Source organism: Pleurodeles waltl, chromosome 12 (genome assembly GCF_031143425.1).
Source record: "Pleurodeles waltl isolate 20211129_DDA chromosome 12, aPleWal1.hap1.20221129, whole genome shotgun sequence".
Classification (NCBI taxonomy): Eukaryota; Metazoa; Chordata; class Amphibia; order Caudata; family Salamandridae; genus Pleurodeles; species Pleurodeles waltl.
The window spans coordinates 106,704,675-106,773,320 of NC_090451.1; the positions used below are offsets into that span (position 1 = coordinate 106,704,675).

General features: G+C 43.6%; 8 non-coding genes across 8 annotated transcripts; all 8 read right to left on the reverse strand.

Moving 5' to 3' along the window:
• Positions 1-3,231: 3,231 nt before the first annotated feature.
• On the reverse strand, positions 3,232-3,305 carry TRNAI-AAU (transfer RNA isoleucine (anticodon AAU)). The gene has a single exon. It is a non-coding gene; the product is annotated as a tRNA-Ile (tRNA).
• A 7,260-nt stretch (positions 3,306-10,565) lies between these two features.
• Positions 10,566-10,639, reverse strand: TRNAI-AAU (transfer RNA isoleucine (anticodon AAU)). The gene has a single exon. It is a non-coding gene; the product is annotated as a tRNA-Ile (tRNA).
• A 7,454-nt stretch (positions 10,640-18,093) lies between these two features.
• TRNAI-AAU (transfer RNA isoleucine (anticodon AAU)) lies at positions 18,094-18,167 on the reverse strand. The gene has a single exon. It is a non-coding gene; the product is annotated as a tRNA-Ile (tRNA).
• Positions 18,168-21,956: 3,789 nt separating this feature from the next.
• On the reverse strand, positions 21,957-22,030 carry TRNAI-AAU (transfer RNA isoleucine (anticodon AAU)). Its single transcript has one exon. It is a non-coding gene; the product is annotated as a tRNA-Ile (tRNA).
• A 3,788-nt stretch (positions 22,031-25,818) lies between these two features.
• On the reverse strand, positions 25,819-25,892 carry TRNAI-AAU (transfer RNA isoleucine (anticodon AAU)). Its single transcript has one exon. It is a non-coding gene; the product is annotated as a tRNA-Ile (tRNA).
• A 3,788-nt stretch (positions 25,893-29,680) lies between these two features.
• On the reverse strand, positions 29,681-29,754 carry TRNAI-AAU (transfer RNA isoleucine (anticodon AAU)). The gene has a single exon. It is a non-coding gene; the product is annotated as a tRNA-Ile (tRNA).
• Positions 29,755-33,541: 3,787 nt separating this feature from the next.
• TRNAI-AAU (transfer RNA isoleucine (anticodon AAU)) lies at positions 33,542-33,615 on the reverse strand. The gene has a single exon. It is a non-coding gene; the product is annotated as a tRNA-Ile (tRNA).
• An 18,251-nt stretch (positions 33,616-51,866) lies between these two features.
• TRNAS-ACU (transfer RNA serine (anticodon ACU)) lies at positions 51,867-51,940 on the reverse strand. Its single transcript has one exon. It is a non-coding gene; the product is annotated as a tRNA-Ser (tRNA).
• Positions 51,941-68,646: the final 16,706 nt, after the last annotated feature.

Sequence of the window (68,646 nt, forward strand, 5' to 3'; positions counted from 1 at the left end):
TTTAGGTCTGGCCGTTCCTTCTCCTTCAATTTACTTGAGCTCATGTCAACAAAGTAACAACAAAACATAGCCAACGGTTCGTTGCTCAAGCCTTCCCTACTGCGCCTTCCCATGTCTCTCCTGCCGACCACAGTGCAGGAAATCTGAGTTTGCATTTGCGCGAAGAGACGTACAACACAAGAAGGCGCGCTTTTGTGCGCCGGGCACCACCCGGCCTGTGCATTCCTCACTGTTGTGAGATCAGTTTACTCAGCAGAGCATGACGCTGCAATTAGTTAGTAGGGCCTGCCTGACCAGAATAGTATATTTGGGGTCATGTATTTGATTGCATTTTTAAAACAGTAACAGAACTTAACTGCAATGTTTAAATAGGTCTAGACATATTTAAACAGTGTCAATTTAATAGAAGAATTGTGGACAATTCAGAGGGGAGGCACCAATGTTTTTTTTCCCATTGGGTGGATGCGGCATTAAAGAGTTTGAAGACCACTGGTCTAAGTGGACACTAATACACCTGGATGCTCCTGAATTCCTCGCAACAGATGCCAGCAAACCTGGCTGGAGAGCTACTGTGTTGGACTGATCCTGTCGATTCAAGTGGTCTTTCCTAGAGAGTCGGTAGTCATGGAAATAGATGGAGTTGATGGTAATCTTCAAGGCTTTGAAGTTTTCCCATCATCATCTGTCTCAAAAAAATGTGCTAGTAAAGACAGAGAATAAGGTAGCTGTCTTTTACATTAACCAACAGTGAAGCATGCATTCAAAATCCCTCAATGCAATAGCAGAACAATTGGGTTATTGGGCAGAGATCAACCTGTTGCACACGTCGGCAGTACATATCAAGGGCACCGACAATGTGATGGCAGACAGCTGGAGGTTTCCAAATTTGCTGGAGTTGACGTTATCCAGGTCGTTGTTTTGAGAGATATGCCGAGAGTTTGTGAAACCCTTTCTTGATCTCTTTTCAAACAAGGACCATGCTCATCTTTGTCGATTGTGATCCAGGCTTCCGGAACAAGGAGCCTAGGTAGTGGACGTATTGGTGATAAAGTGGCTGAGAAGTCTCCTTTATACATTCCCCCACTTTTTATTGATCCAGATGGTTCTCTTCAAGTCTCAGCAGGGGGGAGGGAACTTTATTCTTGTGGGCCCTTATTGGCCAGAGATGTCATGGTTTCCTCTTCTGAACCCCTGGCTCTTCTACCTCCTTGGGTACTGCTCAAGTGTGTCTCTCTCAGAACGTCGTCCCTGACCTTCTTGCTCCAACTCACTCTATCGCTTTGGAGGTTGAGAAGTCTGGACTGCTAGCAAAGGGTCTTTCCTCTTCCTTAGTGGAGTTAATTCAGCACTCCAGCAGGCCTTCTACTTCGAAGTCTTACTCAAAGAACTGGAAGTCTTTTGAGACGTGATGTTCTGCTCATGATCTTTTGGCACCTACCTGTAGTTTGTCTGCTATTTTGCATTTTCTTCTGAATGGGTTTCACTTGAATCTCTTTCCACTCTGAAAGCTCATTGCTTTGCGATAAAGGTTTTTAGGGACTTTTCTGTACCTTCGTCGATGTTACAGTCTTTGGTGTCTAGACTGTTCTGATCTTTTGTCAATTGTAAGACCAGTTGAAAAATCCCTTTTCTCCAATTCAGAATCTTCCTACTCTTTCATAGGCTTTGCAATGTTATCTCTTTGAGGATCTGGATACTGTAGACATAAAGATTGTTTCCTATAAAGTTATTTTCCTATTTCCTATCACCTTGCTGAGAACAATTGGGGAGCTGGGAGCCTTAAAATGCTGTCCTCTCTTCATTTGATACTTTGGAAGATGGGGTAAATTTAAGGCCTAGCCTTACCTTTGCTGCAAAGGTTAAGTCTATTTTTGATAGATCTTAGGAAATAATTCTTCCTTCTTTCATTCCCTCTCCTTCCTCTCCGGAGGAACATTTGCTGAATACACTTGATGTTTAAAGAGCTCTTTTCATTTATGTCACCAGGCCTCTGCAGTTCAGGAAAACCGACTCCTTGTTTGTGACTTTTGGACAGCCTGGAAAAGACAAGAAGGTTACTTTTATGACTCTGAGTAGGTGGATTAAGTTGTCAATTTTTCTGGCTTTGCAAGGCTTTTTAGAATATCTTCCAGTTCAGGGATGGTCTACGAGAGGAATGACCACCTCCTGGGTTGAATTCCAGTGAATAACAATCTAGGAAATTCCTAGGGTGGCTACTTGGTCCTCAGAGCATACATTTGTCAAGCATTATGGCTTAATAATTTTTCTGTTTTGCATTTGAGTACCAATGTTTTGAACTCTGCATTACCCTTAGTCCATCTTGTCTTTGTCACAAACATTACATCCTGCCCACCTTCCCATCAGTCCTTTGGCAAGGGCTTGGCACCCAGGTTGGGTGCATGGGGCCAGCATTTAAGGATCTTCCTGTTCTTTCTTCCTGTTGGAAGGTGACATCACCTTACTTTGTAATGACTGTCACAAGGACGCAATGGACTAAGGCTAATGAAGATTACCAATAAGTAACCAACGCATCACCACTCTTTCTGAATGTGCGTGGCTCATTCCGCAGGACTTGTTCTTTGTATAATTCCTGGATTTTCAGAAGCCCTTTGATGGCAGCACCACCACACTGAAAATTGTTTCAGCACCACTGTACAAGGGTCAGTTGTCATGCTCATCTGCGGCGTAAATTTGCATTGAAGTAGTCTAACTCCCCAGGCCTTGCCTTTTGCTCAATTTGCCTTTGTGAGTTTTCTCTCAATCACTGTCGACTTCCTTTGATCTTTCTTTCTTCTTTCACTTCACCTTCGCCTTCAGTGTATCTTTCGGCCCTCTTAAGAGACACACCCCCTTGTAGCCACTTCTATACTTCTGTCACCTAATTATTTTCCTATCCTTTGCCCTGTAACATTGCTGATCCTAGCTATAGCATCACTATCCAGAATCTGTTCACCTGAGTTATGTTCCTCTTATCCCCACGCATCTAATAATCAGCTCTTGGTCTCCCTCCACCTCTCACGAGACATAGTCTGAGGCAGTGTCTCCATCTTGGAGAGACAATCCCTTGCACTTGTGTTGTTCTACTGGGTCTGCCGGCTTGAGCTTTGGTCAGCAGTGGCAAAAGAAGGACTAATGGAAAGTGAACGTATACTGGAGCAACAGAGTGTATGGATTTATAAGAGCTTGATTAAATGAGAAAAAAAGAGTTTAGTTGAGAGAAAAAATGCAACCTGGCCCGTACAGGGATCGAACCCGCGACCTTGGTGTTATTAGCACCACGCTCTAACCAACTGAGCTAACCAGCCATGATTACTAAATATATCCTTTTTCCATGTAATGCAGATAGATAGAAGAGTTGGTCTCACTATCGCAATTCCTTCATACTTTTCTCCTTCCGCCCCCTGTCTGGATTACAATAACAAGAGCTGTGGAGTGCTGCACGCCAGCCTCAGTGCCTCTTCTTTCACTCAATCTCACTGTGTGCTGTGATATCTTTGTAACATCGCTTGTTGCCGGAAAAAAAGAAAAGGATGGATAGTATTTTTATTATTTTACAACAAAACCCAAAATGCATCGGCTTGCTTGCTCATTAAGTTTACAAGGCAAGCTGCTTTTGAGATATTATAATTATAGTGGTTATTCGGCGTTGGAGGTAAGAGAGTTTTTTTTAGGTCTGGCCGTTCCTTCTGCTTCAAATTACTTGAGCTCATGTCAACAAAGTAACAACAAAACATAGCCAACGGTTCGTTGCTCAAGCCTTCCCTACTGCGCCTTCCCATGTCTCTCCTGCCGACCACAGTGCAGGAAATCTGAGTTTGCATTTGCGCGAAGAGACGTACAACACAAGAAGGCGCGCTTTCGTGCGCCGGGCACCACCCGGCCTGTGCATTCCTCACTGTCGTGAGATCAGTTTACTCAGCAGAGCATGACGCTGCAATTGGTTAGTAGGGCAGGCCTGACCAGAATAGTATATTTGTGGTCATGTATTTGATTGCATTTTTAAAACAGTAACAGAACTTAACTGCAATGTTTAAATAGGTCTAGACATATTTAAACAGTGTCAATTTAATAGAAGAATTGTGGACAATTCAGAGGGGAGGCACCAATGTTTTTTTTTCCCATTGGGTGGATGCGGCATTAAAGAGTTTGAAGACCACTGGTCTAAGTGGACACTAATACACCTGGATGCTCCTGAATTCCTCGCAACAGATGCCAGCAAACCTGGCTGGAGAGCTACTGTGTTGGACTGATCCTGTCGATTCAAGTGGTCTTTCCTAGAGAGTCGGAGGTCATGGAAATAGATGGAGTTGATGGTAATCTTCAAGGCTTTGAAGTTTTCCCATCATCATCTGTCTCAAAAAAATTTGCTAGTAAAGACAGAGAATAAGGTAGCTGTCTTTTACATTAACCAACAGTGAAGCATGCATTCAAAATCCCTCAATGCAATAGCAGAACAATTGGGTTATTGGGCAGAGATCAACCTGTTGCACACGTCGGCAGTACACATCAAGGGCACTGACAATGTGATGGCAGACAGCTGGAGGTTTCCAAATTTGCTGGAGTTGACGTTATCCAGGTCGTTGTTTTGAGAGATATGCCGAGAGTTTGTGAAACCCTTTCTGGATCTCTTTTCAAACAAGGACAATGCTCATTGTTGTCGATTCTGATCCAGGCTTCCGGAACAAGGAGCCTAGGTAGTGGACGTATTGGTGATAAAGTGTCTGAGAAGTCTCCTTTATACATTCCCCCACTTTTTATTGATCCAGATGGTTCTCTTCAAGTCTCACCAGGGGAGAGGGAACTTTATTCTTGTTGGCCCTTATTGGCCTGAGATGTCATGGTTTCCTCTTCTGAACGTCTAGCTCTTCTACCTCCTTCAGTACTGCTCAAGTGTGTCTCTGTCAGAACGTCGTCCCTGACCTTCTTGCTCCAACTCACTCTATCGCTTTTGAGGTTGAGAAGTCTGGACTGCTAGCAAAGGGTCTTTCCTCCGCCTTAGTGGAGTTAATTCAGCACTCCAGCAGGCCTTCTACTTCGAAGTCTTACTCAAAGAACTGGAAGTCTTTTGAGACGTGATGTTCTGCTCATGATCTTTTGGCACCTACCTGTAGTTTGTCTGCTATTGTGCATTTTCTTCTGAATGGGTTTCACTTGAATCTCTTTCCACTCTGAAAGCTCATTGCTTTGCGATAAAGGTTTTTAGGGACTTTTCTGTACCTTCGTCGATGTTACAATCTTTGGTGTCTAGACTGTTCTGATCTTTTGTCAATTGTAAGACCAGTTGAAAAACCCCTTTTCTCTAACTCAGAATCTTCCTACTCTTTTATAGGCTTTGCAATTTTATCTCTTTGAGGATCTGGATACTGTAGACTTAAAGATTGTTTCCTATAAAGTTATTTTCCTATTTCCTATCACCTTGCTGAGAACAATTGGGGAGCTGGGAGCCTTAAAATGCTGTCCTCTCTTCATTTGATACTTTGGAAGATGGGGTAACTTTAAGGCCTAGCCTTACCTTTGCTGCAAAGGTTAAGTCTATTTTTGATAGATCTTAGGAAATAATTCTTCCTTCTTTCATTCCCTCTCCTTCCTCTCCGGAGGAACATTTGCTGAATACTCTTGATGTTTAAAGAGCTCTTTTCATTTATGTCACCAGGCCTCTGCAGTTCAGGAAAACCGACTCCTTGTTTGTGACTTTTGGACAGCCTGGAAAAGACAAGAAGGTGACTTTTATGACTCTGAGTAGGTGGATTAAGTTGTCAATTTTTCTGGCTTTGCAAGGCTTTTTAGAATATCTTCCAGTTCAGGGATGGTCTACGAGAGGAATGGCCACCTCCTGGGTTGAATTCCAGTGAATAACAATCTAGGAAATTCCTAGGGTGGCTACTTGGTCCTCAGAGCATACATTTGTCAAGCATTATGGCTTAATAATTTTTCTGTTTTGCATTTGAGTACCAATGTTTTGAACTCTGCATTACCCTTAGTCCATCTTGTCTTTGTCACAAACATTACATCCTGCCCACCTTCCCATCAGTCCTTTGGCAAGGGCTTGGCACCCAGGTTGGGTGCATGGGGCTAGCATTTAAGGATCTTCCTGTTCTTTCTTCCTGTTGGAAGGTGACATCACCTTACTTTGTAATGACTGTCACAAGGACGCAATGGACTAAGGCTAATGAAGATTACCAATAAGTAACCAACGCATCACCACTCTTTCTGAATGTGCGTGGCTCATTCCGCAGGACTTGTTCTTTGTATAATTCCTGGATTTTCAGAAGCCGTTTGATGGCAGCACCCCCACACTGAAAATTGTTTCAGCACCACTGTACAAGGGTCAGTTGTCATGCTCATCTGCGGCGTAAATTTGCATTGAAGTAGTCTAACTCCCCAGGCCTTGTCTTTTGCTCAATTTGCCTTTGTGAGTTTTCTCTCAATCACTGTCGACTTCCTTTGATCTTTCTTTCTTCTTTCACTTCACCTTCGCCTTCAGTGTATCTTTCGGCCCTCTTAAGAGACACACCCCCTTGTAGCCACTTCTATACTTCTGTCACCTAATTATTTTCCTATCCTTTGCCCTGTAACATTGCTGATCCTAGCTATAGCATCACTATCCAGAATCTGTTCACCTGAGTTATGTTCCTCTTATCCCCACGCATCTAATAATCAGCTCTTGGTCTCCCTCCACCTCTCACGAGACATAGTCTGAGGCAGTGTCTCCATCTTGGAGAGACAATCCCTTGCACTTGTGTTGTTCTACTGGGTCTGCCGGCTTGAGCTTTGGTCAGCAGTGGTAAAAGAAGGACTAATGGAAAGTGAACGTATACTGGAGCAACAGAGTGTATGGATTTATAAGAGCTTGATTAAATGAGAAAAAAAGAGTTTAGTTGAGAGAAAAAATGCAACCTGGCCCGTACAGGGATCGAACCCGCGACCTTGGCGTTATTAGCACCACGCTCTAGCCAACTGAGCTAACCAGCAATGATTACTAAATATATCCTTTTTCCATGTAATGCAGATAGATAGAAGAGTTGGTCTCACTATCGCAATTCCTTCATACTTTTCTCCTTCCGCCCCCTGTCTGGATTACAATAACAAGAGCTGTGGAGTGCTGCACGCCAGCCTCAGTGCCTCTTCTTTCACTCAATCTCACTGTGTGCTGTGATATCTTTGTAACATCGCTTGTTGCCGGAAAAAAAGAAAAGGATGGATAGTATTTTTATTCTTTTACAACAAAACCCAAAATGCATCGGCTTGCTTGCTCATTAAGTTTACAAGGCCAGCTGCTTTTGAGATATTATAATTATAGTGGTTATTCGGCGTTGGAGGTAAGAGAGTTTTTTTTAGGTCTGGCCGTTCCTTCTGCTTCAAATTACTTGAGCTCATGTCAACAAAGTAACAACAAAACATAGCCAACGGTTCGTTGCTCAAGCCTTCCCTACTGCGCCTTCCCATGTCTCTCCTGCCGACCACAGTGCAGGAAATCTGAGTTTGCATTTGCGCGAAGAGACGTACAACACAAGAAGGCGCGCTTTCGTGCGCCGGGCACCACCCGGCCTGTGCATTCCTCACTGTCGTGAGATCAGTTTACTCAGCAGAACATGACGCTGCAATTGGTTAGTAGGGCAGGCCTGACCAGAATAGTATATTTGGGGTCATGTATTTGATTGCATTTTTAAAACAGTAACAGAACTTAACTGCAATGTTTAAATAGGTCTAGACATATTTAAACAGTGTCAATTTAATAGAAGAATTGTGGACAATTCAGAGGGGAGGCACCAATGTTTTTTTTTCCCATTGGGTGGATGCGGCATTAAAGAGTTTGAAGACCACTGGTCTAAGTGGACACTAATACACCTGGATGCTCCTGAATTCCTCGCAACAGATGCCAGCAAACCTGGCTGGAGAGCTACTGTGTTGGACTGATCCTGTCGATTCAAGTGGTCTTTCCTAGAGAGTCGGAGGTCATGGAAATAGATGGAGTTGATGGTAATCTTCAAGGCTTTGAAGTTTTCCCATCATCATCTGTCTCAAAAAAAATTGCTAGTAAAGACAGAGAATAAGGTAGCTGTCTTTTACATTAACCAACAGTGAAGCATGCATTCAAAATCCCTCAATGCAATAGCAGAACAATTGGGTTATTGGGCAGAGATCAACCTGTTGCACACGTCGGCAGTACACATCAAGGGCACTGACAATGTGATGGCAGACAGCTGGAGGTTTCCAAATTTGCTGGAGTTGACGTTATCCAGGTCGTTGTTTTGAGAGATATGCCGAGAGTTTGTGAAACCCTTTCTGGATCTCTTTTCAAACAAGGACAATGCTCATCTTTGTCGATTCTGATCCAGGCTTCCGGAACAAGGAGCCTAGGTAGTGGACGTATTGGTGATAAAGTGTCTGAGAAGTCTCCTTTATACATTCCCCCACTTTTTATTGATCCAGATGGTTCTCTTCAAGTCTCACCAGGGGAGAGGGAACTTTATTCTTGTGGGCCCTTATTGGCCTGAGATGTCATGGTTTCCTCTTCTGAACTTCTGGCTCTTCTACCTCCTTCAGTACTGCTCAAGTGTGTCTCTGTCAGAACGTCGTCCCTGACCTTCTTGCTCCAACTCACTCTATCGCTTTTGAGGTTGAGAAGTCTGGACTGCTAGCAAAGGGTCTTTCCTCCGCCTTAGTGGAGTTAATTCAGCACTCCAGCAGGCCTTCTACTTCGAAGTCTTACTCAAAGAACTGGAAGTCTTTTGAGACGTGATGTTCTGCTCATGATCTGTTGGCACCTACCTGTAGTTTGTCTGCTATTGTGCATTTTCTTCTGAATGGGTTTCACTTGAATCTCTTTCCACTCTGAAAGCTCATTGCTTTGCGATAAAGGTTTTTAGGGACTTTTCTGTACCTTCGTCGATGTTACAATCTTTGGTGTCTAGACTGTTCTGATCTTTTGTCAATTGTAAGACCAGTTGAAAAACCCCTTTTCTCTAACTCAGAATCTTCCTACTCTTTTATAGGCTTTGCAATTTTATCTCTTTGAGGATCTGGATACTGTAGACTTAAAGATTGTTTCCTATAAAGTTATTTTCCTATTTCCTATCACCTTGCTGAGAACAATTGGGGAGCTGGGAGCCTTAAAATGCTGTCCTCTCTTCATTTGATACTTTGGAAGATGGGGTAACTTTAAGGCCTAGCCTTACCTTTGCTGCAAAGGTTAAGTCTATTTTTGATAGATCTTAGGAAATAATTCTTCCTTCTTTCATTCCCTCTCCTTCCTCTCCGGAGGAACATTTGCTGAATACTCTTGATGTTTAAAGAGCTCTTTTCATTTATGTCACCAGGCCTCTGCAGTTCAGGAAAACCGACTCCTTGTTTGTGACTTTTGGACAGCCTGGAAAAGACAAGAAGGTGACTTTTATGACTCTGAGTAGGTGGATTAAGTTGTCAATTTTTCTGGCTTTGCAAGGCTTTTTAGAATATCTTCCAGTTCAGGGATGGTCTACGAGAGGAATGGCCACCTCCTGGGTTGAATTCCAGTGAATAACAATCTAGGAAATTCCTAGGGTGGCTACTTGGTCCTCAGAGCATACATTTGTCAAGCATTATGGCTTAATAATTTTTCTGTTTTGCATTTGAGTACCAATGTTTTGAACTCTGCATTACCCTTAGTCCATCTTGTCTTTGTCACAAACATTACATCCTGCCCACCTTCCCATCAGTCCTTTGGCAAGGGCTTGGCACCCAGGTTGGGTGCATGGGGCTAGCATTTAAGGATCTTCCTGTTCTTTCTTCCTGTTGGAAGGTGACATCACCTTACTTTGTAATGACTGTCACAAGGACGCAATGGACTAAGGCTAATGAAGATTACCAATAAGTAACCAACGCATCACCACTCTTTCTGAATGTGCGTGGCTCATTCCGCAGGACTTGTTCTTTGTATAATTCCTGGATTTTCAGAAGCCCTTTGATGGCAGCACCCCCACACTGAAAATTGTTTCAGCACCACTGTACAAGGGTCAGTTGTCATGCTCATCTGCGGCGTAAATTTGCATTGAAGTAGTCTAACTCCCCAGGCCTTGTCTTTTGCTCAATTTGCCTTTGTGAGTTTTCTCTCAATCACTGTCGACTTCCTTTGATCTTTCTTTCTTCTTTCACTTCACCTTCGCCTTCAGTGTATCTTTCGGCCCTCTTAAGAGACACACCCCCTTGTAGCCACTTCAAGACTTCTGTCACCTAATTATTTTCCTATCCTTTGCCCTGTAACGTTGCTGATCCTAGCTATAGCATCACTATCCAGAATCTGTTCACCTGAGTTATGTTCCTCTTATTCCCACGCATCTAATAATCAGCTCTTGGTCTCCCTCCACCTCTCACGAGACATAGTCTGAGGCAGTGTCTCCATCTTGGAGAGACAATCCCTTGCACTTGTGTTGTTCTACTGGCGCTGCCGGCTTGAGCTTTGGTCAGCAGTGGCAAAAGAAGGACTAACGGAAAGTGAACGTATACTGGAGCAACAGAGTGTATGGATTTATAAGAGCTTGATTAAATGAGAAAAAAAGAGTTTAGTTGAGAGAAAAAATGCAACGTGGCCCGTACGGGGATCGAACCCGCGACCTTGGCGTTATTAGCACCACGCTCTAACCAACTGAGCTAACCAGCCATGAGTTCTACAGATATCCTTTTTCCATGAAATGCAGATAGATAGAAGAGTTGGTCTTACTATCACAATTCCTTCATACTTTTCTCCTTCGGCCCCCTGTCTGGATTACAATAACAAGAGCTGTGGAGTGCTGCACGCCAGCCTCAGTGCCTCTTCTTTCACTCAATCTCACTGTGTGCTGTGATATCTTTGTAACATCGCTTGTTGCTGGAAAAAAAGGAAAGAATGGATAGTATTTTTATTCTTTTACAACAAAACCCAAAATGCATCGGCTTGCTTGCTCATTAAGTTTACAAGGCCAGCTGCTTTTGAGATATTATAATTATAGTGGTTATTCGGCGTTGGAGGTAAGAGAGTTTTTTTTAGGTCTGGCCGTTCCTTCTGCTTCAAATTACTTGAGCTCATGTCAACAAAGTAACAACAAAACATAGCCAACGGTTCGTTGCTCAAGCCTTCCCTACTGCGCCTTCCCATGTCTCTCCTGCCGACCACAGTGCAGTAAATCTGAGTTTGCATTTGCGCGAAGAGACGTACAACACAAGAAGGCGCGCTTTCGTGCGCCGGGCACCACCCGGCCTGTGCATTCCTCACTGTCGTGAGATCAGTTTACTCAGCAGAGCATGACGCTGCAATTGGTTAGTAGGGCAGGCCTGACCAGAATAGTATATTTGGGGTCATGTATTTGATTGCATTTTTAAAACAGTAACAGAACTTAACTGCAATGTTTAAATAGGTCTAGACATATTTAAACAGTGTCAATTTAATAGAAGAATTGTGGACAATTCAGAGGGGAGGCACCAATGTTTTTTTTCCCATTGGGTGGATGCGGCATTAAAGAGTTTGAAGACCACTGGTCTAAGTGGACACTAATACACCTGGATGCTCCTGAATTCCTCGCAACAGATGCCAGCAAACCTGTCTGGAGAGCTACTGTGTTGGACTGATCCTGTCGATTCAAGTGGTCTTTCCTAGAGAGTCGGAGGTCATGGAAATAGATGGAGTTGATGGTAACCTTCAAGGCTTTGAAGTTTTCCCATCATCATCTGTCTCAAAAAAATGTGCTAGTAAAGACAGAGAATAAGGTAGCTGTCTTTTACATTAACCAACAGTGAAGCATGCATTCAAAATCCCTCAATGGAATAGCAGAACAATTGGGTTATTGGGCAGAGATCAACCTGTTGCACACGTCGGCAGTACACATCAAGGGCACCGACAATGTGATGGCAGACAGCTGGAGGTTTCCAAATTTGCTGGAGTTGACGTTATCCAGGTCGTTGTTTTGAGAGATATGCCGAGAGTTTGTGAAACCCTTTCTGGATCTCTTTTCAAACAAGGACAATGCTCATCTTTGTCGATTCTGATCCAGGCTTCCGGAACAAGGAGCCTAGGTAGTGGACGTATTGGTGATAAAGTGGCTGAGAAGTCTCTTTTATACATTCCCCCACTTTTTATTGATCCAGATGGTTCTCTTCAAGTCTCAGCAGGGTGGAGGGAACTTTATTCTTGTGGGCCCTTATTGGCCAGAGATGTCATAGTTTTCTCTTCTGAACCCCTGGCTCTTCTACCTCCTTGGGTACTGCTCAAGTGTGTCTCTCTCAGAACGTCGTCCCCGACCTTCTTGCTCCAACTCACTCTATCGCTTTGGAGGTTGAGAAGTCTGGACTGCTAGCAAAGGGTCTTTCTCTTCCTTAATGGAGTTAATTCAGCACTCCAGCAGGCCTTCTACTTCGTAGTCTTACTCAAAGAACTGGAAGTCTTTTGAGACGTGATGTTCTGCTCATGATCTTTTGGCACCTACCTGTAGTTTGTCTGCTATTTTGCATTTTCTTCTGAATGGGTTTCACTTGAATCTATTTCCACTCTGAAAGCTCATTGCTTTGCGATAAAGGTTTTTAGAGACTTTTCTGTACCTTCATCGATGTTACAACCTTTGGTGCCTAGACTGTTCTGATCTTTTGTCAATTGTAAGACCAGTTGAAAAATCCCTTTTCTCCAACTCAGAATCTTCCTACTCTTTTATAGGCTTTGCAATTTTATCTCTTTGAGGATCTGGATACTGTAGACTTAAAGATTGTTTCCTATAAAGTTATTTTCCTATTTCCTATCACCTTGCTGAGAACAATTGGGGAGCTGGGAGCCTTAAAATGCTGTCCTTTCTTCATTTGATACTTTGGAAGATGGGGTAACTTTAAGGCCTAGCCTTACCTTTGCTGCAAAGGTTAAGTCTATTTTTGATAGATCTTAAGAAATAATTCTTCCTTCTTTCATTCCCTCTCCTTCCTCTCCGGAGGAACATTTGCTGAATACACTTGATGTTTAAAGAGCTCTTTTCATTTATGTCACCAGGCCTCTGCAGTTCAGGAAAACCGACTCCTTGTTTGTGACTTTTGGACAGCCTGGAAAAGACAAGAAGGTGACTTTTATGACTCTGAGTAGGTGGATTAAGTTGTCAATTTTTCTGGCTTTGCAAGGCTTTTTAGAATATCTTCTAGTTCAGGGATGGTCTACGAGAGGAATGGCCACCTCCTGGGTTGAATTCCAGTGAGTAACAATCTAGGAAATTCCTAGGGTGGCTACTTGGTCCTCAGAGCATACATTTGTCAAGCATTATGGCTTAATAATTTTTCTGTTTTGCATTTGAGTACCAATGTTTTGAACTCTGCATTACCCTTAGTCCATCTTGTCCTTGTCACAAACATTACATCCTGCCCACCTTCCCATCAGTCCTTTGGAAAGGGCTTGGCACCCAGGTTGGGTGCATGGGGCTAGCATTTAAGGATCCTCCTGTTCTTTCTTCCTGTTGGAAGGTGACATCACCTTACTTTGTAATGACTGTCACAAGGACACAATGGACTAAGGCTAATGAAGATTACCAATAAGTAACCAACGCATCACCACTCTTTCTGAATGTGCGTGGCTCATTCCGCAGGACTTGTTCTTTGTATGATTCCTGGATTTTCAGAAGCCCTTTGATGGCAGCACCCCCACACTGAAAATTGTTTCAGCACCACTGTACAAGGGTCAGTTGTCATGCTCATCTGCGGCGTAAATTTGCATTGAAGTAGTCTAACTCCCCAGGCCTTGTCTTTTGCTCAATTTGCCTTTGTGAGTTTTCTCTCAATCACTGTCGACTTCCTTTGATCTTTCTTTCTTCTTTTACTTCACCTTCGCCTTCAGTGTATCTTTCGGCCCTCTTAAGAGACACACCCCCTTGTAGCCACTTCTATACTTCTGTCACCAAATTATTTTCCTATCCTTTTCCCTGTAACGTTGCTGATCCTAGCTATAGCATCACTATCCAGAATCTGTTCTCCTGAGTTATGTTCCTCTTATCCCCACGCATCTAATAATCAGCTCTTGGTCTCCCTCCACCTCTCACGAGACATAGTTTGAGGCAGAGTCTCCATCTTGGAGAGACAATCCCTTGCACTTGTGTTGTTCTACTGGCGCTGCCGGCTTGAGCTTTGGTCAGCAGTGGCAAAAGAAGAACTAATGGAAAGTGAACATATACTGGAGCAACAGAGTGTATGGATTTATAAGAGCTTGATTAAATGAGAAAAAAAGAGTTTAGTTGAGAGAAAAAATGCAACCTGGCCCGTACGGGGATTCAACCCGCGACCTTCGCGTTATTAGCACCACGCTCTAACCAACTGAGCTAACCGGCAATGAGTACTACAGATATCCCTTTTCCATGTAATGCAGATAGATAGAAGAGGGTGGTCTCACTATCGCAATTCCTTCATACTTTTCTCCTTCCGCCCCCTGTCTGGATTACAATAACAAGAGCTGTGGAGTGCTGCACGCCAGCCTCAGTGCCTCTTCTTTCACTCAATCTCACTGTGTGCTGTGATATCTTTGTAACATCGCTTGTTGCCGGAAAAAAAAGAAAGGATGGATAGTATTTTTATTCTTTTACAACAAAACCCAAAATGCATCGGCTTGCTTGGTCATTGAGTTTACAAGGCCAGCTGCTTTTGAGATATTATAATTATAGTGGTTATTCGGCGTTGGAGGTAAGAGAGTTTTTTTTAGGTCCGGCCGTTCCTTCTGCTTCAAATTACTTGAGCTCATGTCAACAAAGTGACAACAAAACATAGCCAACGGTTCGTTGCTCAAGCCTTCCCTACTGCGCCTTCCCATGTCTCTCCTGCCGACCACAGTGCAGGAAATCTGAGTTTGCATTTGCGCGAAGAGCCGTACAACACAAGAAGGCGCGCTTTCGTGCGCTGGGCACCACCCGGCCTGTGCATTCCTCACTGTCGTGAGATCAGTTTACTCAGCAGAGCATGACGCTGCAATTGGTTAGTAGGGCCTGCCTGACCAGAATAGTATATTTGGGGTCATGTATTTTATTGCATTTTTAAAACAGTAACAGAACTTAACTGCAATGTTTAAATAGGTCTAGACATATTTAAACAGTGTCAATTTAATAGAAGAATTGTGGACAATTCAGAGGGGAGGCACCAATGTTTTTTTTTCCCATTGGGTGGATACGGCATTAAAGAGTTTGAAGACCACTGGTCTAAGTGGACACTAATACACCTGGATGCTCCTGAATTCCTCGCAACAGATGCCAGCAAACCTGGCTGGAGAGCTACTGTGTTGGACTGATCCTGTCGATTCAAGTGGTCTTTCCTAGAGAGTCGGAGGTCATGGAAATAGATGGAGTCAGTGCTTTAAATGGAAAAATGGAAGTGCAGGTACTCTGTAATAGAGTACCTGCTTGTTTCTGAGAAGTGCCGGTACTCTCCAATTAAAAGTATTACGTTTTTCCTGAGATATGCCGGTACTCTCCCTCTCAAAATAAAAAAGTGCCGGTACTCAGTACCGGAGAGTACCGGCCCATTTAAAGCACTGGATGGAGTTGATGGTAATCTTCAGGGCTTTGAAGTTTTCCCATCATCATCTGTCTCAAAAAAATGTGCTAGTAAAGACAGAGAATAAGGTAGCTGTCTTTTACATTAACCAACAGTGAAGCATGCATTCAAAATCCCTCAATGGAATAGCAGAACAATTGGGTTATTGGGCAGAGATCAACCTGTTGCACACGTCGGCAGTACACATCAAGGGCACCGACAATGTGATGGCAGACAGCTGGAGGTTTCCAAATTTGCTGGAGTTGACGTTATCCAGGTCGTTGTTTTGAGAGATATGCCGAGAGTTTGTGAAACCCTTTCTGGATCTCTTTTCAAACAAGGACAATGCTCATCTTTGTCGATTCTGATCCAGGCTTCCGGAACAAGGAGCCTAGGTAGTGGACGTATTGGTGATAAAGTGGCTGAGAAGTCTCTTTTATACATTCCCCCACTTTTTATTGATCCAGATGGTTCTCTTCAAGTCTCAGCAGGGTGGAGGGAACTTTATTCTTGTGGGCCCTTATTGGCCAGAGATGTCATAGTTTTCTCTTCTGAACCCCTGGCTCTTCTACCTCCTTGGGTACTGCTCAAGTGTGTCTCTCTCAGAACGTCGTCCCCGACCTTCTTGCTCCAATTCACTCTATCGCTTTGGAGGTTGAGAAGTCTGGACTGCTAGCAAAGGGTCTTTCTCTTCCTTAATGGAGTTAATTAAGCACTCCAGCAGGCCTTCTACTTCGTAGTCTTACTCAAAGAACTGGAAGTCTTTTGAGACGTGATGTTCTGCTCATGATCTTATGGCACCTACCTGTAGTTTGTCTGCTATTTTGCATTTTCTTCTGAATGGGTTTCACTTGAATCTATTTCCACTCTGAAAGCTCATTGCTTTGCGATAAAGGTTTTTAGAGACTTTTCTGTACCTTCATCGATGTTACAATCTTTGGTGCCTAGACTGTTCTGATCTTTTGTAAATTGTAAGACCAGTTGAAAAATCCCTTTTCTCCAACTCAGAATCTTCCTACTCTTTTATAGGCTTTGCAATTTTATCTCTTTGAGGATCTGGATACTGTAGACTTAAAGATTGTTTCCTATAAAGTTATTTTCCTATTTCCTATCACCTTGCTGAGAACAATTGGGGAGCTGGGAGCCTTAAAATGCTGTCCTTTCTTCATTTGATACTTTGGAAGATGGGGTAACTTTAAGGCCTAGCCTTACCTTTGCTGCAAAGGTTAAGTCTATTTTTGATAGATCTTAAGAAATAATTCTTCCTTCTTTCATTCCCTCTCCTTCCTCTCCGGAGGAACATTTGCTGAATACACTTGATGTTTAAAGAGCTCTTTTCATTTATGTCACCAGGCCTCTGCAGTTCAGGAAAACCGACTCCTTGTTTGTGACTTTTGGACAGCCTGGAAAAGACAAGAAGGTGACTTTTATGACTCTGAGTAGGTGGATTAAGTTGTCAATTTTTCTGGCTTTGCAAGGCTCTTTAGAATATCTTCCAGTTCAGGGATGGTCTACGAGAGGAATGGCCACCTCCTGGGTTGAATTCCAGTGAGTAACAATCTAGGAAATTCCTAGGGTGGCTACTTGGTCCTCAGAGCATACATTTGTCAAGCATTATCGCTTAATAATTTTTCTGTTTTGCATTTGAGTACCAATGTTTTGAACTCTGCATTACCCTTAGTCCATCTTGTCCTTGTCACAAACATTACATCCTGCTCACCTTCCCATCAGTCCTTTGGAAAGGGCTTGGCACCCAGGTTGGGTGCATGGGGCTAGCATTTAAGGATCCTCCTGTTCTTTCATCCTGTTGGAAGGTGACATCACCTTACTTTGTAATGACTGTCACAAGGACGCAATGGACTAAGGCTAATGAAGATTACCAATAAGTAACCAACGCATCACCACTCTTTCTGAATGTGCGTGGCTCATTCCGCAGGACTTGTTCTTTGTATGATTCCTGGATTTTCAGAAGCCCTTTGATGGCAGCACCCCCCACACTGAAAATTGTTTCAGCACCACTGTACAAGGGTCAGTTGTCATGCTCATCTGAGCGTAAATTTGCATTGAAGTAGTCTAACTCCCCAGGCCTTGTCTTTTGCTCAATTTGCCTTTGTGAGTTTTCTCTCAATCACTGTCGACTTCCTTTGATCTTTCTTTCTTCTTTTACTTCACCTTCGCCTTCAGTGTATCTTTCGGCCCTCTTAAGAGACACACCCCCTTGTAGCCACTTCTATACTTCTGTCACCTAATTATTTTCCTATCCTTTTCCCTGTAACGTTGCTGATCCTAGCTATAGCATCACTATCCAGAATCTGTTCTCCTGAGTTATGTTCCTCTTATCCCCACGCATCTAATAATCAGCTCTTGGTCTCCCTCCACCTCTCACGAGACATAGTCTGAGGCAGAGTCTCCATCTTGGAGAGACAATCCCTTGCACTTGTGTTGTTCTACTGGCGCTGCCGGCTTGAGCTTTGGTCAGCAGTGGCAAAAGAAGGACTAATGGAAAGTGAACGTATACTGGAGCAACAGAGTGTATGGATTTATAAGAGCTTGATTAAATGAGAAAAAAAGAGTTTAGTTGAGAGAAAAAATGCAACCTGGCCCGTACGGGGATCGAACCCGCAACCTTGGCGTTATTAGCACCACGCTCTAACCAACTGAGCTAACCGGCCATGAGTACTACAGATATCCCTTTTCCATGTAATGCAGATAGATAGAAGAGGTGGTCTTACTATCGCAATTCCTTCATACTTTTCTCCTTCCGCCCCCTGTCTGGATTACAATAACAAGAGCTGTGGAGTGCTGCACGCCAGCCTCAGTGCCTCTTCTTTCACTCAATCTCACTGTGTGCTGTGATATCTTTGTAACATCGCTTGTTGCCGGAAAAAAAAGAAAGGATGGATAGTATTTTTATTCTTTTACAACAAAACCCAAAATGCATCGGCTTGCTTGGTCATTGAGTTTACAAGGCCAGCTGCTTTTGAGATATTATAATTATAGTGGTTATTCGGCGTTGGAGGTAAGAGAGTTTTTTTTAGGTCCGGCCGTTCCTTCTGCTTCAAATTACTTGAGCTGATGTCAACAAAGTGACAACAAAACATAGCCAACGGTTTGTTGCTCAAGCCTTCCCTACTGCGCCTTCCCATGTCTCTCCTGCCGACCACAGTGCAGGAAATCTGAGTTTGCATTTGCGCGAAGAGCCGTACAACACAAGAAGGCGCGCTTTCGTGCGCTGGGCACCACCCGGCCTGTGCATTCCTCACTGTCGTGAGATCAGTTTACTCAGCAGAGCATGACGCTGCAATTGGTTAGTAGGGCCTGCCTGACCAGAATAGTATATTTGGGGTCATGTATTTTATTGCATTTTTAAAACAGTAACAGAACTTAACTGCAATGTTTAAATAGGTCTAGACATATTTAAACAGTGTCAATTTAATAGAAGAATTGTGGACAATTCAGAGGGGAGGCACCAATGTTTTTTTTTCTCCATTGGGTGGATACGGCATTAAAGAGTATGAAGACCACTGGTCTAAGTGGACACTAATACACCTGGATGCTCCTGAATTCCTCGCAACAGATGCCAGCAAACCTGGCTGGAGAGCTACTGTGTTGGACTGATCCTGTCGATTCAAGTGGTCTTTCCTAGAGAGTCGGAGGTCATGGAAATAGATGGAGTCAGTGCTTTAAGTGGAAAAATAGAAGTGCAGGTACTCTGTAATAGAGTACCTGCTTGTTTCTGAGAAGTGCCGGTACTCTCCAATTAAAAGTATTACGTTTTTCCTGAGATATGCCGGTACTCTCCCTCTCAAAATAAAAAAGTGCCGGTACTCAGTACCGGAGAGTACCGGCCCATTTAAAGCACTGGATGGAGTTGATGGTAATCTTCAGGGCTTTGAAGTTTTCCCATCATCATCTGTCTCAAAAAAATGTGCTAGTAAAGACAGAGAATAAGGTAGCTGTCTTTTACATTAACCAACAGTGAAGCATGCATTCAAAATCCCTCAATGGAATAGCAGAACAATTGGGTTATTGGGCAGAGATCAACCTGTTGCACACGTCGGCAGTACACATCAAGGGCACCGACAATGTGATGGCAGACAGCTGGAGGTTTCCAAATTTGCTGGAGTTGACGTTATCCAGGTCGTTGTTTTGAGAGATATGCCGAGAGTTTGTGAAACCCTTTCTGGATCTCTTTTCAAACAAGGACAATGCTCATCTTTGTCGATTCTGATCCAGGCTTCCGGAACAAGGAGCCTAGGTAGTGGACGTATTGGTGATAAAGTGGCTGAGAAGTCTCTTTTATACATTCCCCCACTTTTTATTGATCCAGATGGTTCTCTTCAAGTCTCAGCAGGGTGGAGGGAACTTTATTCTTGTGGGCCCTTATTGGCCAGAGATGTCATAGTTTTCTCTTCTGAACCCCTGACTCTTCTACCTCCTTGGGTACTGCTCAAGTGTGTCTCTCTCAGAACGTCGTCCCCGACCTTCTTGCTCCATCTCACTCTATCGCTTTGGAGGTTGAGAAGTCTGGACTGCTAGCAAAGGGTCTTTCTCTTCCTTAATGGAGTTAATTAAGCACTCCAGCAGGCCTTCTACTTCGTAGTCTTACTCAAAGAACTGGAAGTCTTTTGAGACGTGATGTTCTGCTCATGATCTTATGGCACCTACCTGTAGTTTGTCTGCTATTTTGCATTTTCTTCTGAATGGGTTTCACTTGAATCTATTTCCACTCTGAAAGCTCATTGCTTTGCAATAAAGGTTTTTAGAGACTTTTCTGTACCTTCATCGATGTTACAATCTTTGGTGCCTAGACTGTTCTGATCTTTTGTCAATTGTAAGACCAGTTGAAAAATCCCTTTTCTCCAACTCAGAATCTTCCTACTCTTTTATAGGCTTTGCAATTTTATCTCTTTGAGGATCTGGATACTGTAGACTTAAAGATTGTTTCCTATAAAGTTATTTTCCTATTTCCTATCACCTTGCTGAGAACAATTGGGGAGCTGGGAGCCTTAAAATGCTGTCCTTTCTTCATTTGATACTTTGGAAGATGGGGTAACTTTAAGGCCTAGCCTTACCTTTGCTGCAAAGGTTAAGTCTATTTTTGATATATCTTAAGAAATAATTCTTCCTTCTTTCATTCCCTCTCCTTCCTCTCCGGAGGAACATTTGCTGAATACACTTGATGTTTAAAGAGCTCTTTTCATTTATGTCACCAGGCCTCTGCAGTTCAGGAAAACCGACTCCTTGTTTGTGACTTTTGGACAGCCTGGAAAAGACAAGAAGGTGACTTTTATGACTCTGAGTAGGTGGATTAAGTTGTCAATTTTTCTGGCTTTGCAAGGCTTTTTAGAATATCTTCCAGTTCAGGGATGGTCTACGAGAGGAATGGCCACCTCCTGGGTTGAATTCCAGTGAGTAACAATCTAGGAAATTCCTAGGGTGGCTACTTGGTCCTCAGAGCATACATTTGTCAAGCATTATCGCTTAATAATTTTTCTGTTTTGCATTTGAGTACCAATGTTTTGAACTCTGCATTACCCTTAGTCCATCTTGTCCTTGTCACAAACATTACATCCTGCCCACCTTCCCATCAGTCCTTTGGAAAGGGCTTGGCACCCAGGTTGGGTGCATGGGGCTAGCATTTAAGGATCCTCCTGTTCTTTCATCCTGTTGGAAGGTGACATCACCTTACTTTGTAATGACTGTCACAAGGACGCAATGGACTAAGGCTAATGAAGATTACCAATAAGTAACCAACGCATCACCACTCTTTCTGAATGTGCGTGGCTCATTCCGCAGGACTTGTTCTTTGTATGATTCCTGGATTTTCAGAAGCCCTTTGATGGCAGCACCCCCCACACTGAAAATTGTTTCAGCACCACTGTACAAGGGTCAGTTGTCATGCTCATCTGAGCGTAAATTTGCATTGAAGTAGTCTAACTCCCCAGGCCTTGTCTTTTGCTCAATTTGCCTTTGTGAGTTTTCTCTCAATCACTGTCGACTTCCTTTGATCTTTCTTTCTTCTTTTACTTCACCTTCGCCTTCAGTGTATCTTTCGGCCCTCTTAAGAGACACACCCCCTTGTAGCCACTTCTATACTTCTGTCACCTAATTATTTTCCTATCCTTTTCCCTGTAACGTTGCTGATCCTAGCTATAGCATCACTATCCAGAATCTGTTCTCCTGAGTTATGTTCCTCTTATCCCCACGCATCTAATAATCAGCTCTTGGTCTCCCTCCACCTCTCACGAGACATAGTCTGAGGCAGAGTCTCCATCTTGGAGAGACAATCCCTTGCACTTGTGTTGTTCTACTGGCGCTGCCGGCTTGAGCTTTGGTCAGCAGTGGCAAAAGAAGGACTAATGGAAAGTGAACGTATACTGGAGCAACAGAGTGTATGGATTTATAAGAGCTTGATTAAATGAGAAAAAAAGAGTTTAGTTGAGAGAAAAAATGCAACCTGGCCCGTACGGGGATCGAACCCGCGACCTTGGCGTTATTAGCACCACGCTCTAACCAACTGAGCTAACCGGCCATGAGTACTACAGATATCCCTTTTCCATGTAATGCAGATAGATAGAAGAGGTGGTCTTACTATCGCAATTCCTTCATACTTTTCTCCTTCCGCCCCCTGTCTGGATTACAATAACAAGAGCTGTGGAGTGCTGCACGCCAGCCTCAGTGCCTCTTCTTTCACTCAATCTCACTGTGTGCTGTGATATCTTTGTAACATCGCTTGTTGCCGGAAAAAAAAGAAAGGATGGATAGTATTTTTATTCTTTTACAACAAAACCCAAAATGCATCGGCTTGCTTGGTCATTGAGTTTACAAGGCCAGCTGCTTTTGAGATATTATAATTATAGTGGTTATTCGGCGTTGGAGGTAAGAGAGTTTTTTTTAGGTCCGGCCGTTCCTTCTGCTTCAAATTACTTGAGCTCATGTCAACAAAGTGACAACAAAACATAGCCAACGGTTCGTTGCTCAAGCCTTCCCTACTGCGCCTTCCCATGTCTCTCCTGCCGACCACAGTGCAGGAAATCTGAGTTTGCATTTGCGCGAAGAGCCGTACAACACAAGAAGGCGCGCTTTCGTGCGCTGGGCACCACCCGGCCTGTGCATTCCTCACTGTCGTGAGATCAGTTTACTCAGCAGAGCATGACGCTGCAATTGGTTAGTAGGGCCTGCCTGACCAGAATAGTATATTTGGGGTCATGTATTTTATTGCATTTTTAAAACAGTAACAGAACTTAACTGCAATGTTTAAATAGGTCTAGACATATTTAAACAGTGTCAATTTAATAGAAGAATTGTGGACAATTCAGAGGGGAGGCACCAATGTTTTTTTTTCCCATTGGGTGGATACGGCATTAAAGAGTTTGAAGACCACTGGTCTAAGTGGACACTAATACACCTGGATGCTCCTGAATTCCTCGCAACAGATGCCAGCAAACCTGGCTGGAGAGCTACTGTGTTGGACTGATCCTGTCGATTCAAGTGGTCTTTCCTAGAGAGTCGGAGGTCATGGAAATAGATGGAGTCAGTGCTTTAAGTGGAAAAATAGAAGTGCAGGTACTCTGTAATAGAGTACCTGCTTGTTTCTGAGAAGTGCCGGTACTCTCCAATTAAAAGTATTACGTTTTTCCTGAGATATGCCGGTACTCTCCCTCTCAAAATAAAAAAGTGCCGGTACTCAGTACCGGAGAGTACCGGCCCATTTAAAGCACTGGATGGAGTTGATGGTAATCTTCAGGGCTTTGAAGTTTTCCCATCATCATCTGTCTCAAAAAAATGTGCTAGTAAAGACAGAGAATAAGGTAGCTGTCTTTTACATTAACCAACAGTGAAGCATGCATTCAAAATCCCTCAATGGAATAGCAGAACAATTGGGTTATTGGGCAGAGATCAACCTGTTGCACACGTCGGCAGTACACATCAAGGGCACCGACAATGTGATGGCAGACAGCTGGAGGTTTCCAAATTTGCTGGAGTTGACGTTATCCAGGTCGTTGTTTTGAGAGATATGCCGAGAGTTTGTGAAACCCTTTCTGGATCTCTTTTCAAACAAGGACAATGCTCATCTTTGTCGATTCTGATCCAGGCTTCCGGAACAAGGAGCCTAGGTAGTGGACGTATTGGTGATAAAGTGGCTGAGAAGTCTCTTTTATACATTCCCCCACTTTTTATTGATCCAGATGGTTCTCTTCAAGTCTCAGCAGGGTGGAGGGAACTTTATTCTTGTGGGCCCTTATTGGCCAGAGATGTCATAGTTTTCTCTTCTGAACCCCTGGCTCTTCTACCTCCTTGGGTACTGCTCAAGTGTGTCTCTCTCAGAACGTCGTCCCCGACCTTCGTGCTCCAACTCACTCTATGGCTTTGGAGGTTGAGAAGTCTGGACTGCTAGCAAAGGGTCTTTCTCTTCCTTAATGGAGTTAATTCAGCACTCCAGCAGGCCTTCTACTTCGTAGTCTTACTCAAAGAACTGGAAGTCTTTTGAGACGTGATGTTCTGCTCATGATCTTTTGGCACCTACCTGTAGTTTGTCTGCTATTTTGCATTTTCTTCTGAATGGGTTTCACTTGAATCTATTTCCACTCTGAAAGCTCATTGCTTTGCGATAAAGGTTTTTAGAGACTTTTCTGTACCTTCATCGATGTTACAATCTTTGGTGCCTAGACTGTTCTGATCTTTTGTCAATTGTAAGACCAGTTGAAAAATCCCTTTTCTCCAACTCAGAATCTTCCTACTCTTTTATAGGCTTTGCAATTTTATCTCTTTGAGGATCTGGATACTGTAGACTTAAAGATTGTTTCCTATAAAGTTATTTTCCTATTTCCTATTACCTTGCTGAGAACAATTGGGGAGCTGGGAACCTTAAAATGCTGTCCTTTCTTCATTTGATACTTTGGAAGATGGGGTAACTTTAAGGCCTAGCCTTACCTTTGCTGCAAAGGTTAAGTCTATTTTTGATATATCTTAAGAAATAATTCTTCCTTCTTTCATTCCCTCTCCTTCCTCTCCGGAGGAACATTTGCTGAATACACTTGATGTTTAAAGAGCTCTTTTCATTTATGTCACCAGGCCTCTGCAGTTCAGGAAAACCGACTCCTTGTTTATGACTTTTGGACAGCCTGGAAAAGACAAGAAGGTGACTTTTATGACTCTGAGTAGGTGGATTAAGTTGTCAATTTTTCTGGCTTTGCAAGGCTTTTTAGAATATCTTCCAGTTCAGGGATGGTGTACGAGAGGAATGGCCACCTCCTGGGTTGAATTCCAGTGAGTAACAATCTAGGAAATTCCTAGGGTGGCTACTTGGTCCTCAGAGCATAGATTTGTCAAGCATTATCGCTTAATAATTTTTCTGTTTTGCATTTGAGTACCAATGTTTTGAACTCTGCATTACCCTTAGTCCATCTTGTCCTTGTCACAAACATTACATCCTGCCCACCTTCCCATCAGTCCTTTGGAAAGGGCTTGGCACCCAGGTTGGGTGCATGGGGCTAGCATTTAAGGATCCTCCTGTTCTTTCATCCTGTTGGAAGGTGACATCACCTTACTTTGTAATGACTGTCACAAGGACGCAATGGACTAAGGCTAATGAAGATTACCAATAAGTAACCAACGCATCACCACTCTTTCTGAATGTGCGTGGCTCATTCCGCAGGACTTGTTCTTTGTATGATTCCTGGATTTTCAGAAGCCCTTTGATGGCAGCACCCCCCACACTGAAAATTGTTTCAGCACCACTGTACAAGGGTCAGTTGTCATGCTCATCTGAGCGTAAATTTGCATTGAAGTAGTCTAACTCCCCAGGCCTTGTCTTTTGCTCAATTTGCCTTTGTGAGTTTTCTCTCAATCACTGTCGACTTCCTTTGATCTTTCTTTCTTCTTTTACTTCACCTTCGCCTTCAGTGTATCTTTCGGCCCTCTTAAGAGACACACCCCCTTGTAGCCACTTCTATACTTCTGTCACCTAATTATTTTCCTATCCTTTTCCCTGTAACGTTGCTGATCCTAGCTATAGCATCACTATCCAGAATCTGTTCTCCTGAGTTATGTTCCTCTTATCCCCACGCATCTAATAATCAGCTCTTGGTCTCCCTCCACCTCTCACGAGACATAGTCTGAGGCAGAGTCTCCATCTTGGAGAGACAATCCCTTGCACTTGTGTTGTTCTACTGGCGCTGCCGGCTTGAGCTTTGGTCAGCAGTGGCAAAAGAAGGACTAATGGAAAGTGAACGTATACTGGAGCAACAGAGTGTATGGATTTATAAGAGCTTGATTAAATGAGAAAAAAAGAGTTTAGTTGAGAGAAAAAATGCAACCTGGCCCGTACGGGGATCGAACCCGCGACCTTGGCGTTATTAGCACCACGCTCTAACCAACTGAGCTAACCAGCCATGAGTACTACAGATATCCCTTTTCCATGTAATGCAGATAGATAGGAGAGGTGGTCTTACTATCGCAATTCCTTCATACTTTTCTCCTTCCGCCCCCTGTCTGGATTACAATAACAAGAGCTGTGGAGTGCTGCACGCCAGCCTCAGTGCCTCTTCTTTCACTCAATCTCACTGTGTGCTGTGATATCTTTGTAACATCGCTTGTTGCCGGAAAAAAAAGAAAGGATGGATAGTATTTTTATTCTTTTACAACAAAACCCAAAATGCATCGGCTTGCTTGGTCATTGAGTTTACAAGGCCAGCTGCTTTTGAGATATTATAATTATAGTGGTTATTCGGCGTTGGAGGTAAGAGAGTTTTTTTTAGGTCCGGCCGTTCCTTCTGCTTCAAATTACTTGAGCTCATGTCAACAAAGTGACAACAAAACATAGCCAACGGTTCGTTGCTCAAGCCTTCCCTACTGCGCCTTCCCATGTCTCTCCTGCCGACCACAGTGCAGGAAATCTGAGTTTGCATTTGCGCGAAGAGCCGTACAACACAAGAAGGCGCGCTTTCGTGCGCTGGGCACCACCCGGCCTGTGCATTCCTCACTGTCGTGAGATCAGTTTACTCAGCAGAGCATGACGCTGCAATTGGTTAGTAGGGCCTGCCTGACCAGAATAGTATATTTGGGGTCATGTATTTTATTGCATTTTTAAAACAGTAACAGAACTTAACTGCAATGTTTAAATAGGTCTAGACATATTTAAACAGTGTCAATTTAATAGAAGAATTGTGGACAATTCAGAGGGGAGGCACCAATGTTTTTTTTTCCCATTGGGTGGATACGGCATTAAAGAGTTTGAAGACCACTGGTCTAAGTGGACACTAATACACCTGGATGCTCCTGAATTCCTCGCAACAGATGCCAGCAAACCTGGCTGGAGAGCTACTGTGTTGGACTGATCCTGTCGATTCAAGTGGTCTTTCCTAGAGAGTCGGAGGTCATGGAAATAGATGGAGTCAGTGCTTTAAGTGGAAAAATAGAAGTGCAGGTACTCTGTAATAGAGTACCTGCTTGTTTCTGAGAAGTGCCGGTACTCTCCAATTAAAAGTATTACGTTTTTCCTGAGATATGCCGGTACTCTCCCTCTCAAAATAAAAAAGTGACGGTACTCAGTACCGGAGAGTACCGGCCCATTTAAAGCACTGGATGGAGTTGATGGTAATCTTCAGGGCTTTGAAGTTTTCCCATCATCATCTGTCTCAAAAAAATGTGCTAGTAAAGACAGAGAATAAGGTAGCTGTCTTTTACATTAACCAACAGTGAAGCATGCATTCAAAATCCCTCAATGGAATAGCAGAACAATTGGGTTATTGGGCAGAGATCAACCTGTTGCACACGTCGGCAGTACACATCAAGGGCACCGACAATGTGATGGCAGACAGCTGGAGGTTTCCAAATTTGCTGGAGTTGACGTTATCCAGGTCGTTGTTTTGAGAGATATGCCGAGAGTTTGTGAAACCCTTTCTGGATCTCTTTTCAAACAAGGACAATGCTCATCTTTGTCGATTCTGATCCAGGCTTCCGGAACAAGGAGCCTAGGTAGTGGACGTATTGGTGATAAAGTGGCTGAGAAGTCTCTTTTATACATTCCCCCACTTTTTATTGATCCAGATGGTTCTCTTCAAGTCTCAGCAGGGTGGAGGGAACTTTATTCTTGTGGGCCCTTATTGGCCAGAGATGTCATAGTTTTCTCTTCTGAACCCCTGGCTCTTCTACCTCCTTGGGTACTGCTCAAGTGTGTCTCTCTCAGAACGTCGTCCCCGACCTTCTTGCTCCAACTCACTCTATGGCTTTGGAGGTTGAGAAGTCTGGACTGCTAGCAAAGGGTCTTTCTCTTCCTTAATGGAGTTAATTCAGCACTCCAGCAGGCCTTCTACTTCGTAGTCTTACTCAAAGAACTGGAAGTCTTTTGAGACGTGATGTTCTGCTCATGATCTTTTGGCACCTACCTGTAGTTTGTCTGCTATTTTGCATTTTCTTCTGAATGGGTTTCACTTGAATCTATTTCCACTCTGAAAGCTCATTGCTTTGCGATAAAGGTTTTTAGAGACTTTTCTGTACCTTCATCGATGTTACAATCTTTGGTGCCTAGACTGTTCTGATCTTTTGTCAATTGTAAGACCAGTTGAAAAATCCCTTTTCTCCAACTCAGAATCTTCCTACTCTTTTATAGGCTTTGCAATTTTATCTCTTTGAGGATCTGGATACTGTAGACTTAAAGATTGTTTCCTATAAAGTTATTTTCCTATTTCCTATTACCTTGCTGAGAACAATTGGGGAGCTGGGAACCTTAAAATGCTGTCCTTTCTTCATTTGATACTTTGGAAGATGGGGTAACTTTAAGGCCTAGCCTTACCTTTGCTGCAAAGGTTAAGTCTATTTTTGATATATCTTAAGAAATAATTCTTCCTTCTTTCATTCCCTCTCCTTCCTCTCCGGAGGAACATTTGCTGAATACACTTGATGTTTAAAGAGCTCTTTTCATTTATGTCACCAGGCCTCTGCAGTTCAGGAAAACCGACTCCTTGTTTATGACTTTTGGACAGCCTGGAAAAGACAAGAAGGTGACTTTTATGACTCTGAGTAGGTGGATTAAGTTGTCAATTTTTCTGGCTTTGCAAGGCTTTTTAGAATATCTTCCAGTTCAGGGATGGTGTACGAGAGGAATGGCCACCTCCTGGGTTGAATTCCAGTGAGTAACAATCTAGGAAATTCCTAGGGTGGCTACTTGGTCCTCAGAGCATAGATTTGTCAAGCATTATCGCTTAATAATTTTTCTGTTTTGCATTTGAGTACCAATGTTTTGAACTCTGCATTACCCTTAGTCCATCTTGTCCTTGTCACAAACATTACATCCTGCCCACCTTCCCATCAGTCCTTTGGAAAGGGCTTGGCACCCAGGTTGGGTGCATGGGGCTAGCATTTAAGGATCCTCCTGTTCTTTCATCCTGTTGGAAGGTGACATCACCTTACTTTGTAATGACTGTCACAAGGACGCAATGGACTAAGGCTAATGAAGATTACCAATAAGTAACCAACGCATCACCACTCTTTCTGAATGTGCGTGGCTCATTCCGCAGGACTTGTTCTTTGTATGATTCCTGGATTTTCAGAAGCCCTTTGATGGCAGCACCCCCCACACTGAAAATTGTTTCAGCACCACTGTACAAGGGTCAGTTGTCATGCTCATCTGAGCGTAAATTTGCATTGAAGTAGTCTAACTCCCCAGGCCTTGTCTTTTGCTCAATTTGCCTTTGTGAGTTTTCTCTCAATCACTGTCGACTTCCTTTGATCTTTCTTTCTTCTTTTACTTCACCTTCGCCTTCAGTGTATCTTTCGGCCCTCTTAAGAGACACACCCCCTTGTAGCCACTTCTATACTTCTGTCACCTAATTATTTTCCTATCCTTTTCCCTGTAACGTTGCTGATCCTAGCTATAGCATCACTATCCAGAATCTGTTCTCCTGAGTTATGTTCCTCTTATCCCCACGCATCTAATAATCAGCTCTTGGTCTCCCTCCACCTCTCACGAGACATAGTCTGAGGCAGAGTCTCCATCTTGGAGAGACAATCCCTTGCACTTGTGTTGTTCTACTGGCGCTGCCGGCTTGAGCTTTGGTCAGCAGTGGCAAAAGAAGGACTAATGGAAAGTGAACGTATACTGGAGCAACAGAGTGTATGGATTTATAAGAGCTTGATTAAATGAGAAAAAAAGAGTTTAGTTGAGAGAAAAAATGCAACCTGGCCCGTACGGGGATCGAACCCGCGACCTTGGCGTTATTAGCACCACGCTCTAACCAACTGAGCTAACCAGCCATGAGTACTACAGATATCCCTTTTCCATGTAATGCAGATAGATAGGAGAGGTGGTCTTACTATCGCAATTCCTTCATACTTTTCTCCTTCCCCCCCCTGTCTGGATTACAATAACAAGAGCTGTGGAGTGCTGCACGCCAGCCTCAGTGCCTCTTCTTTCACTCAATCTCACTGTGTGCTGTGATATCTTTGTAACATCGCTTGTTGCCGGAAAAAAAAGAAAGGATGGATAGTATTTTTATTCTTTTACAACAAAACCCAAAATGCATCGGCTTGCTTGGTCATTGAGTTTACAAGGCCAGCTGCTTTTGAGATATTATAATTATAGTGGTTATTCGGCGTTGGAGGTAAGAGAGTTTTTTTAGGTCCGGCCGTTCCTTCTGCTTCAAATTACTTGAGCTCATGTCAACAAAGTGACAACAAAACATAGCCAACGGTTCGTTGCTCAAGCCTTCCCTACTGCGCCTTCCCATGTCTCTCCTGCCGACCACAGTGCAGGAAATCTGAGTTTGCATTTGCGCGAAGAGCCGTACAACACAAGAAGGCGCGCTTTCGTGCGCTGGGCACCACCCGGCCTGTGCATTCCTCACTGTCGTGAGATCAGTTTACTCAGCAGAGCATGACGCTGCAATTGGTTAGTAGGGCCTGCCTGACCAGAATAGTATATTTGGGGTCATGTATTTTATTGCATTTTTAAAACAGTAACAGAACTTAACTCCAATGTTTAAATAGGTCTAGACATATTTAAACAGTGTCAATTTAATAGAAGAATTGTGGACAATTCAGAGGGGAGGCACCAATGTTTTTTTTTCCCATTGGGTGGATACGGCATTAAAGAGTTTGAAGACCACTGGTCTAAGTGGACACTAATACACCTGGATGCTCCTGAATTCCTCGCAACAGATGCCAGCAAACCTGGCTGGAGAGCTACTGTGTTGGACTGATCCTGTCGATTCAAGTGGTCTTTCCTAGAGAGTCGGAGGTCATGGAAATAGATGGAGTCAGTGCTTTAAGTGGAAAAATAGAAGTGCAGGTACTCTGTAATAGAGTACCTGCTTGTTTCTGAGAAGTGCCGGTACTCTCCAATTAAAAGTATTACGTTTTTCCTGAGATATGCCGGTACTCTCCCTCTCAAAATAAAAAAGTGCCGGTACTCAGTACCGGAGAGTACCGGCCCATTTAAAGCACTGGATGGAGTTGATGGTAATCTTCAGGGCTTTGAAGTTTTCCCATCATCATCTGTCTCAAAAAAATGTGCTAGTAAAGACAGAGAATAAGGTAGCTGTCTTTTACATTAACCAAAAGTGAAGCATGCATTCAAAATCCCTCAATGGAATAGCAGAACAATTGGGTTATTGGGCAGAGATCAACCTGTTGCACACGTCGGCAGTACACATCAAGGGCACCGACAATGTGATGGCAGACAGCTGGAGGTTTCCAAATTTGCTGGAGTTGACGTTATCCAGGTCGTTGTTTTGAGAGATATGCCGAGAGTTTGTGAAACCCTTTCTGGATCTCTTTTCAAACAAGGACAATGCTCATCTTTGTCGATTCTGATCCAGGCTTCCGGAACAAGGAGCCTAGGTAGTGGACGTATTGGTGATAAAGTGGCTGAGAAGTCTCTTTTATACATTCCCGCACTTTTTACTGATCCAGATGGTTCTCTTCAAGTCTCAGCAGGGTGGAGGGAACTTTATTCTTGTGGGCCCTTATTGGCCAGAGATGTCATAGTTTTCTCTTCTGAACCCCTGGCTCTTCTACCTCCTTGGGTACTGCTCAAGTGTGTCTCTCTCAGAACGTCGTCCCCGACCTTCTTGCTCCAACTCACTCTATCGCTTTGGAGGTTGAGAAGTCTGGACTGCTAGCAAAGGGTCTTTCTCTTCCTTAATGGAGTTAATTCAGCACTCCAGCAGGCCTTCTACTTCGTAGTCTTACTCAAAGAACTGGAAGTCTTTTGAGACGTGATGTTCTGCTCATGATCTTTTGGCACCTACCTGTAGTTTGTCTGCTATTTTGCATTTTCTTCTGAATGGGTTTCACTTGAATCTATTTCCACTCTGAAAGCTCATTGCTTTGCGATAAAGGTTTTTAGAGACTTTTCTGTACCTTCATCGATGTTACAATCTTTGGTGCCTAGACTGTTCTGATCTTTTGTCAATTGTAAGACCAGTTGAAAAATCCCTTTTCTCCAACTCAGAATCTTCCTACTCTTTTATAGGCTTTGCAATTTTATCTCTTTGAGGATCTGGATACTGTAGACTTAAAGATTGTTTCCTATAAAGTTATTTTCCTATTTCCTATCACCTTGCTGAGAACAATTGGGGAGCTGGGAGCCTTAAAATGCTGTCCTTTCTTCATTTGATACTTTGGAAGATGGGGTAACTTTAAGGCCTAGCCTTACCTTTGCTGCAAAGGTTAAGTCTATTTTTGATAGATCTTAAGAAATAATTCTTCCTTCTTTCATTCCCTCTCCTTCCTCTCCGGAGGAACATTTGCTGAATACACTTGATGTTTAAAGAGCTCTTTTCATTTATGTCACCAGGCCTCTGCAGTTCAGGAAAACCGACTCCTTGTTTGTGACTTTTGGACAGCCTGGAAAAGACAAGAAGGTGACTTTTATGACTCTGAGTAGGTGGATTAAGTTGTCAATTTTTCTGGCTTTGCAAGGCTTTTTAGAATATCTTCCAGTTCAGGGATGGTCTACGAGAGGAATGGCCACCTCCTGGGTTGAATTCCAGTGAGTAACAATCTAGGAAATTCCTAGGGTGGCTACTTGGTCCTCAGAGCATACATTTGTCAAGCATTATCGCTTAATAATTTTTCTGTTTTGCATTTGAGTACCAATGTTTTGAACTCTGCATTACCCTTAGTCCATCTTGTCCTTGTCACAAACATTACATCCTGCCCACCTTCCCATCAGTCCTTTGGAAAGGGCTTGGCACCCAGGTTGGGTGCATGGGGCTAGCATTTAAGGATCCTCCTGTTCTTTCATCCTGTTGGAAGGTGACATCACCTTACTTTGTAATGACTGTCACAAGGACGCAATGGACTAAGGCTAATGAAGATTACCAATAAGTAACCAACGCATCACCACTCTTTCTGAATGTGCGTGGCTCATTCCGCAGGACTTGTTCTTTGTATGATTCCTGGATTTTCAGAAGCCCTTTGATGGCAGCACCCCCCACACTGAAAATTGTTTCAGCACCACTGTACAAGGGTCAGTTGTCATGCTCATCTGAGCGTAAATTTGCATTGAAGTAGTCTAACTCCCCAGGCCTTGTCTTTTGCTCAATTTGCCTTTGTGAGTTTTCTCTCAATCACTGTCGACTTCCTTTGATCTTTCTTTCTTCTTTTACTTCACCTTCGCCTTCAGTGTATCTTTCGGCCCTCTTAAGAGACACACCCCCTTGTAGCCACTTCTATACTTCTGTCACCTAATTATTTTCCTATCCTTTTCCCTGTAACGTTGCTGATCCTAGCTATAGCATCACTATCCAGAATCTGTTCTCCTGAGTTATGTTCCTCTTATCCCCACGCATCTAATAATCAGCTCTTGGTCTCCCTCCACCTCTCACGAGACATAGTCTGAGGCAGAGTCTCCATCTTGGAGAGACAATCCCTTGCACTTGTGTTGTTCTACTGGCGCTGCCGGCTTGAGCTTTGGTCAGCAGTGGCAAAAGAAGGACTAATGGAAAGTGAACGTATACTGGAGCAACAGAGTGTATGGATTTATAAGAGCTTGATTAAATGAGAAAAAAAGAGTTTAGTTGAGAGAAAAAATGCAAGCTGGCCTGTACGGGGATCGAACCCACGAACTTGGCGTTATTAGCACCACGCTCTAACCAACTGAGCTAACCGGCCATGAGTACTAAAGATATCCTTTGTCCATGACATGCAGATACATAGAAGAGTTGGTCTCACTATCGCAATTCCTTCATACTTTTCTCCGTCCGCCCCCTGTCTGGATTACAATAACAAGAGCTGTGGAGTGTTGCACGCCAGCCTCAGTGCCTCTTCTTTCACTCAATCTCACTGTGTGCTGTGATATCTTTGTAACATCGCTTGTTGCCGGAAAAAAAAGAAAGGATGGATAGTATTTTTATTCTTTTACAACAAAACCCAAAATGTATCGGCTTCCTCGGTCATTGAGTTTACAAGGCCAGCTGCTTTTGAGATATTATAATTATAGTGGTTATTCGGCGTTGGAGGTAAGAGAGTTTTTTTTAGGTCCGGCCGTTCCTTCTGCTTCAAATTACTTGAGCTCATGTCAACAAAGTAACAACAAAACATAGCCAACGGTCCGTTGCTCAAGCCTTCCCTACTACGCCTTCCCATGTCTCTCCTGCCGACCACAGTGCAGGAAATCTGAGTTTGCATTTGCGCGAAGAGCCGTACAACACAAGAAGGCGCGCTTTCGTGCGCTGGGCACCACCCGGCCTGTGCATTCCTCACTGTCGTGAGATCAGTTTACTCAGCAGAGTATGACGCTGCAATTGGTTAGTAGGGCCTGGCTGACCAGAATAGTATATTTGGGGTCATGTATTTGATTGCATTTTTAAAACAGTAACAGAACTTAACTGCAATGTTTAAATAGGTCTAGACATATTTAAACAGTGTCAATTTAATAGAAGAATTGTGGACAATTCAGAGGGGAGGCACCAATGTTTTTTTTTCCCATTGGGTGGATGCGGCATTAAAGAGTTTGAAGACCACTGGTCTAAGTGGACACTAATACACCTGGATGCTCCTGAATTCCTCGCAACAGATGCCAGCAAACCTGGCTGGAGAGCTACTGTGTTGGACTGATCCTGTCGATTCAAGTGGTCTTTCCTAGAGAGTCGGAGGTCATGGAAATAGATGGAGTTGGTGGTAATCTTCAGGGCTTTGAAGTTTTCCCATCATCATCTGTCTCAAAAAAATGTGCTAGTAAAGACAGAGAATAAGGTAGCTGTCTTTTACATTAACCAACAGTGAAGCATGCTTTCAAAATCCCTCAATGGAATAGCAGAACAATTGGGTTATTGGGCAGAGATCAACCTGTTGCACACGTCGGCAGTACACATCAAGGGCACCGACAATGTGATGGCAGACAGCTGGAGGTTTCCAAATTTGCTGGAGTTGACGTTATCCAGGTCGTTGTTTTGAGAGATATGCCGAGAGTTTGTGAAACCCTTTCCGGATTTCTTTTCAAACAAGGACAATGCTCATCTTTGTCGATTCTGATCCAGGCTTCCGGAACAAGGAGCCTAGGTAGTGGACGTATTGGTGAAAAAGTGGCTGAGCAGTCTCCTTTATACATTCCCCCACTTTTTATTGATCCAGAAGGTTCTCTTCAAGTCTCAGCAGGGGGGAGGGAACTTTATTCTTGTGGGCCCTTATTGGCCAGAGATGTCATAGTTTTCTCTTCTGAACCCCTGGCTCTTCTACCTCCTTGGGTACTGCTCAAGTGTGTCTCTCTCAGAACGTCGTCCCCGACCTTCTTGCTCCAACTCACTCTATCGCTTTGGAGGTTGAGAAGTCTGGACTGCTAGCAAAGGGTCTTTCCTCTTCCTTAATAGAGTTAATTCAGCACTCCAGCAGGCCTTCTACTTCGTAGTCTTACTCAAAGAACTGGAAGTCTTTTGAGACGTGATGTTCTGCTCATGATCTTTTGGCACCTACCTGTAGTTTGTCTGCTATTTTGCATTTTCTTCTGAATGGGTTTCACTTGAATCTCTTTCCACTCTGAAAGCTCATTGCTTTGCGATAAAGGTTTTTAGAGACTTTTCTGTACCTTCGTCGATGTTACAATCTTTGGCGGCTAGACTGTTCTGATCTTTTGTCAATTGTAAGACCAGTTGAAAAATCCCTTTTCTCCAACTCAGAATCTTCCTACTCTTTTATAGGCTTTGCAATTTTATCTCTTTGAGGATCTGGATACTGTAGACATAAAGATTGTTTCCTATAAAGTTATTTTCCTATTTCCTATCACCTTGCTGAGAACAATTGGGGAGCTGGGAACCTTAAAATGCTGTCCTTTCTTCATTTGATACTTTGGAAGATGGGGTAACTTTAAGGCCTAGCCTTACCTTTGCTGCAAAGGGTAAGTCTATTTTTGATAGATCTTAAGAAATAATTCTTCCTTCTTTCATTCCCTCTCCTTCCTCTCCGGAGGGACATTTGCTGAATACACTTGATGTTTAAAGAGCTCTTTTCATTTATGTCACCAGGCCTCTGCAGTTCAGGAAAACCGACTCCTTGTTTGTGACTTTTGGACAGCCTGGAAAAGACAAGAAGGTGACTTTTATGACTCTGAGTAGGTGGATTAAGTTGTCAATTTTTCTGGCTTTGCAAGGCTTTTTAGAATATCTTCCAGGTCAGGGATGGTCTACGAGAGGAATGGCCACCTCCTGGGTTGAATTCCAGTGAGTAACAATCTAGGAAATTCCTAGGGTGGCTACTTGGTCCTCAGAGCATACATTTGTCAAGCATTATCGCTTAATAATTTTTCTGTTTTGCATTTGAGTACCAATGTTTTGAACTCTGCATTACCCTTAGTCCATCTTGTCCTTGTCACAAACATTACATCCTGCCCACCTTCCCATCAGTCCTTTGGAAAGGGCTTGGCACCCAGGTTGGGTGCATGGGGCTAGCATTTAAGGATCCTCCTGTTCTTTCTTCCTGTTGGAAGGTGACATCACCTTACTTTGTAATGACTGTCACAAGGACGTAATGGACTAAGGCTAATGAAGATTACCAATAAGTAACCAACGCATCACCACTCTTTCTGAATGTGCGTGGCTCATTCCGCAGGACTTGTTCTTTGTATGATTCCTGGATTTTCAGAAGCCCTTTGATGGCAGCACCCCCACACTGAAAATTGTTTCAGCACCACTGTACAAGGGTCAGTTGTCATGCTCATCTGATCGTAAATTTGCATTGAAGTAGTCTAACTCCCCAGGCCTTGTCTTTTGCTCAATTTGCCTTTGTGAGTTTTCTCTCAATCACTGTCGACTTCCTTTGATCTTTCTTTCTTCTTTTACTTCACCTTCGCCTTCAGTGTATCTTTCGGCCCTCTTAAGTGACACACCCCCTTGTACCCACTTCTATACTTCTGTCACCTAATTATTTTCCTATCCTTTTCCCTGTAACGTTGCTGATCCTAGCTATAGCATCACTATCCAGAATCTGTTCACCTGAGTTATGTTCCTCTTATCCCCACGCATCTAATAATCAGCTCTTGGTCTCCCTCCACCTCTCACTAGACATAGTCTGAGGCAGTGTCTCCATCTTGGAGAGACAATCCCTTGCACTTGTGTTGTTATACTGGCGCTGCCGGCTTGAGCTTTGGTCAGCAGTGGCAAAAGAAGGACTAATGGAAATTGAACGTATATTGGAGCAACAGAGTGTATGGATTTATAAGAGCTTGATTAAATGAGAAAAAAAGAGTTTAGTTGAGAGAAAAAATCAACCTGGCCCAAATGTGGACCGAACCCACAACCTTGGCATTATTGACACCACGCTCTAAACAACTGAGCTAACCGGCCATGAGTACTAATGTTATCCTTAGTCCAGGACATGCAGATACATAGAAGAGTTGGTCTCACTATCGCAATTCCTACATACTTTTCTCCTTCCGCCCCGTCTGGATTACAATAACAAGAGCTGTGGAGTGCTGCACGCCAGCCTCAGTGCCTCTTCTTTCACTCAATCTCACTGTGTGCTGTGATATCTTTGTAACATCGCTTGTTGCCGGGAAAAAAGGAAAGGATGGATGGTATTTTTATTCTTTTACAACAAAACCCAAAATGTATCGGCTTGCTTGGTCATTAAGTTTACAAGGCCAGCTGCTTTTGAGATATTATAATTATAGTGGTTATTCGGCGTTGGAGGTAAGAGAGTTTTTTTTAGGTCTGGCCGTTCCTTCTGCTTCAAATTACTTGAGCTCATGTCAACAAAGTAACAACAAAACATAGCCAACGGTTCGTTGCTCAAGCCTTCCCTACTGCGCCTTCCCATGTCTCTCCTGCCGACCACAGTGCAGGAAATCTGAGTTTGCATTTCCCCGAAGAGACGTACAACACAAGAAGGCGCGCTTTCGTGCGCCGGGCACCACCTGGCCTGTGCATTCCTCACTGTCGTGAGATCAGTTTACTCAGCAGAGCATGACGCTGCAATTGGTTAGTAAGGCCTGCCTGACCAGAATAGTATATTTGGGGTCATGTATTTGATTGCATTTTTAAAATAGTAACAGAACTTAACTGCAATGTCTAAATAGGTCTAGACATATTTAAACAGTGTCAATTTAATAGAAGAATTGTGGACAATTCAGAGGGGAGGCACCAATGTATTTTTTTTTCATTGGGTGGATGCGGCATTAAAGAGTTTGAAGACCACTGGTCTAAGTGGACACCAATACACCTGGATGCTCCTGAATTCCTCGCAACAGATGCCAGGAAACCTGGCTGGAGAGCTACTGTGTTGGACTGATCCTGTCGATTCAAGTGGTCTTTCCTAGAGAGTCGGAGGTCATGGAAATAGATGGAGTTGATGGTAATCTTCAGGGCTTTGAAGTTTTCCCATCATCATCTGTCTCAAAAGAATGTGCTAATAAAGACAGAGAATAAGGTAGCTGTCTTTTACATTAACCAACAGTGAAGCATGCATTCAAAATCCCTCAATGCAATAGCAGAACAATTGGGTTATTGGGCAGAGATCAACCTGTTGCATACGGGCAGTACACATCAAGGGCACCGACAATGTGATGGCAGACAGCTGGAGGTTTCCAAATTTGCTGGAGTTGACGTTATGAGTGTCGTTGTTTTGACAGATATGCCAAGAGTTTGTGAAACCCTTTCTTGATCTCTTTTCAAACAAGGACAATGCTCATCTTTGTCGATTCTGATCCAGGTTTCCGGAACAAGGAGCCTAGGTAGTGGACGTATTAATGATAAAGTGTCTGAGAAGTCTCCTTTATACATTCCCCCCCCTTTTTATTGATCCAGATGGTTCTCTTCAAGTCTCAGCAGGGGGAGGGAACTTTATTCTTGTGGGCCCTTATTGGCCAGAGATGTCATGGTTTCCTCTTCTGAACCCCTGGCTCTTTTACCTCCTTGGGTACTGCTCAAGTGTGTCTCTCTTAGAACGTCGTCCCTGACCTTCTTGCTCCAACTCACTCTATCGCTTTGGAGGTTGAGAAGTCTGGACTGCTAGCAAAGGGTCTTTCCTCTTCCTTAGTGGAGTTAATTCAGCACTCCAGCAGGCCTTCTACTTCGAAGTCTTACTCAAAGAACTGGAAGTCTTTTGAGACGTGATGTTCTGCTCATGATCTTTTGGCACCTACCTGTAGTTTGTCTGCTATTTTGCATTTTCTTCTGAATGGGTTTCACTTGAATCTCTTTCCACTCTGAAAGCTCATTGCTTTGCAATAAAGGTTTTTAGGGACTTTTCTGTACCTTCGTCGATGTTACAGTCTTTGGTGTCTAGACTGTTCTGATCTTTTGTCAATTGTAAGAGCAGTTGAAAAATCCCTTTTCTCCAACTCAGAATCTTCCTACTCTTTTATAGGCTTTGCAATTTTATCTCTTTGAGGATCTGGATACTGTAGACTTAAAGATTGTTTCCTATAAAGTTATTTTCCTATTTCCTATCACCTTGCTGAGAACAATTGGGGAGCTGGGAGCCATAAAATGCTGTCCTCTCTTCATTTGATAATTTGGAAGATGGGGTAACTTTAAGGCCTAGCCTTACCTTTGCTGCAAAGGTTAAGTCTATTTTTGATAGATCTTAGGAAATAATTCTTCCTTCTTTCATTCCCTCTCCTTCCTCTCCGGAGGAACATTTGCTGAATACACTTGATGTTTAAAGAGCTCTTTTCATTTATGTCACCAGGCCTCTGCAGTTCAGGAAAACCGACTCCTTGTTTGTGACTTTTGGACAGCCTGGAAAAGACAAGAAGGTGACTTTTATGACTCTGAGTAGGTGGATTAAGTTGTCAATTTTTCTGGCTTTGCAAGGCTTTTTAGAATATCTTCCAGTTCAGGGATGGTCTACGAGAGGAATGGCCACCTCCTGGGTTGAATTCCAGTGAGTAACAATCTAGGAAATTCCTAGGGTGGCTACTTGGTCCTCAGAGCATACATTTGTCAAGCATTATCGCTTAATAATTTTTCTGTTTTGCATTTGAGTACCAATGTTTTGAACTCTGCATTACCCTGAGTCCATCTTGTCCTTGTCACAAACATTACATCCTGCCCACCTTCCCATCAGTCCTTTTGCAAGGGCTTGGCACCCAGGTTGGGTGCATGGGGCTAGCATTTAAGGATCCTCCTGTTCTTTCTTCCTGTTGGAAGGTGACATCACCTTACTTTGTAATGACTGTCACAAGGACGCAATGGACTAAGGCTAATGAAGATTACCAATAAGTAACCAACGCATCACCACTCTTTCTGAATGTGCGTGGCTCATTCCACAGGACTTGTTCTTTGTATGATTCCTGGATTTTCAGAAGCCCTTTGATGGCAGCACCCCCACACTGAAAATTGTTTCAGCACCACTGGACAAGGGTCAGTTGTCATGCTCATCTGCGGCGTAAATTTGCATTGAAGTAGTCTAACTCCCCAGGCCTTGTCTTTTGCTCAATTTGCCTTTGTGAGTTTTCTCTCAATCACTGTCGACTTCCTTTGATCTTTCTTTCTTCTTTCACTTCACCTTCGCCTTCAGTGTATCTTTCGGCCCTCTTAAGAGACACACCCCCTTGTAGCCACTTCTATACTTCTGTCACCTAATTATTTTCCTATCCTTTCCCCTGTAACGTTGCTGATCCTAGCTATAGCATCACTATCCAGAATCTGTTCACCTGAGTTATGGTCCTCTTATCCCCACGCATCTAATAATCAGCTCTTGGTCTCCCTCCACCTCTCACGAGACATAGTCTGAGGCAGTGTCTCCATCTTGGAGAGACAATCCCTTGCACTTGTGTTGTTCTACTGGCTCTGCCGGCTTGAGCTTTGGTCAGCAGTGGCAAAAGAAGGACTAATGGAAAGTGAACGTATACTGGAGCAACAGAGTGTATGGATTTATAAGAGCTTGATTAAATGAGAAAAAAAGAGTTTAGTTGAGAGAAAAAATGCAACCTGGCCCGTATGGGGATCAAACACTCGACCTTGGCATTATTAGCACCACGCTCTAACCAACTGAGCTAACCGGCCATGAGTACGACAGTTATCCGTATTGCATGAAATGCAGATACATAGAAGAGTTAGTCTCACTATCGCAATTCCTTCATACTTTTATCCTTCCGCCCCCTGTCTGGATTACAATAACAAGAGCTGTGGAGTGCTGCACGCCAGCCTCAGTGCTTCTTCTTTCACTCAATCTCACTGTGTGCTGTGATATCTTTGTAACATCGCTTGTTGCCGGAAAAAAAGGAAAGGATGGATAGTATTTTTATTCTTTTACAACAAAACCCAAAATGCATCGGCTTGCTTAGTCATTAAGTTTACAAGGCCAGCTGCTTTTGAGATATTATAATTATAGTGGTTATTCGGCGTTGGAGGTAAGAGAGTTTTTTTTAGGTCTTGCCGTTCCTTCTGCTTCAAATTACTTGAGCTCATGTCAACAAAGTAACAACAAAACATAGCCAACGGTTCGTTGCTCAAGCCTTCCCTACTGCGCCTTCCCATGTCTCTCCTGACGACCACAGTGCAGGAAATCTGAGTTTGCATTTGCGCGAAGAGACGTACAACACAAGAAGGTGCGCTTTCGTGCGCCGGGCACCACCCGTCCTGTGCATTCCTCACTGTCGTAAGATCAGTTTACTCAGCAGAGCATGACGCTGTAATTGGTTAGTAGGGCCTGCCTGACCAGAATAGTATATTTGGGCTCATGTATTTGATTGCGTTTTTAAAACAGTAACAGAACTTAACTGCAATGTTTAAATAGGTCTAGACATATTTAAACAGTGTCAATTTAATAGAAGAATTGTGGACAATTCAGAGGGGAGGCACCAATGTTTTTGTTTCCCATTGGGTGGATGCGGCATTAAAGAGTTTGAAGACCACTGGTCTATGTGGACACTAATACACCTGGATGCTCCTGAATTCCTCGCAACAGATGCCAGCAAACCTGGCTGGAGAGCTACTGTGTTGGACTGATCCTGTCGATTAAAGTGGTCTTTCCTAGAGAGTCGGAGGTCATGGAAATAGATGGAGTTGATGGTAATCTTCAGGGCTTTGAAGTTTTCCCATCATCATCTGTCTCAAAAAAATGTGCTAGTAAAGACAGAGAATAAGGTAGCTGTCTTTTACATTAACCAACTGTGAAGCATGCATTCAAAATCCCTCAATGCAATAGCAGAACAATTGAGATTTTGGCCAGTGATCAACCTGTTGCATACATCGGCAGTACACATCAAGGGCACCGACAATGTGATGGCAGACAGCTGGAGGTTTCCAAATTTGCTGGAGTTGACGTTATCCAAGTCGTTGTTTTGAGAGATATGCCGAGAGTTTGTGAAACCCTTTCTGGATCTCTTTTCAAACAAGGACAATGCTCATCTTTGTCGATTCTGATCCAGGTTTCCGGAACAAGGAGCCTAGGTAGTGGACGTATTGGTGATAAAGTGGCTGAGAAGTCTCCTTTATACATTCCCCCCCTTTTTATTGACCCAGATGGTTCTCTTCAAGTCTCAGCAGGGGGGAGGGAACTTTATTCTTGTGGGCCCTTATTGGCCAGAGATGTCATGGTTTCCTCTTCTGAACCCCTGGCTCTTCTACCTCCTTGGGTACTGCTCAAGTGTGTCTCTCTCAGAACGTCGTCACTGACCTTCTTGCTCCAACTCACTCTATCGCTTTGGAGGTTGAGAAGTCTGGACTGCTAGCAAAGGGTCTTTCCTCTTCCTTAGTGGAGTTAATTCAGCACTCCAGCAGGCCTTCTACTTCGAAGTCTTACTCAAAGAACTGGAAGTCTTTTGAGACGTGATGTTCTGCTCATGATCTTTTGGCACCTACCTGTAGTTTGTCTGCTATTTTGCATTTTCTTCTGAATGGGTTTCACTTGAATCTCTTTCCACTCTGAAAGCTCATTGCTTTGCGATAAAGGTTTTTAGGGACTTTTCTGTACCTTCGTCGATGTTACAATCTCTGGTGTCTAGACTGTTCTGATCTTTTGTCAATTGTAAGACCAGTTGAAAAATCCCTTTTCTCCAACTCAGAATCTTCCTACTCTTTTATAGGCTTTGCAATTTTTTCTCTTTGAGGATCTGGATACTGTAGACTTAAAGATTGTTTCCTATAAAGTTATTTTCCTATTTCCTATCACCTTGCTGAGAACAATTGGGGAGCTGGGAGCCTTAAAATGCTGTCCTCTCTTCATTTGATAATTTGGAAGATGGGGTAACTTTAAGGTCTAGCCTTACCTTTGCTGCAAAGGTTAAGTCTATTTTTGATAGATCTTAGGAAATAATTATTCCTTCTTTCATTCCCTCTCCTTCCTCTCCGGAGGAACATTTGCTGAATACACTTGATGTTTAAAGAGCTCTTTTCATTTATGTCACCAGGCCTCTGCAGTTCAGGAAAACCGACTCCTTGTTTGTGACTTTTGGAAAGCCTGGAAAAGACAAGAAGGTGACTTTTATGACTCTGAGTAGGTGGATTAAGTTGTCAATTTTTCTGGCTTGGCAAGGCTTTTTAGAATATCTTCCAGTTCAGGGATGGTCTACGAGAGGAATGGCCACCTCCTGGGTTGAATTCCAGTGAGTAACAATCTAGGAAATTCCTAGGGTGGCTACTTGGTCCTCAGAGCATACATTTGTCAAGCATTATCGCTTAATCATTTTTCTGTTTTGCATTTGAGTACCAATGTTTTGAACTCTGCATTACCCTTAGTCCATCTTGTCCTTGTCACAAACATTACATCCTGCCCGCCTTCCCATCAGTCCTTTGGCAAGGGCTTGGCACCCAGGTTGGGTGCATGGGGCTAGCATTTAAGGATCCTCCTGTTCTTTCTTCCTGTTGGAAGGTGACATCACCTTACTTTGTAATGACTGTCACAAGGACGCAATGGACTAAGGCTAATGAAGATTACCAATAAGTAACCAACGCATCACCACTCTTTCTGAATGTGCGTGGCTCATTCCGCAGGACTTGTTCTTTGTATGATTCCTGGATTTTCAGAAGCCCTTTGATGGCAGCACCCCCACACTGAAAATTGTTTCAGCACCACTGGACAAGGGTCAGTTGTCATGCTCATCTGCGGCGTAAATTTGCATTGAAGTAGTCTAACTCCCCAGGCCTTGTCTTTTGCTCAATTTGCCTTTGTGAGTTTTCCCTCAATCACTGTCGACTTCCTTTGATTTTCTTTCTTCTTTCACTTCACCTTCGCCTTCAGTGTATCTTTCGGCCCTTTTAAGAGACACACCCCCTTGTAGCCACTTCTATACTTCTGTCAATTAATAATTTTCCTATCCTTTCCCCTGTAACGTTGCTGATCCTAGCTATAGCATCACTATCCAGAATCTGTTCACCTGAGTTATGTTCCTCTTATCCCCACGCATCTAATAATCAGCTCTTGGACTCCCTCCACCTCTCACGTGACATAGTCTGAGGCAGTGTATCCATCTTGGAGAGACAATCCCTTGCACTTGTGTTGTTCTACTGGCGCTGCCGGCTTCAGCTTTGGTCAGCAGTGGCAAAAGAAGGACTAATGGAAAGTGAACGTATACTGGAGCAACAGAGTGTATGGATTTATAAGAGCTTGATTAAATGAGAAAAAAAGAGTTTAGTTGAAAGTAAAAACGCATCCTGGCCCTTACGAGGAGCGAACCCACGACCTTGGCGTTATTAGCACTATACTCTAACCAACTGAGCTAACCGGCCATGAGTACTAATGATATCCTTTTTCCATAAAATGCAGATACATAGAAGAGTTGGTCTCACTATCGCAATTCCTTCATACTTTTCTCCTTCCGCCTCCTGTCTGGATTACAATAACAAGAGCTGTGGAGTGCTGCACGCCAGCCTCAGTGCCTCTTCTTTCACTCAATCTCACTGTGTGCTGTGATATCTTTGTAACATCGCTTGTTGCCGGAAAAAAAGGAAAGGATGCATAGTATTTTTATTCTTTCAAACAAATCCCAAAATGAATCGGCTTGCTTGGTCATTAAGTTTACAAGGCCAGCTGCTTTTGAGATATTATAATTATAGTGGTTATTCGGCGTTGGAGGTAAGAGAGTTTTTTTTAGGTCTGGCCGTTCCTTCTGCTTCAAATTACTTGAGCTCATGTCAACAAAGTAACAACAAAACATAGCCAACTGTTCGTTGCTCAAGCCTTCCCTACTGCGTCTTCCCATGTCTCTCCTGCCGACCACAGTGCATGAAATCTGAGTTTGCATTTGCGCGAAGAGACGTACAACACAAGAAGGCGCGCTTTAGTGCGCCGGGCACCACCCGGCCTGTGCATTCCTCACTGCCGTGAGATCAGTTTACTCAGCAGAGCATGACGCTGCAATTGGTTAGTAGGGCCTGCCTGACCCGAACAGTATATTTGGGGTCATGTATTTGATTGCATTTTTAAAACAGTAACAGAACTTAACTGCAATGTTTAAATTGGTCTAGACATATTTAAACAGTGTCAATTTAATAGAAGAATTGTGGACAATTCAGAGGGGGGCACCAATGTTTTTTTTTCCCATTGGGTGGATGCGGCATTAAAGAGTTTGAAGACCACTGGTCTATGTGGACACTAATACACCTGGATGCTCCTGAATTCCTCGCAACAGATGCCAGCAAACCTGGCTGGAGAGCTACTGTGTTGGACTGATCCTGTCGATTAAAGTGGTCTTTCCTAGAGAGTCGGAGGTCATGGAAATAGATGGAGTTGATGGTAATCTTCAGGGCTTTGAAGTTTTCCCATCATCATCTGTCTCAAAAAAATGTGCTAGTAAAGACAGAGAATAAGGTAGCTGTCTTTTACATTAACCAACAGTGAAGCATGCATTCAAAATCCCTCAATGCAATAGCAGAACAATTGGGTTATTGGGCAGAGATCAACCTGTTGCATACGTCGGCAGTACACATCAAGAGCACCGACAATGTGATGGCAGACAGCTGGAGGTTTCCAAATTTGCTGGAGTTGACGTTATCCAGGTCGTTGTTTTGAGAGATATGCCGAGAGTTTGTGAAACCCTTTCTGGATCACTTTTCAAACAAGGACAATGCTCATCTTTGTCGATTCTGATCCAGGTTTCCGGAACAAGGAGCCTAGGTAGTGGACGTATTGGTGATAAAGTGGCTGAGAAGTCTCCTTTATACATTCCCCCCCTTTTTATTGATCCAGATGGTTCTCTTCAAGTCTCAGCAGGGGGAGGGATCTTTATTCTTGTGGGCCCTTATTGGCCAGAGATGTCATGGTTTCCTCTTCTGAACCCCTGGCTCTTCTTCCTCCTTGAGTACTGCTCAAGTGTGTCTTTCTCAGAACGTCGTCCCTGACCTTCTTGCTCCAACTCCCTCTATCACTTTGGAGGTTGAGAAGTCTGGACTGCTAGCAAAGGGTCTTTCTCTTCCTTAGTGGAGTTAATTCAGCACTCCAGCAGGCCTTCTACTTCGAAGTCTTACTCAAAGAACTGGAAGTCTTTTGAGACGTGATGTTCTGCTCATGATCTTTTGGCACCTACCTGTAGTTTGTCTGCTATTTTGCATTTTCTTCTGAATGGGTTTCACTTGAATCTCTTTCCACTCTGAAAGCTCATTGCTTTGCGATAAAGGCTTTTAGGGACTTTTCTGAACCTTCACCGATGTTACAATCTCTGGTGTCTAGACTGTTCTGATCTTTTGTCAATGGAAAGACCAGGTGAAAAATCCCTTTTCTCCAACTCAGAATCTTCCTACTATTTTATAGGCTTTGCAATTTTATCTCTTTGAGGATCTGGATACTGTAGACTTAAAGATTGTTTCCTATAAAGTTATTTTCCTATTTGCTATCACCTTGCTGAGAACAATTGGGGAGCTGGAAGCCTTAAAATGCTGTCCTCTCTTCATTTGATACTTTGGAAGATGGGGTAACTTTAAGGCCTAACCTTACCTTTGCTGCAAAGGTTAAGTCTATTTTTGATAGATCTTAGGAAATAATTCTTACTTCTTTCATTCCCTCTCCTTCCTCTCCGGAGGAACATTTGCTGAATACACTTGATGTTTAAAGAGCTCTTTTCATTTATGTCACCAGGCCTCTGCAGTTCAGGAAAACTGACTCCTTGTTTGTGACTTTTAGACAGCCTGGAAAAGACAAGAAGGTGACTTTTATGACTCTGAGTAGGTGGATTAAGTTGTCAATTTTTCTGGCTTTGCAAGGCTTTTTAGAATATCTTCCAGTTCAGGGATGGTCTACGAGAGGAATGGCCACCTCCTGGGTTGAATTCCAGTGAGTAACAATCTAGGAAATTCCTTGGGTGGCTACTTGGTCCTCAGAGCATACATTTGTTAAGCATTATCGCTTAATAATTTTTCTGTTTTGCATTTGAGTACCAATGTTTTGAACTCTGCATTACCCTTAGTCCATCTTGTCCTTGTTACAAACATTACATCCTGCCCCACCTTCCCATCAGTCCTTTGGCAAGGGCTTGGCACCCAGGTTGGGTGCATGGGGCTAGCATTTAAGGATCCTCCTGTTCTTTCTTCCTGTTGGAAGGTGACATCACCTTACTTTGTAATGACTGTCACAAGGACGCAATGGACTAAGGCTAATGAAGATTACCAATAAGTAACCAACGAATCACCACTCTTTCTGAATGTGCGTGGCTCATTCCGCAGGACTTGTTCTTTGTTTGATTCCTGGATTTTCAGATGCCCTTTGATGGCAGCACCACCACACTGAAAAGTGTTTCAGCACCACTGGACAAGGGTCAGTTGTCATGCTCATCTGCGGCGTAAATTTGCATTGAAGAAGTCTAACTCCCCAGGCCTTGTCTTTTGCTCAATTTGCCTTTGTGAGTTTTCTCTCAATCACTGTCGACTTTCTTTGATCTTTCTTTCTTCTTTCACTTCACCTTCGCCTTCAGTGTATCTTTCGGCCCTCTTAAGAGACACACCCCCTTGTAGCCACTTCTATACTTCTCTCACCTAATTATTTCCCTATCCTTTCCCCTGTAACGTTGCTGATCCTAGCTATAGCATCACTGTCCAGAATCTGTTCACCTGAGTTATGTTCCTCTTATCCCCACGCATCTAATAATCAGCTCTTGGGCTCCTTCCACCTCTCACGAGACATACTCTGAGGCAGTGTCTCCATCTTGGAGAGACAATCCCTTGCACTTGTGCTGTTCTACTGGCGCTGCCAGCTTGAGCTTTGGTCAGCAGTGGCAAAAGAAGGACTAATGGAAAGTGAACGTATACTGGAGCAACAGAGTGTATGGATTTATAAGAGCTTCATTAAAAGAGAAAAAAAGAGTTTAGTTGAGAGAAAAAATGCAACCTAGCCCGTACGGGGATCAAACCCGCAACCTTGGCGTTATTAGCACTACGATCTAACCAACTGAGCTAAACAGCCATGAGTACTAAAGATATCCTTTTTCTATACAATGCAGATACAGAGAAGAGTTGGTCTCACTATTGCAATTCTTTCATACTTTTCTCCTTCCGCCCCCTGTCTGGATTACAATAACAAGAGCTGTGGAGTGCTGCACGCCAGCATCAGTGCCTCTTCTTTCACTCAATCTCACTGTGTGCTGTGATGTCTTTGTAACATCGCTTGTTGCCGGAAAAAAAGGAAAGGATGGATAGTATTTTTATTCTTTTACAACAAAACCCAAAATGCATCGGCTTGCTTGGTCATTAAGTTTACAAGGCCAGCTGCTTTTGAGATATTATAATTATAGTGGTTATTCGGTGTTGGAGGTAAGAGAGTTTTTTTTTAGGTCTGGCCGTTCCTTCTGCTTCAAATTACTTGAGCTCATGTCAACAAAGTAACAACAAAACATAGCCAACGGTTTGTTGCTCAAGCCTTCCCTACTGCGCCTTCCCATGTCTCTCCTGCCGACCACAGTGCAGGAAATCTGAGTTTGCATTTGCGCGAAGAGACGTACAACACAAGAAGGCGCGCTTTCGTGCGCCGGGCACCACCCGGCCTGTGCATTCCTCACTGTCGTGAGATCAGTTTACTCAGCAGAGCATGACGCTGCAATTGGTTAGTAGGGCCTGCCTGACCAGAATACTATATTTGGGGTCATGTATTTGATTGCATTTTTAAAACAGTAACAGAACGTAACTGCAATGTTTAAATAGGTCTAGACATATTTAAACAGTGTCAATTTAATAGAAGAATTGTGGACAATTCAGAGGGGAGGCACCAATGTTTTTTTTTCCCATTGGGTGGATGCGGCATTAAAGAGTTTGAAGACCACTGGTCTAAGTGGACACTAATACATCTGGATGCTTCTGAATTCCTCGCAACAGATGCCAGCAAACCTGGCTGGAGAGCTACTGTGTTGGACTGATCCTGTCGATTCAAGTGGTCTTTCCTAGAGAGTCGGAGGTCATGGAATTAGATGGAGTTGATGGTAATCTTCAGGGCTTTGAAGTTTTCCCATCATCATCTGTCTCAAAAAAATGTGATAGTAAAGACAGAGAATAAGGTAGCTGTCTTTTACATTAACCAACAGTGAAGCATGCATTCAAAATCCCTCAATGCAATAGCAGAACAATTGGGTTATTGGGCAGAGATCAACCTGTTGCACACGTCGGCAGTACACATCAAGGGCACCGACAATGTGATGGCAGACAGCTGGAGGTTTCCAAATTTGCTGGAGTTGACGTTATCCAGGTCTTTGTTTTGAGAGATATGCCGAGAGTTTGTGAAAACCTTTCTGGATCTCTTTTCAAACAAGGACAATGCTCATCTTTGTCGATTCTGATCCAGGTTTCTGGAACAAGGAGCCTAGGTAGTGGACGTATTGGTGATAAAGTGGCTGAGAAGTTTCCTTTATACATTCCCCCACTTTTTATTGATCCAGATGGTTCTCTTCAAGTCTCAGCAGGGGGGAGGGAACTTTATTCTTGTGGGCCCTTATTGGCCAGAGATGTCATGGTTTCCTCTTCTGAACCACTGGCTCTTCTACCTCCTTGGGTACTGCTCAAGTTTGTCTCTCTCAGAACGTCGTCCCTGACCTTCTTGCTCCAACTCACTCTATCGCTTTGGAGGTTGAGAACTCTGGACTGCTAGCAAAGGGTCTTTCCTCTTCCTTAGTGGAGTTAATTCAGCACTCCAGCAGGCCTTCTACTTCGAAGTCTTACTCAAAGAACTGGAAGTCTTTTGAGACGTGATGTTCTGCTCATGATCTTTTGGCACCAACCTGTAGTTTGTCTGCTATTTTGCATTTTCTTCTGAATTGGTTTCACTTGAATCTCTTTCCACTCTGAAAGCTCATTGCTTTGCGATAAAGGTTTTTAGGGACTTTTCTGTACCTTCGTCGATGTTACAATCTTTGGTGTCTAGACTGTTCTGATCTTTTGTCAATTGTAATACCAGTTGAAAAATCCCTTTTCTCCAACTCAGAATCTTCCTACTCTTTTATAGGCTTTGCAATTTTATCTCTTTGAGGATCTGGATACTGTAGACTTAAAGATTGTTTCCTTTAAAGTTATTTTCCTATTTCCTATCACCTTGCTGAGAACAATTGGGGAGCTGGGAGCCTTAAAATGCTGTCCTCTCTTCATTTGATACTTTGGAAGATGGGGTAAATTTAAGGCCTAACCTTACCTTTGCTGCAAAGGTTAAGTCTATTTTTGATAGATCTTAGGAAATAATTCCTCCTTCTTTCATTCCCTCTCCTTCCTCTCCGGAGGAACATTTGCTGAATACACTTGATGTTTAAAGAGCTCTTTTCATTTATGTCACCAGGCCTCTGCAGTTCAGGAAAACCGACTCCTTGTTTGTGACTTTTGGACAGCCTGGAAAAGACAAGAAGGTGACTTTTATGACTCTGAGTAGGTGGATTAAGTTGTCAATTTTTCTGGCTTTGCAAGGCTTTTTAGAATATCTTCCAGTTCAGAGATGGTCTACGAGAGGAATGGCCACCTCCTGGGTTGAATTCCAGTGAGTAACAATCTAGGAAATTCCTAAGGTAGCTACTTGGTCCTCACAGCATACATTTGTCAAGCATTATGGCTTAATAATTTTTCTGTTTTGCATTTGAGTACCAATGTTTTGAACTCTGCATTACCCTTAGTCCATCTTGTCCTTGTCACAAACATTACATCCTGCCCACCTTCCCATCAGTCCTTTGGCAAGGGCTTGGCACCCAGGTTGGGTGCATGGGGCTAGCATTTAAGGATCCTCCTGTTCTTTCTTCCTGTTGGAAGGTGACATCACCTTACTTTGTAATGACTGTTACAAGGACGCAATGGACTAAGGCTAATGAAGATTACCAATAAGTAACCAACGCATCACCACTCTTTCTAAATGTGAGTGGCTCATTCCTCAGGACTTGTTCTTTGTATGATTCCTGGATTTTCAGAAGCCCTTTGATGGCAGCACCACCACACTGAAAATTGTTTCAGCACCACTGTACAAGGGTCAGTTGTCATGCTCATCTGCGGCGTAAATTTGCATTGAAGTAGTCTAACTCCCCAGGCCTTGTCTTTTGCTCAATTTGCCTTTGTGAGTTTTCTCTCAATCACTGTCGACTTCCTTTGATCTTTCTTTCTTCTTTTACTTCACCTTCGCCTTCAGTGTATCTTTCGGCCCTCTTAAGAGACACACCCCCTTGTAGCCACTTCTATACTTCTGTCACCTAATTATTTTCCTATCCTTTCCCCTGGAACGTTGCTGATCCTAGCTATAGCATCACTATCCAGAATCTGTTCACCTGAGTTATGTTCCTCTTATCCCCACGCATCTAATAATCAGCTCTTGGTCTCCCTCCACCTCTCACGAGACATAGTCTGAGGCAGTGTCTCCATCTTGGAGAGACAATCCCTTGCACTTGTGTTGTTCTACTGGCGCTGCCGGCTTGAGCTTTGGTCAGCAGTGGCAAAAGAAGGACTAATGGAAAGTGAACTTATACTGGAGCAACATAGTGTATGGATTTATAAGAGCTTGATTAAATGAGAAAAAAAGTGTTTAGTTTGAGAAAAAATGCAACCTGGCCCGTACAGGGATCGAACCCGCGACCTTGGCATTAGTAGCACCATACTCTAACCAACTGAGCTAACCGGCCATGAGTATTCAATATATCCTTTTTCCATGAAATGCAGACACATAGAAGAGTTGGTCTCATCGCAATTCCTTCATACTTTTCTCCTTCCGCCCCCTGTCTGGATTACAATAACAAGAGCTGTGGAGTGCTGCACGCCAGCCTCAGTGCCTCTTCTTTCACTCAATCTCACTGTGTGCTATGATATCTTTGTAACATCGCTTGTTGCCGGAAAAAAAGGAAAGGATGGATAGTATTTTTATTCTTTTACAACAAAACCCAAAATGCATCGGCTTGCTTGCTCATTAAGTTTACAAGGCCAGCTGCTTTTGAGATATTATAATTATAGTGGTTATTCGGTGTTGGAGGTAAGAGAGTTTTTTTTAGGTCTGGCCGTTCCTTCTGCTTCAAATTACTTGAGCTCATGTCAACAAAGTAACAACAAAACATAGCCAACGGTTCGTTGCTCAAGCCTTCCCTACTGCGCCTTCCCATGTCTCTCCTGCTGACCACAGTGCAGGAAATCTGAGTTTGCATTTGCGCGAAGAGACGTACAACACAAGAAGGCACGCTTTCTTGCGCCGGGCACCACCCGGCCTGTGCATTCCTCACTGTCGTGAGATCAGTTTACTCAGCAGAGCATGACGCTGCAATTGGTTAGTAGGGCCTGCCTGACCAGAATACTATATTTGGGGTCATGTATTTGATTGCATTTTTAAAACAGTAACAGAAGGTAACTGCAATGTTTAAATAGGTCTAGACATATTTAAACAGTGTCAATTTAATAGAAGAATTGTGGACAATTCAGAGGGGAGGCACCAATGTTTTTTTTTTCCCATTGGGTGGATGCGGCATTAAAGAGTTTGAAGACCACTGGTCTAAGTGGACACTAATACATCTGGATGCTTCTGAATTCCTCGCAACAGATGCCAGCAAACCTGGCTGGAGAGCTACTGTGTTGGACTGATCCTGTCGATTCAAGTGGTCTTTCCTAGAGAGTCGGAGGTCATGGAATTAGATGGAGTTGATGGTAATCTTCAGGGCTTTGAAGTTTTCCCATCATCATCTGTCTCAAAAAAATGTGGTAGTAAAGACAGAGAATAAGGTAGCTGTCTTTTACATTAACCAACAGTGAAGCATGCATTCAAAATCCCTCAATGCAATAGCAGAACAATTGGGTTATTGGGCAGAGATCAACCTGTTGCACACGTCGGCAGTACACATCAAGGGCACCGACAATGTGATGGAAGACAGCTGGAGGTTTCCAAATTTGTTGGAGTTGACGTTATCCAGGTCATTGTTTTGAGAGATATGCCGAGAGTTTGTGAAAACCTTTCTGGATCTCTTTTCAAACAAGGACACTGCTCATCTTTGTCGATTCTGACCAGGCTTCCGGAACAAGGAGTCTAGGTAGTGGACGTATTGGTGATAAAGTGGCTGAGAAGTCTCCTTTATACATTCCCCGACTTTTTATTGATCCAGATGGTTCTCTTCAAGTCTCAGCATGGGGGAGGGAACTTTATTCTTGTGGGCCCTTATTGGCCAGAGATGTCATGGTTTCCTCTTCTGAACCCCTGGCTCTTCTACCTCCTTGGGTACTGCTCAAGTGTGTCTCTCTCAGAACTTCGTCCCTGACCTTCTTGCTCCAACTCACTCTATCGCTTTGGAGGTTGAGAAGTCTGGACTGCTAGCAAAGGGTCTTTCCTCTTCCTTAGTGGAGTTAATTCAGCACTCCAGCAGGCCTTCTACTTCGAAGTCTTACTCAAAGAACTGGAAGTCTTTTGAGACATGATGTTCTGCTCATGATCTTTTGGCACCCACCTGTAGTTTGTCTACTATTTTGCATTTTCTTCTGAATGGGTTTCACTTGAATCTCTTTCCACTCTGAAAGCTCATTGCTTTGCGATAAAGGTTTTTAGGGACTTTTCTGTACCTTCGTCGATGTTACAATCTTTGGTGTCTAGACTGTTCTGATCTTTTGTCAATTGTAAGACCAGTTGAAAAATCCCTTTTCTCCAACTCAGAATCTTCTTACTGTTTTATAGACTTTGCAATTTTATCTCTTTGAGGATCTGGATACTGTAGACTTAAAGATTGTTTCCTATAAAGTTATTTTCCTATTTCCTATCACCTTGCTGAGAACAATTGGGGAGCTAGGAGCCTTAAAATGCTGTTCTCTCTTCATTTGATACTTTGGAACATGGGGTAACTTTAAGGCCTAGCATTACCTTTGCTGCAAAGGTTAAGTCTATGTCTGAGTCTAGGGTCAGTTGTCATGCTCATCTGCGGCGTAAATTTGCATTGAAGTAGTCTAACTCCCCAGGCCTTGTCTTTTGCTCAATTTGCCTTTGTGAGTTTTCTCTCAATCACTGTTGACTTCCTTTGATCTTTCTTTCTTCTTTCACTTCACCTTCGCCTTCAGTGTATCTTTCGGCTCTCTTAAGAGACACACCCCCTTGTAACCACTTCTATACTTCTGTCACCTAATTATTTTCCTATCCTTTCCCCTGGAACGTTGCTGATCCTAGCTATAGCATCACTATCCAGAATCTGTTCACCTGAGTTATGTTCCTCTTATCCCCACGCATCTAATAATCAGCTCTTGGTCTCCCTCCACCTCTCACGAGACATAGTCTGAGGCAGTGTCTCCATCTTGGAGAGACAATCCCTTGCACTTGTGTTGTTCTACTGGCGCTGCCGGCTTGAGCTTTGGTCAGCAGTGGCAAAAGAAGGACTAATGGAAAGTGAAGGTATACTGGAGCAACAGAGTGTATGGATTTATAAGAGCTTGATTAAATGAGAAAAAAAGAGTTTAGTTGAGAGAAAAAATGCAACCTGGCCCATACAGGTATCGAACCAACAACATTGGTGTTGTTAGCACCACGCTGTAACCAACTGAGCTAACCGACCATGATCACTGAAGATATCCTTTTTCCATGAAATGCAGATACATAGAAGAGTTGGGCTCACTATCGCAATTCCTTCATACTTTTCTCCTTCCGCCCCCATCTGGATTACAATAACAAGAGCTGTGGAGTGCTGCACGCCAGCCCCAGTGCCTCTTCTTTCACTCAATCTCACTGTGTGCTCTGATATCTTTGTAACATCGCTTGTTGTCGGAAAAAAAGGAAAGGATGGATAGTATTTTTATTCTTTTACAACAAAACCAAAAATGCATCGGCTTGCTTGCTCATTAAGTTTACAAGTCCAGCTGCTTTTGAGATATTATAATTCTAGTGGTTATTCGGCGTTGGAGGTAAGAGAGTTTTTTTTAGGTCTGGCCGTTCCTTCTGCTTCAAATTACTTGAGCTCATGTCAACAAAGTAACAACAAAACATAGCCAACGGTTCGTTGCTCAAGCCTTCCCTACTGCGCCTTCCCATGTCTCTCCTGCCGACCACAGTGCAGGAAATCTGAGTTTGCATTTGCCCGAAGAGACGTACGACACAAGAAGGCGCGCTTTTGTGCGCCGGGCACCACCCGGCCTGTGCATTCCTCACTGTCATGAGATCAGTTTACTCAGCAGAGCATGACCCTGCAATTGGTTAGTAAGGCCTGCCTGACCAGCATAGTATATTTGGGGTCATGTATTTGATTGCATTTTTAAAACAGTAACAGAACTTAACTCCAATGTTTAAATAGGTCTAGACATATTTAAACAGTGTCAATTTAATAGAAGAATTGTGGACAATTCAGAGGGGGGGCACCAATGTTTTTTTTCCCATTGGGTGGATGCGGCATTAAAGAGTTTGAAGACCACTGGTCTAAGTGCACACTAATACACCTGGATGCTCCTGAATTCCTCGCAACAGATGCCAGCAAACCTGGCTGGAGAGCTACTGTGTTAGACTGATCCTGTCGATTCAAGTGGTCTTTCCTAGAGAGTCGGAGGTCATGGAAATAGATGGAGTTGATGGTAATCTTCAGGGCTTTGAAGTTTTCCCATCATCATCTGCCTCAAAAAAATGTGCTAGTAAAGAAAGAGAATAAGGTAGCTGTCTTTTACATTAACCAACAGTGAAGCATGCATTCAAAATCCCTCAATGCAATAGCAGAACAATTGGGTTATTGGGCAGAGATCAACCTGTTGCACACGTCGGCAGTACACATCAAGGGCACCGACAATGTAATGGCAGACAGCTGGAGGTTTCCAAATTTGCTGGAGTTGACGTTATCCAGGTCGTTGTTTTGAGAGATATGCCGAGAGTTTGTGAAACCCTTTCTGGATCTCTTTTCAAGCAAGGACAATGCTCATCTTTGTCGATTCTGATCCAGGTTTCTGGAACAAGGAGCCTAGGTAGTGGACGTATTGGTGATAAAGTGGCTGAGAAGTCTCCTTTATACATTCCCCCACTTTTTATTGATCCAGATGGTTCTCTTCAAGTCTCAGCAGGGGGGAGGGAACTTTATTCTTGTGGGCCCTTATTGGCCAGAGATGTCATGGTTTCCTCTTCTGAACCCCTGGCTCTTCTACCTCCTTGGGTACTGCTCAAGTGTGTCTCTCTCAGAACGTCGTCCCTGACCTTCTTGCTCCAACTCAATCTATCGCTTTGGAGGTTGAGAACTCTGGACTGCTAGCAAAGGGTCTTTCCTCTTCCTTAGTGGAGTTAATTCAGCACTCCAGCAGGCCTTCTACTTCGAAGTCTTACTCAAAGAACTGGAAGTCTTTTGAGACGTGATGTTCTGCTCATGATCTTTTGGCACCTACCTGTAGTTTGTATGCTATTTTGCATTTTCTTCTGAATGGGTTTCACTTGAATCTCTTTCCACTCTGAAAGCTCATTGCTTTGCGATAAAGGTTTTTAGGGACTTTTCTGTACCTTCGTCGATGTTACAATCTTTGGTGTCTAGACTGTTCTGATCTTTTGTCAATTGTAAGACCAGTTGAAAAATCCCTTTTCTCCAACTCAGAATCTTCCTACTGTTTTATAGACTTTGCAATTTTATCTCTTTGAGGATCTGGATACTGTAGACGTAAAGATTGTTTCCTATAAAGTTATTTTCCTATTTCCTATCACCTTGCTGAGAACAATTGGGGAGCTAGGAGCCTTAAAATGCTGTCCTCTCTTCATTTGATACTTTGGAACATGGGGTAACTTTAAGGCCTAGCATTACCTTTGCTGCAAAGGTTAAGTCTATGTCTAAGTCTAGGGTCAGTTGTCATGCTCATCTGCGGTGTAAATTTGCATTGAAGTAGTCTAACTCCCCAGGCCTTGTCTTTTGCTCAATTTGCCTTTGTGAGTTTTCTCTCAATCACTGTCGACTTCCTTTGATCTTTCTTTCTTCTTTCACTTCACCTTCGCCTTCAGTGTATCTTTCGGCCCTCTTAAGAGACACCCCCCCTTGTAGCCACTTCTATACTTCTGTCACATAATTATTTTCCTATCCTTTCCCCTGTAACGTTGCTGATCCTAGCAATAGCATCACTATCCAGAATCTGTTCACCTGAGTTATGTTCCTCTTATCCCCACGCATCTAATAATCAGCTCTTGGTCTCCCTCCACCTCTCACGAGACATAGTCTGAGGCAGTGTCTCCATCTTGGAGAGACAATCCCTTGCACTTGTGTTGTTCTACTGGCGCTGCCGGCTTGAGCTTTGGTCAGCAGTGGCAAAAGAAGGACTAATGGAAAGGGAAGATATACTGGAGCAACAGAGTGTATGGATTTATAAGAGCTTGATTAAATGAGAAAAAAAGAGTTTAGTTGAGAGAAAAAATGCAACCTGGCCAGTACTGGGATCGAACCCGCGACTTTGTGGTTATTAGCACCACACTCAAACCAACTGAGCTAACCAGCCATGAGTACTAAAGATATCCTTTTTCCATGAAATGCAGATAGATAGAAGAGATGGTCACACTATCGCAATTCCTTCATACTTTTCTCCTTCCGCCCCCTGTCTGGATTACAATAACAAGAGCTGTGGAGTGCTGCACGCCAGCCTCAGTGCCTCTTCTTTCACTCAATCTCTCTGTGTGCTGTGATATCTTTGTAACATCGCTTGTTGCCGGAAAAAAAGGAAAGGATGGATAGTATTTTTATTCTTTTACAACAAACCCAAAATGCATCGGCTTGCTTGGTCATTAAGTTTACAAGGCCAGCTGCTTTTGAGATATTATAATTATAGTGGTTATTCGGCGTTGGAGGTAAGAGAGTTTTTTTTAGGTCTGGCCGTTCCTTCTGCTTCAAATTACTTGAGCTCATGTCAACAAAGTAACAACAAAACATAGCCAACGGTTTGTTGCTCAAGCCTTCCCTACTGCGCCTTCCCATGTCTCTCCTGCCGACCACAGTGCAGGAAATCTGAGTTTGCATTTGCGCGAAGAGACGTACAACACAAGAAGGCGCGCTTTCGTGCGCCGGGCACCACCCGGCCTGTGCATTCCTCACTGTCGTGAGATCAGTTTACTCAGCAGAGCATGACGCTGCAATTGGTTAGTAGGGCAGGCCTGACCAGATTAGTATATTTGGGGTCATGTATTTGATTGCATTTTTAAAACAGTAACAGAACATAACTGCAATGTTTAAATAGGTCTAGACATTTTTAAACAGTGTCAATTTAATAGAAGAATTGTGGACAATTCAGAGGGGAGGCAGCAATGTTTTTTTTTCCCATTGGGTGGATGCGGCATTAAAGAGTTTGAAGACCACTGGTCTAAGTGGACACTAATACACCTGGATGCTCCTGAATTCCTCGCAACAGATGCCAGCAAACCTGGCTGTAGAGCTACTGTGTTGGACTGATCCTGTCGATTCAAGTGGTCTTTCCTAGAGAGTCGGAGGTCATGGAAATAGATGGAGTTGATGGTAATCTTCAGGGCTTTGAAGTTTTCCCATCATCATCCGTCTCAAAAAAATGTGCTAGTAAAGACAGAGAATAAGGTCGCTGTCTTTTATATTAACCAACAGTGAAGCATGCATTCAAAATCCCTCAATGCAATAGCAGAACAATTGGGTTATTGGGCAGAGACCAACTTGTTGCACACGTCGGCAGTACACATCAAGGGCACCGACAATGTGATGGCAGACAGCTGGAGGTTTCCAAATTTGCTGGAGTTGACGTTATCCAGGTCGTTGTTTTGAGAGATATGCCGAGAGTTTGTGAAACCCTTTCTGGATCTCTTTTCAAACAAGGACAATGCTCATCTTTGTCGATTCTGATCCAGGCTTCCGGAACAAGGAGCCTAGGTAGTGGACGTATTGGTGATAAAGTGGCTGAGAAGTCTCCTTTATACATTCCCCCACTTTTTATTGATCCAGATGGTTCTCTTCAAGTCTCAGCAGGGGGGAGGGAACTTTATTCTTGTGGGCCCTTATTGGCCAGAGATGTCATGGTTTCCTCTTCTGAACCCCTGGCTCTTCTACCTCCTTGGGTACTGCTCAAGTGTGTCTCTCTCAGAACGTCGTCCCTGACCTTCTTGCTCCAACTCACTCTATCGCTTTGGAGGTTGAGAAGTGTGGACTGCTAGCAAAGGCTCTTTCCTCTTCCTTAGTGGAGTTAATTCAGCACTCCAGCAGGCCTTCTACTTCGAAGTCTTACTCAAAGAACTGGAAGTCTTTTGAGACGTGATGTTCTGCTCATGATCTTTTGGCACCTACCTGTAGTTTGTCTGCTATTTTGCATTTTCTTCTGAATGGGTTTCACTTGAATCTCTTTCCACTCTGAAAGCTCATTGCTTTGCGATAAAGGTTTTTAGGGACTTTTCTGTACCTTCGTCGATGTTACAATCTTTGGTGTCTAGACTGTTCTGATCTTTTGTCAATTGTAAGACCAGTTGAAAAATCCCTTTTCTCCAACTCAGAATCTTCCTACTCTTTTATAGGCTTTGCAATTTTATCTCTTTGAGGATCTGGATACTGTAGACATAAAGATTGTTTCCTATAAAGTTATTTTCCTATTTCCTATCACCTTGCTGAGAACAATTGGGGAGCTGGGAGCCTTAAAATGCTGTCCTCTCTTCATTTGATACTTTGGAAGATGGGGTAAATTTAAGGCCTAACCTTACCTTTGCTGCAAAGGTTAAGTCTATTTTTGATAGATCTTAGGAAATAATTATTCCTTCTTTCATTCCCTCTCCTTCCTCTCCGGAGGAACATTTGCTGAATACACTTGATGTTTAAAGAGCTCTTTTCATATATGTCACCAGGCCTCTGCATTTCAGGAAAACCGACTCCTTGTTTGTGACTTTTGGACAGCCTGGAAAGGACAAGAAGGTGACTTTTATGACTCTGAGTAGGTGGATTAAGATGTAAATTTTTCTGGCTTTGCAAGGCTTTTTAGAATATCTTCCAGTTCAGGGATGGTCTACGAGAGGAATGGCCACCTCCTGGGTTGAATTCCAGTAAGTAACAATCTAGGAAATTCCTAGGGTGGCTACTTGGTCCTCAGAGCATACATTTGTCAAGCATTATCGCTTAATAATTTTTCTGTTTTGCATTTGAGTACCAATGTTTTGAACTCTGCATTACCCTTAGTCCATCTTGTCCTTGTCACAAACATTACATCCTGCCCACCTTCCCATCAGTCCTTTGGCAAGAGCTTGGCACCCAGGTTGGGTGCATGGGGCTAGCATTTAAGGATCCTCCTGTTCTTTCTTCCTGTTGGAAGGTGACATCACCTTACTTTGTAATGACTGTCACAAGGACGCAATGGACTAAGGCTAATGAAGATTACCAATAAGTAACCAACGCATCACCACTCTTTCTGAATGTGCGTGGCTCATTCCGTAGGACTTGTTCTTTGTATGATTCCTGGATTTTCAGAAGCCCTTTGATGGCAGCACCCCCACACTGAAAATTGTTTCAGCACCACTGGACAAGGGTCAGTTGTCATGCTCATCTGCGGCGTAAATTTGCATTGAAGTAGAATAACTCCCCAGGCCTTTTCTTTTGCTCAATTTGCCTTTGTGAGTTTTCTCTCAATCACTGTCGACTTCCTTTGATCTTTCTTTCTTCTTTTACTTCACCTTCGCCTTCAGTGTATCTTTCGGCCCTCTTAAGAGACACACCCCCTTGTAGCCACTTCTATACTTCTGTCACCTAATTATTTTCCTATCCTTTCCCCTGTAACGTTGCTGATCCTAGCTATAGCATCACGATCCAGAATCTGTTCACCTGAGTTATGTTCCTCTTATCCCCACGCATCTGATAATCAGCTCTTGGTCTTCCTCCACCTCTCACGAGACATAGTCTGAGGCAGTGTCTCCATCTTGGAGAGACAATCCCTTGCACTTGTGTTGTTCTACTGGCGCTGCCGGCTTGAGCTTTGGTCAGCAGTGGCAAAAGAAGGACTAATGGAAAGTGAACGTATACTGGAGCAACAGAGTGTATGGATTTATAAGAGCTTGATTAAATGATCAAAAAAGAGTTTAGTTGAGAAAAAAAATACATCCTGGTCTGTACAGGGATCGAACCCGCGACCTTGGCGTTATTAGCACCACGCTCTAACCAACTGAGCTAACCGGCCATGAGTGCTGCACATCCTTTTTCCATGAAATGCAGATACATAGAAGAGGTGGGCTCACTAATGCAATTCCTTAATACTTTTCTCCTTCCGCCCCCTGTCTGGATTACAATAACAAGAGCTGTGGAGTGCTGCACGCCAGCCTCAGTGCCTCTTCTTTCACTCAATCTCACTGTGTGCTGTGATATCTTTGTAACATTGCTTGTTGCCGGAAAAAAAGGAAAGGATGGATAGTATTTTTATTCTTTTACAACAATACCCAAAATGCATTGGCTTGCTTGGCCATTAAGTTTACAAGGCCAGCTGCTTTTGAGATATTATAATTATAGTGGTTATTCGGCGTTGGAGGTAAGAGAGTTTTTTTTAGGTCTGGCCGTTCCTTCTGCTTCAAATTACTTGAGCTCATGTCAACAAAGTAACAACAAAACATAGTTAACGATTCGTTGCTCAAGCCTTCCCTACTGCGCCTTCCCATGTCTCCCCTGCCTACCACAGTGCAGGAAATCTGAGTTTGCATTTGCGCGAAGAGACGTACAACACAAGAAGGCACGCTTTCGTGCACCGGGCACCACCTGGCCTGTGCATTCCTCACTGTCGTTAGATCAGTTTACTCAGCAGAGCATGACGCTGCAATTGGTTAGTAGGGCCTGCCTGACCAGAATAGTATATTTGGGGTCAGGTATTTGATTGCATTTTTAAAACAGTAACAGAACTTAACTACAATGTTTAAATAGGTCTAGACATATTTAAACAGTGTCAATTTAATAAAAGAATTGTGGACAATTCAGAGGGGAGGCACCAATGTTCTTTTTTCCCATTGGGTGGATGCGGCATTAAAGAGTTTGAAGACCACTGGTCTAAGTGGACACTAATACACCTGGATGCTCCTGAATTCCTCGCAACAGATGCCAGCAAACCTGGCTGGAGAGCTACTGTGTTGGACTGATCCTGTTGATTCAAGTTGTCTTTCCTAGAGAGTCGGAGGTCATGGAAATAGATGGAGTTGATGGTAATCTTCAGGGCTTTGAAGTTTTCCCATCATCATCTGTCTCAAAAAAATGTGCTAGTGAAGACAGAGAATAAGGTCGCTGTCTTTTACATTAACCAACAGTGAAGCATGCATTCAAAATCCCTCAATGCAATAGCAGAACAATTGGGTTATTGGGCAGAGACCAACCTGTTGCACACGTCGGCAGTACACATCAAGGGCACCGACAATGTGATGGCAGACAGCTGGAGGTTTCCAAATTTGCTGGAGTTGACGTTATCCAGGTCGTTGTTTTGAGAGATATGCCGAGAGTTTGTGAAACCCTTTCTGGATCTCTTTTCAAACAAGGACAATGCTCATCTTTGTCGATTCTGATCCAGGCTTCCGGAACAAGGAGCCTAGATAGTGGACGTATTGGTGATAAAGTGGCTGAGAAGTCTCCTTTATACATTCCCCCACTTTTTATTGATCCAGATGGTTCTCTTCAAGTCTCAGCAGGGGGGAGGGAACTTTATTCTTGTGGGCCCTTATTGGCCAGAGATGTCATGGTTTCCTCTTCTGAACCCCTGGCTCTTCTACCTCCTTGGGTACTGCTCAAGTGTGTCTCTCTCAGAACGTCGTCCCTGACCTTCTTGCTCCAACTCACTCTATCGCTTTGTAGGTTGAGAAGTGTGAACAGCTGGCAAAGGCTCTTTCCTCTTCCTTAGTGGAGTTAATTTAGCACTCCAGCAGGCCTTCTACTTCGAAGTCTTACTCAAAGAACTGGAAGTCTTTTGAGACGTGATGTTCTGCTCATGATCTTTTGGCACCTACCTGTAGTTTGTCTGCTATTTTGCATTTTCTTCTGAATGGGTTTCACTTGAATCTCTTTCCACTCTGAAAGCTCATTGCTTTGCGATAAAGGTTTTTAGGGAATTTTCTGTACCTTCGTCGATGTTACAATCTTTGGTGTCTAGACTGTTCTGATCTTTTGTCAATTGTAAGACCAGTTGAAAAATCCCTTTTCTCCAACTCAGAATCTTCCTACTCTTTTATAGGCTTTGCAATTTTATCTCTTTGAGGATCTGGATACTGTAGACTTAAAGATTGTTTCCTATAAAGGTATTTTCCTATTTCCTATCACCTTGCTGAGAACAATTGGGGAGCTGGGAGCCTTAAAATGCTGTCCTCTCTTCATTTGATACTTTGGAAGATGGGGTAACTTTAAGGCCTAGCCTTACCTTTGCTGCAAAGGTTAAGTCTATTTTTGATAGATCTTAGGAAATAATTATTCCTTCTTTCATTCCCTATCCTTCCTCTCCGGAGGAACATTTGCTGAATACACTTGATGTTTAAAGAGCTCTTTTCATTTATGTCACCAGGCCTCTGCAGTTCAGGAAAACCGACTCCTTGTTTGTGACTTTTGGACAGCCTGGAAAAGACAAGAAGGTGACTTTTATGACTCCGAGTAGGTGGATTAAGTTGTCAATTTTTCTGGCTTTGCAAGGCTTTTTTGAATATCTTCCAGTTCAGGGATGGTCTACGAGAGGAATGGCCACCTCCTGGGTTGAATTCCAGTGAGTAACAATCTAGGAAATTCCTAGGGTGGCTACTTGGTCCTCAGAGCATACATTTGTCAAGCATTATCGCTCAATAATTTTTCTGTTTTGCATTTGAGTACCAATGTTTTGAACTCTGCATTACCCTTAGTCCATCTTGTCCTTGTCACAAACATTACATCCTGCCCACCTTCCCATCAGTCCTTTGGCAAGGGCTTGGCACCCAGGTTGGGTGCATGGGGCTAGCATTTAAGGATCCTCCTGTTCTTTCTTCCTGTTGGAAGGTGACATCACCTTACTTTGTAATGACTGTCACAAGGACGCAATGGACTAAGGCTAATGAAGATTACCAATAAGTAACCAACGCATCACCACTCTTTCTGAATGTGCGTGGCTCATTCCGCAGGACTTGTTCTTTGTATGATTCCTGGATTTTCAGAAGCCCTTTGATGGCAGCACTCCCACACTGAAAATTGTTTCAGCACCACTGGACAAGGGTCAGTTGTCATGCTCATCTGCAGCGTAAATTTGCATTGAAGTAGTCCAACTCCCCAGGCCTTGTCTTTTGCTCAATTTGCCTTTGTGAGTTTTCTCTCAATCACTGTCGACTTCCTTTGATCTTTCTTTCTTCTTTCACTTCACCTTCGCCTTCAGTGTATCTTTCGGCCTTCTTAAGAGACACACCCCCTTGTAGCCACTTCTATACTTCTGTTACCTAATTATTTTCCTATCCTTTCCCCTGTAACGTTGCTGATCCTAGCTATAGCATCACTATCCAGAATCTGTTCACCTGAGTTATGTTCCTCTTATCCCCACGCATCTAATAATCAGCTCTTGGTCTCCCTCCACCTCTCACGAGACATAGTCTGAGGCAGTGTCTCCATCTTGGAGAGACAATCCCTTGCACTTGTGTTGTTCTACTGGCGCTGCCGGCTTGAGCTTTGGTCAGCAGTGGCAAAAGAAGGACTAATGGAAAGTGAACGTGTACTGGAGCAACAGAGTGTATGGATTTATAAGAGCTTGATTAAATGAGAAAAAAAGAGTTTAGTTGAGAGAAAAAATGCAACCTGACTGTAAGGAAATGCCTCCTTGGCATGGTTGCCCCCTGACTTTTTGCCTTTGCTGATGCTATCTTTACAATTGAAGGTGTGCTGAGGCCTGCTAACCAGGCCCCAGCACCAGTGTTCTTTCCCTAAACCTGTACTTTTGTATCCACAATTGGCAGACCCTGGCATCCAGATAAGTCCCTGGTAACTGGTACTTCTAGTACCAAGGGCCCTGATGCCAAGGAAGGTCTCTAAGGGCTGCAGCATGTCTTATGCCACCCTGGAGACCTCTCACTCAGCACAGACACACTGCTTGCCAGCTTGTGTGTGCTAGTGAGGACAAAACGAGTAAGTCGACATGGCACTCCCCTCAGGGTGCCATGCCAGCCTCTCACTGCCTATGCAGTATAGGTAAGACACCCCTCTAGCAGGCCTTACAGCCCTAAGGCAGGGTGCACTATACCATAGGTGAGGGTACCAGTGCATGAGCATGGTACCCCTACAGTGTCTAAACAAAACCTTAGACATTGTAAGTGCAGGGTAGCCATAAGAGTATATGGTCTGGGAGTTTGTCAAACACGAACTCCACAGCACCATAATGGCTACACTGAAAACTGGGAAGTTTGGTATCAAACTTCTCAGCACAATAAATGCACACTGATGCCAGTGTACATTTTATTGTAAAATACACCACAGAGGGCACCTTAGAGGTGCCCCCTGAAACTTAACCGACTGTCTGTGTAGGCTGACTAGTTCCAGCAGCCTGCCACACTAGAGACATGTTGCTGGCCCCATGGGGAGAGTGCCTTTGTCACTCTGAGGCCAGTAACAAAGCCTGCACTGGGTGGAGATGCTAACACCTCCCCCAGACAGGAGCTGTAACACCTGGCGGTGAGCCTCAAAGGCTCACCCCTTTGTCACAGCCCAGCAGGGCACTCCAGCTTAGTGGAGTTGCCCGCCCCCTCCGGCCACGGCCCCCACTTTTGGCGGCAAGGCTGGAGGGAACAAAGAAAGCAACAAGGAGGAGTCACTGGCCAGTCAGGACAGCCCCTAAGGTGTCCTGAGCTGAGGTGACTCTAACTTTTAGAAATCCTCCATCTTGCAGATGGAGGATTCCCCCAATAGGGTTAGGCTTGTGACCCCCTCCCCTTGGGAGGAGGCACAAAGAGGGTGTACCCACCCTCAGGGCTAGTAGCCATTGGCTACTAACCCCCCAGACCTAAACGCGCCCTTAAATTTAGTATTTAAGGGCTACCCTGAACCCTAGAAAATTAGATTCCTGCAACAACAAGAAGAAGGACTGCCTAGCTGAAAAACCCCTGCAGAGGAAGACCAGAAGACAACAACTGCCTTGGCTCCAGAAACTCACCGGCCTGTCTCCTGCCTTCCAAAGAACTCTGCTCCAGCGACGCCTTCCAAAGGGACCAGCGACCTCTGAATCCTCTGAGGACTGCCCTGCTTCGACGACGACAAGAAACTCCCGAGGACAGCGGACCTGCTCCAAAAAGACTGCAACTTTGTTTCAAGAAGCAGCTTTAAAGAACCCTGCAACTCCCCGCAAGAAGCGTGAGACTTGCAACACTGCACCCGGCGACCCCGACTCGGCTGGTGGAGAACCAACACCTCAGGGAGGACCCCCGGACTACTCTACGACTGTGAGTACCAAAACCTGTCCCCCCTGAGCCCCCACAGCGCCGCCTGCAGAGGGAATCCCGAGGCTTCCCCTGACCGCGACTCTCTGAAACCTAAGTCCCGACGCCTGGAAAAGACCCTGCACCCGCAGCCCCCAGGACCTGAAGGACCGGACTTTCACTGCAGAAGTGACCCCCAGGAGTCCCTCTCCCTTGCCCAAGTGGAGGTTTCCCCGAGGAAGCCCCCCCTTGCCTGCCTGCAGCGCTGAAGAGATCCCTTGATCTCTCATAGACTAACATTGAAAACCCGACGCTTGTTTCTACACTGCACCCGGCCGCCCCCGCGCTGCTGAGGGTGAAATTTCTGTGTGGGCTTGTGTCCCCCCCCGGTGCCCTACAAAACCCCCCTGGTCTGCCCTCCGAAGACGCGGGTACTTACCTGCAAGCAGACCGGAACCGGGGCACCCCCTTCTCTCCATTCTAGCCTATGCGTTTTGGGCACCACTTTGGACTCTGCACCTGACCGGCCCTGAGCTGCTGGTGTGGTGACTTTGGGGTTGCTCTGAACCCCCAACGGTGGGCTACCTTGGACCAAGAACTGAACCCTGTAAGTGTCTTACTTACCTGGTAAAACTAACAAAAACTTACCTCCCCCAGGAACTGTGAAAATTGCACTGTGTCCACTTTTAAAACAGCTATTTGTGAATAACTTGAAAAGTATACATGCAATTGAAATGATTCAAAGTTCCTAATGTACTTACCTGCAATACCTTTCAAACAAGATATTACATGTTAAATTTGAACCTGTGGTTCTTAAAATAAACTAAGAAAAGATATTTTTCTATAACAAAACCTATTGGCTGGATTTGTCTCTGAGTGTGTGTACCTCATTTATTGTCTATGTGTATGTACAACAAATGCTTAACACTACTCCTTGGATAAGCCTACTGCTCGACCACACTACCACAAAATAGAGCATTAGTATTATCTATTTTTACCACTATTTTACCTCTAAGGGGAACCCTTGGACTCTGTGCATGCTATTCCTTACTTTGAAATAGCACATACAGAGCCAACTTCCTACATTGGTGGATCAGCGGTGGGGTACAAGACTTTGCATTTGCTGGACTACTCAGCCAATACCTGATCACACGACAAATTCCAAAATTGTCTTTAGAAATAGATTTTTGCAATTTGAAAAGTTTTCTAAATTCTTAAAAGACCTGCTAGGGCCTTGTGTTAGATCCTGTTTAGCATTTCTTTTAGAGTTTAAAAGTTTGTAAAAGTTTGAATTAGAACCTAGAACTAGTTGTAGATTCTTAAAAAGTATTCCAACTTTTAGAAGCAAAATGTCTAGCACAGATGTGACTGTGGTGGAACTCGACACCACACCTTAACTCCATCTACAGATGAGAGAGCTAAGGTCACTCTGTAAACTAAAGAAAATAACAATGGGCCCCAAACCTACCAAAATACAGCTCCAGGAGCTTTTGGCAGAGTTTGAAAAGGCCAACCCCTCTGAGGGTGGCAACTCAGAGGATGAAGATAGTGACTTGGAGGGAAATTCCCCCCCTCCAGTCCTACTTAGGGAGAGCAGGGCTACTCAAGCCCTGACTCCACAAATAATAGTCAGAGATGCTGGTTCCCTCACAGGAGGGACCAACAACTCTGAAATCACTGAGGATAACCCCAGTGAAGAGGACATCCAGTTAGCCAGGATGGCCAAAAGATTGGCTTTGGAAAGACAGATCCTAGCCATAGAAAGGGAAAGACAAGAGATGGGCCTAGGACCCATCAATGGTGGCAGCAACATAAATAGGGTCAGAGATTCTCCTGACATGTTGAAAATCCCCAAAGGGATTGTAACTAAATATGAAGATGGTGATGACATCACCAAATGGTTCACAGCTTTTGAGAGGGCTTGTGTAACCAGAAAAGTGAACAGATCTCACTGGGGTGCTCTCCTTTGGGAAATGTTCACAGGAAAGTGTATGGATAGACTCCTCACACTCTCTGGAAAAGATTCAGAATCTTATGACCTCATGAAGGGTACCCTGATTGAGGGCT